The sequence below is a fragment of the Diospyros lotus genome, chromosome 3, assembly GCF_014633365.1.
Source record: "Diospyros lotus cultivar Yz01 chromosome 3, ASM1463336v1, whole genome shotgun sequence".
In the NCBI taxonomy this organism is placed as follows: Eukaryota; Viridiplantae; Streptophyta; class Magnoliopsida; order Ericales; family Ebenaceae; genus Diospyros; species Diospyros lotus.
In genome coordinates, this window is record NC_068340.1 from 2,737,655 (window position 1) to 2,809,005 (window position 71,351).

Consider the following 71,351-nt stretch of genomic DNA (forward strand, 5'->3'; position numbering starts at 1 on the left):
TTGACTGATTCTCATTATGCTTATTTTTTCTTCCTCTCGTTTGATAAGAACAAAACCTTAAAAGAATAAAAATAGAAAGAAAATTTTGTGTTTTGTTATATTTCCCTATTTATAAGAAGTGACAGCAAATATGTTAGATATTATTTTATTATATAGAGTCAATTTTATTTTCTATAACGTTTAAAAAAAAAAAAGTCACGTGAAAAAATTATATTTTAATATAAATTTTATAAAAATAAATTTCTTTTTTATATAAATATACAAATAAACTTTGAAAAAATAAAGTTAAAAAAAAAACTTTTATAGAACTACCATCTCTGGCCCAAAATGGCCACTAACCCAAACAGGCTCCAATTGAAGCCCAATATAGTTTTGGGCTGCACTGTCGAACTAGTAATGGGTTTGGGCCTGGTTGAGGCAAAGCCCAATTACACAATAGCAGTTAGATAGGGAGGAACATTGTGTATTTTCACATGCAGGCTCCAGATAGAGTTCTAGGGTTTGGAAATTAGGGCAACAAGCTTGAAGATGATTAATGAGGTGTTTGGCTTATGGGTTTGACTACTTATAAGCTATTGATAAGGAAAAGTTGATGGGGGAGTTTTTGCAAAACGTTGCTAATTTATAAATTGTGTTGACCGATTATATATAATATATATAATACTATTCTATTAATATATTTTTAATAATTATGTATAATTTATCAACATCTAATAGTAAAATTTTATATTATTCAACACCATGTCTATTTTGTTCTTTTTTGTCAAATTTTGATAGTTTATTAGCTCTTTCAAACTAAACACATAACTATTAACTAATAACTTAAAAACACATTTATCTAAACACATTATCTTAAACACTACTCAACTTTTAAGTTTTATATAACTTAAAAGTTATATAAAAAAAGGGTAAGCCAAACACCCCCTAAACTAGTGCGTTGCTTCACTTGCAAGAAGGTACGTTCTATTTCAAGACTTAGGCTTCCAGACTTGAATTCTTGTTTTTTTGTTGTCTCTTGAGATGGCATTTGGCTTACTGGTTTGATCGCTTATAAGTCACTAAATTAATTTACAAGTTACATAACTTATTTTTTGACATATTTAGCAACATTTAAGAGCTTAAACACTCTGCAACTTATAAATTTTTCCAACAGAAATTGAAAAAAATTGCCCCTGCTTTTCCAAATAAGCTCATAAGAGATTTTTGCATTAAACAAAGAAATATCTAATTTACCTTAAAATAAAATACATATTTTCGACCTCTACCCTTCCTCATCCCTCTGCCTCCTCTATTGCCGCCACCATCGCCTCCAACCAGACCCATCTTTTTCGCCTTTGCTATTCTCGTCGTTTGCCATCCTTTATTTGCCTACATCGTCGCCGTCCTCTATCATCATCATTCGTAGCCTCCAGCCCATCACTGTCGCCTCCATTTTCTCCTCTATTGCCTCCATCACGGCCTCCTTTCATTATCGTCATCGTTGTCGCACTTGTTGCCTCCCCCGTTCATTATATATATATATATAACATATATATTTTAATGTATATTAAATTAATATATTTAATATCTTTATTAAAAATTAATATTTTTTTATTAATTTTATTTACATCATTCAACAATATATCTATTTGGATCGTTTTAAATGCACTCAGGTAGGGAATTCGCTTTTGTGTTGAAGAAAGAGCTGCCTTGCTCCATGAGGCCTTTCCATTGCCAGGCTGTGGTGTGGAGGGTGTGCAGTTAAGAGGGGGAGGAAATGCTCGGTTGTGGATTCATGATTTGTTTGACTCGTTTATTCAAAACCATGTGAATTATTATGATCTCCTAATTGTTCATTCTCAATGAAGTGATTATAATCGTACAACCTTTCTGTTCCATTGGATGCCAATTTCATTCGCTCTTCCATCAGACTTGAGCTCCAAAATCCCAACACCAAAAGCTGCTGAAATTAACTCCATATTTGGAGAGTGAAGGGGTTCAACTAGATGCGGTTCGGCTATGGATTTTGGAGGTATATGGAGCTGCAGCAAATGGGTTTGGCTGACATGGATCGTGACATCCTGTATACATATCGATGATGGAGGTAATTATTCCACCTACCAATCAACCTTGAAGCACCCCGTGGACAAACCCAGTGAGGATACATGGACCAATGGGAGACTGACCCGTGCCACCCCCCCCCAGGTAAACAGTATATATATTTATTATATATAGATATATGTATATATGTAAAAACTCATAACCCCAACTAAATATTAATATAGCTCAGTCTAGGAGTACCCCTACATCTGTCCCTGGATATGTAGCACAATTTCAATGATCAAACATAAAGGTCATTAGAAAAACATCCCGATCTTTCATGTGACGAGATATTGTGCTTTGATCATTAATGAGCACAGCTTTACTTATATGGCTCGAGATCACATTTCGAGAAAAGTTCTTAATGAAAATCGTGTTCGGACCATCATCAGGAAGGATTATAAAAACTCTAAATTTTTCAGTGATAGGTAAGCATTTACTCCTTGAATGGTAGGTAAGCATTTACTCTTATCTTACCTATCATTCTGCTGCTTTTTACTCATTCTTTTTCTACGAAACACTAACTTAACCGTTGGAGTTTATTCCAAGGGATTAAAGCCCCAAACTGGTAGGAAAATTTACAAATGTTGCATTGGGTCCCAGCTTCCCAGCAACATCACCCTGCGTGTGCGTGTGTGCGCACACACATGTATATATGTATGAAGAGATAGACGGGTAGAGAGAGGAGATGGGGAGAGGTCTTTTTTTGCCCCTAGAGGTTAGGGAGAGAAGGGGAGGGAGGAGGTGGAGTGGAGTGGGGTGGGGTCACATGTCATTTGTAAATTAACTTTGATCAGCTTTTTTTTGTTTTTTTTTTCTTTTGGTAGAAGAATTTCAACACTTAGGAGAAGGATTAAAGCTTGTGATTAGTGTAGTTAGTAGAAGAATTTTAACTGCTATATTTATCCTCTCTCATATCACAATGGTTTGACATTAAGGGTAAATATTTTGATGTAAATTAACTTGGTTGGGGTGCTGAGAGATGCCCTTGAGGCACTGGGGTTGGTTTGCTATTGCTGTTTATGACACACTTTGACCTCGTGGAGAAGCTTCTGAACTACAACAGTACTCTCTCCCCTCCCTCTAGTGTGTGTGGATTAAGCTTAATACTTCAAGTCATTGGCTAATAACCATAATCCATTAGATGTGACTTGTGGGCAATTGGTCATGGTTTATTTCCAGCATTGATTATGGCCAATGATGGGAAATAGCCAAGGACCCCATGATTTGGGGTAAATTGTGACCACATATTTGGGTATTCTAACTGCAATAGGTGTAAACTGACATTGCTTTTGCCGCAGCTCTGGAGAAGTCTGAAGGTACTTGGAGTTGGAGAGAGGCTTGCGGATTTTTGCAAGTGCTCAAGTTTTAAGTCTGTAAAGTAAATTTTTTTAACATTATTTAATTATCTATTATCTATTTTATTTTTTAAAAAAGTAAATATTAGAGAATATAATAATTTATATACACAACACCAAGAAATTAAAATGGAAGAATATAATAATCTTTTTTATTTTAAAAGTTGAAGGGAGGGAGGAGGGTTTTAGGAATTGCCTATGCTTACATACATGTAGTCTAGTCTCTATTATGGATATAAATTTTGAATACATGATACTTGGAAATATATATTTTTATCTATATTTTTAAATTTAATCTCAAATATTATTTTAAAATTTTGCTTAATCTATACACGACAAATGATGAGATTGTGATATCACATTAACCCCATGATACAGTATTACAATTATATTAAATAATTTTTTTTTTTTTTTTGTTTTAAAGGTGACTTGATCAGCTGGGTAAAGCTTGTTGAGAGTATTGATAGGCCATCATGGAGCCTAATATAAAATGGTATCCAACAGAACCCATGTGGCCAGTATAATTTTAAGAAATATGCATTTTAAGAAAAATATATTTTATATATTTTTTAAAAATGCGTTGAAAATTGAAAATTAAAAAAAAATAGCCATCATTGAAGGTGGCCAACTGTCTTGAACCTCTGGCAAAAATATATTTTTAAATCAGACAAAATATAAATATATATATAAAAAATGAAAATATAAGCAAAAATACGTAAGATGTACCTACATATAAGCTGTAATAAAAAAATAAAAAATAAAAAATTAAAAAAAAAGCCATGGCCAGACACTCCAATACTAATAGAGAGAATTATTTTAAGAGTATTTTAGATATTTAAATCACAAAAGAGAGTGTAACAAAATTAATAGGGCTATAGTTCTTAACTCAAACCTTATGGGTGATTAAGTAAGTATATGTTACCATTCTAAGATGTTTTTCTAGGTTAGATGCCAGACACCAAAAGATATAAATGGTGATTGTACTTATTTTTTGTCATCTTTAATAGACCAAATAACTAGAATATTAAATAAAATATTATTTAATATGTCCTTCCTTTAATCTCAATTATTGCTAAAACCAAAACCGAAGACAGATTAACATTTTAGTTACAGGACTACACATCATTCACTACTATTTTTACATTAAAACATTTTAAATTAAAAAGACTTGTCATTTTATGCCATTTTGCCCGCATTTCGCAAACATTATATTAACATTATGTTATCCGACCCGGGCAACATAACAATTTTGTCAAACACCATAACCCAAACATTTCTATCAGAAACTATTTACCATTATAATTAGACAAAGCCAGAACAGTTTTGAGTTCTATCAGGAACTATTTACCGCTGTTGTTAAATGAAAATGCCAAAAACAGTTCCAAAGCTTTTAGGTGTAACTGCATGCAGCAACGGTAAACTAAAATAACAAAAACCCATGCCCAAACGGAAATTAACATCTCATTGCAATTCCAAAGCTAGTAGTCATGGGTTCTGTATGGTGCTTGATGGTAGAGAAGCCCAGAGCCTGTTCAAATAACATCAACAAGCAAAGCAAACTTTTAAACACTCAAAATGACAAAAAGTATAAGAAACCATAACCCACCCACCATATGAACGCAAATACTTCAAAACAAAAACACAGATACACACAGAATGTACAATGTAGTTCCACGTAGCAAAAGGATCTAATTGTCTTGAATTTTCTAGATTAACACGAGATATGTAAAGGTTATGATTATGTGCACCACAAGCTAATGGCCTGAAAGCAATCTCCAGCTTCCACATATTGCTTTTAAGGGTAAAAAAAGTTAAATTTAATATCTCAAGATTAAAATTTAAGAGGAATCTATAATATTAAACCCATTTCTGAAAATGGGAAAGAAAAATAGCTCCTCACATGGCATGCAATGGCTTAGGCAGCATTCCTGTTCCTGCGGCCACACACACACACACAGCCATTCAACTAGCCAACCCATCAAAAAATTGTTAAATAGACCAACATGCAAATATTTTAAACCTCACAACCTAGTAACATAGCCAGCCTTAATCCCACTAGCTAGAATTGGTTTTGTGTAAGAGGTCACCAATCATTTCTATATAATAGGTCATTAAAATGTGCATATTATGCCTAAAAGTTTTTCTTGGTTTTCCTCTACCTCTTTCTGTAAAATTCCTTTCATCTCATCCACTCTCTCCTTGCTGAAAAACATCAATCGATCTTCTCTTCACATGATTAAACTATTTTAATTGCGTCTCGTACATCTTATCTTCAATAGGTGTCACTCCAACCTTAAGATGCATAATCTCATGTCTAATTATATCCTTTATTCTATAGCCACACATTTACCATGATATCCCTCTCTCCTTTACATTCATATTTCGCACATGTTAAATACAAACTAGCATCTTTTTGGACTATCAGTTCAGTTGCACAAATCTAATACATTTTCCATGTAAAAAAATTGTCATGTTGTACTTGTCCATTGACTTCATGACTGCAGATAGAATTAAAAACTTACATGTTCCAAAAACTTTCCATCCTATCACGCCTAAACAACTTAAGAAATGACAGCTTTCCACACGCAAAATAACCATGTGAAACATATTAGGGAAGGAAAAGAGAAACACGGAAAATAAACAATTACATACCTTGCTCATTCAGTTGCAGGAAGGTAGATCCTAATGGTATCTCTCTGTGAAATTTTCTTCCGGCAGGTAGGGCATTTTCCCTGAGCAGCTATTGCAGTCCTGATACATGCCTTACAGAAAATATGGCCACACTTTGTTGACATCTCCTCAACCAATGGGCCCATGCATACCGGGCATCTGAATGTGGGCTCCTTCGGTGGTGCGGGGGTTGGTTCCACACTCTGAGCATTGTCTTTCTGCCATTTGTATATAAAGCAATAATCTTAATAACCACAAGGAAAACCACAACTGTCTGTCAGGGTCCTAAGTTCGCCTAGGGTTTCAGCAAAGAATTAGAGCAGGTTTTAGGAGGAATTAGGGCAGAATTAGAGAGAAAGAAGGGGAAACAGAAGGTGGTGGAAGAAACAGGGACATCGAGAGGGAAAATAGAGGGAGACTCAGAGAGAATCAAGAGGAAGAAAGAGAGGAAGCAAAGCTGAGGGAAAGAAACAGACAGATCTGAGCGGGAGAGAGTTTGAAAGAGACGAAATCAGAAGATTCAATTGATATATTTCTGGATAATGCATCTACAACAGCCCTAGCAGCTTTATATGGCTACTTCAATAGTTTAACAGAAAATACAAGAAATAAAATAACTACCACTAACAACTTAACAGAATTAACTACTGAAGGATAATCTACTACACTCAACCCTACTATAAGCTATTATATGTCCTAGGGTCCTGACACGGTGACACCTTCATCAAACATGACTTGCACCCAATGAAAAGTTTTGAGTGACTAATTTTAATTATCAAAAGATTACACATTATATGCAACACCGTACAAGTGTAGAGACATTCATAACATACTCAAAACTTCTCATATCATATAACGTGTAAACTCTCTATTTAGATATGAGGCTGAAAATGACTCACAGCCTACAGACATGCACAAGCATCTAGTGTTTACCCAAAATGTTCGTCTATGTCACATGAGTTCTCATGTTTACATTGGCCCATTGGAGCATGATTATAAAGCAACCAAAGTTTAAGTCACATTAATATTTATCCCAGTCTTATTAAAGGCGCGCCTTGAGCACCTAGAATGCTTCCAAGCAGGTGCAGACCATCAAGGCGCGCCCGGGTGCACCTAGGCCCAAGGCGCATTGGGCTTTTTTAAATTGTTTTTTAAGGTTTTTATTTTACTATTTATTATTTTATTTAATTTTTTACTGTTTAGGGTTTAAATTTATTGCTTCGACTATAAATTTGACAGTGAGTCAAACAACTACTACTTCAAATGCTCCAATTGAATTTGAACTAGATGAAGATGGAGAGGGAGATGATGTGGAAGAAGATATTAGAGATGATGCTTCTAACGATGAAAATATGAAAATGTTTGATCTTAATAATGAGGGTGATTTTTAGATTATTTAAAATGCATAATTAGTTAATCTTTGATTATGATTTAAAACCTATAAATAGTTTAAAATTTAATATAAGTTGATTTAAAAACTTTTAAATTGCATCTTTTGACATTTTTTATTGTTTTTTTTATTAGTATATGTTGAATTTTTTAATTTCCTTTATAACATGCTTATGAATATATTATTAGAAGTTATGACCTATTTTATACCTTATTCTTCAACTAGAATATATATTTTTCTTTTTTTTTTTAGTTAGCATGCACCTAGTTCCATCTGGCGCGTGTCTCGCCTTGCGCTTTGCACCTTAGGCTCCAACACTCTTTTGCGCCCTAGTGTACCTTGGGCTTTTAATAACACTAATTTATCCAAGTCGCACTATATTGAAAGAATACAATGAATAACAACCATTTATATTGCAAAATGACTTTGTTTACACTGCAGTGAAAATGTAATTGTGTATATCACCTATGAATTTTCAACATTTAACAAAGTCCAAACAACAAAGATACATAGCTTAAACATACACGAGGGAACCTATAGAGAAATTAATATAGTACCATCCATGTATTGTTGATGAATATAAAGTAACTTTAGTAGCAAAGTCTTGTGATATGAATTTGTAAGCACATAAAGTGTACATGTTAAGCTACCAAATAATAACACCCCTAAAGAAACTAGAGCAAGAGCTAATTGAAAATGAATAGAATTATTGATTGTGTCATAAAAGCCCTTATTGCCTCGCCATATTAGCCCCCTGAATGCGAGCTTTTAAAGGATCTTCCATATTGTGCCCAATCCCCCATCAAGAGGAAGGCTCAAGCTCATAAGGTTGGATCAGTAGATTGTTAGGACCCCCATTAAACAAACTTATCAGAGAAGAAAGAAGGGGGGAAAAACCAAGTAAAATGACTCAAGGGTAAAAGAGTCATAAGTTAGTTAGAGGGGAATAATTAGGCATGTAGTTGGAATGAGCAAAGGAGTAGGTATAAAAGGGAGGAGAGAAAAAGAGAGAAGGATCTGGAGAAATTGAAAGGATTCTTGGGAGAGAAGACGACCCTTTCAAATCAGTCGACATCTATTGTTTTCTTCTTTGAATTTGTAATTGTTTTCTTTTATAGAGGTTGTAAACCCAACTGTAATTGGGAGTTTTGTTTCCTACGGATTTGGCTAAATTCAATCAAAGAGGATGAGCTCTACCATTTGGTATTAGAGCATGATCCACGGAGGTGTCTGTATTGGAGAGGGTGGGATGGAGAGGGTGGGCAAGCTAGAGGGGAGGTTGGAGACTTACCAGCAACAAATAGAAAAGAGGATGGATGGTCTGCAAGCAGGAATGGACTCACTTAAGACCGAGTTTCAAACAATGCATGGAATCGAGAAGAGTTTGACGATGGTGCTGGAGCAATTTAACTTGCTGGCGAAGAAGTGGGGAGAGCAAGAGGGGATGAAAGGGGAAACAAGGCGTACCTGTGGACTCGTCCCTTACCATGGGAGGCTCACTAGTACAAGGGGAACATAACCGCAAGGTCGAAACGGAGGACGAAGCTCCCTGAAGGCAAGATGATGGAAGTCGACGGCTAGAGATGTCGATATTTGAAGGGGCAACCTTGATGGGTGGGTTTTCAGGACTGAGAGATACTTCACCGTCAACCAGTTGACAGAAGCAGAGAAATTAGATTTAATGGGCCTGCACTCACCTAGTTTTAATGGGAGCAAAGGCGGTGTAGAGTCAGGAGCTGGGAGAAACTCAAGGCAATGTTGAGAAGCCTTTTTCGGTCCACGCAAAAGGGCACAATGGAGGAGAGGTTCCTTGCTCTCAGGCAGTGGGGGTCTATCAAGGACTATCGTCTCAGCTTTGAGAAGCTAGCCTCGCCACTTGAAGGCATGCTGGAGGGCCAATTTCTCAATGGACTAAAGTCAGATATTCGAGCAGAAATGAGAGTGTTAAGTCCGAATAGGTTGGAGCAGATGATGGACGTGGCCCAATGGATCGAAGAGAGGAATCAGGTGGTTCGAGAAAGTCCTTTCAGAACCAGCCAAAACAGGGGACCGATTCATTCCAACCATTCCGGCCATCTCCGAATCACCAACAGGTGGTGCTTACGCCTCCCCCATCGGCGTCATCGAGATCACCGACGGTCAATGTGACTGCCTCATACCAATCGCCAGCTGCAAGTAAGTGGAGCACTCCCCCTTTCAAGAGGTTGAGTGAGAGTGAGCTGTAGGCCAAACGGGCGAAGGGGTTATGCTTCCATTACAACGAGAAGTATTCGATGGGCCATAAATGCAAGAATAGGGAGCTGCAAGTGATGGTGATTTATGAGGAGGAAAGGGATTGTCACGAAACAAAGGCCAACCTAGGCCAATTTTGCTGCGGAATTATTTACTCTCACTGTTTCTCTTTAATTGTAATTCTCTTTTCCAGCTGTTAGTTAGTTAGAAGGAATATTCAGGTGTAAAGGTGGCTAGAATAGAACAAAATAGTTTGTTATGAGGGTTATGATCTGTTGTGGTAGCACCCTAGAACAAGTTATATAAGCTCAGACTACCCCTGTAAGAGATTATCGATTATCAAACAAGAATTCAATCCATACTCTCTCACACTCTCCTCCTCTCGTTATCTTCCAATCTCTCCCTTTCTTTCCACAGTTCTTCACTATCTCTTCTAATTCACATTGAATTAGAAGGATTGTTATTGTCACATTCCATAACTGTGACATTTGGTATCAGAGCCTCGATCCCGGTAGTTGGAGTAACAATGGCGAGAGAGAGGCCGAAGGGACTCGCATGAAGAATATGGAGTCACAACTCCAGCAAGTCACTTCGACCATGGGAGAGTTCTAGCATCGTGTGGATCATTTGGAACAAGGATCTGAGAAAAATTACGAGGTGATCGGGGGACTAGAGCGTAGGCTCGAAGGTGGTTTGAATCAGATGAGGGAAGATATCAACCAGATGAGAGAAGAGATGGAGAATCAGCTTCAGCGGTTTATGCTAATGTTCACCCAGCAAAACCAGGTAAGAATGCCCCCTAACTTCCCTCCTAGAACTAGAACATAACCTATTTTACATAATGAACCGGGGAAATGATGCATCAGAGATTGAGGTTGAGCAGGATGATGATGTCGAAACGGTAACAAGGAGGGGTTGAGAGGACAGGTTTACTCCACCTCAGCCAGGATTTCCCATGCCACGAATGGAGATTCCTGTACTCAAGGGAGCTAATCCCAAGTGGTGGATTAGGAAGTGTGAGCGGTTGTTCAAATGGTATAATGTGCCAGCAGAGAGAAGGGTGGCCTTAGTTGTTGCCTACTTTGATGATATGGTAGATGCGTGGTTCCAAGGGTGGACCCGAACTAGGGAGATTTATACTTGGGGGGAATTCTCTGAAAAGCTATGTGAAAGGTTCGAAGAGAGGACCATGTCGGATACTATAGAGGAATTCAATAAGTTAAGGCAAGCTGGGAACGTGGGGTCTTACTTGAGACGGTTTGAGGAGTTGAGGTCGTTGATGAGTAACCATGACCCCTACCTGTCGGAAGCCTACTTTGTTTCTAGCTTCCTTAGCGGCCTCGATGAGGATTTGCGTCACCCCCACCTGTCGGAAGCCTACTTTGTTTCTAGCTTCCTTAGCGGCCTCAATGAGGATTTGCGTCACCCCCACCTGTCGGAAGCCTACTTTGTTTCTAGCTTCCTTAGTGGCCTCAATGAGGATTTGCGGCCGATGGTAAAAATGATAAGACCTCGAACAGTGGAAACAAGCAGCGGAGAGTGCCAAGTTGCAGGAGCTGGTGGTTAAAGCTCTTATGAAAAAATAGAGACAACAACAGAAAGTGACATCCGAGGGAAATTGGCAGCAAGGGGTTTATAGAGACCCGATTAAGGGAAATGTAGGGGGGAGAAATGTTGATGGTCCATATCAAGGGGATGACTTGAGGAGCCTAAGAGGCAACTCGGCGCATGTTACAAGTGCGGTGATAGGTACTATCCCGGACACCAATGCAAACGCCAATTGTTGTTGTTGGAAGGAGATAGAGATGGTGGACTAGAGGAGGAAGAAGGAGAAGAAGTAGAAGATCTTAGGGAAATTAGAGGGGAGGATGATGGAGAAATATCCCTACATGCCCTCAAGGGACTCACCAACAAAAAGATAATCATGGTTGAAGGGAAGGTGAAGAGGGCAATTTGTCAATTCTAATTGACCATTAAAGCACACACAGCTTCCTTGATGATAGCAATGCCAAGAAGCTAATGTGCCAACTCACTGGAACGCTGCCTCTGAGTGTGACCGTTGCTAATGGAAATCGAGTGTTGAGCAACTCGGCCTGCCTGGGGTTCGTATGGGAAATGCAGGAAGAAAAATTCGAGGCAGACCTCAGGTTGTTGTAGCTAGGAGGGTGTGATGTCGTGTTAGGAGTGGATTGGATGAAAGGGGTGAGCCCCATAAGCTTTGATTTCTATCGTATGGAAGCATAGTTATTAAAGGCGCGCGGCGCCTTAAGGCGCCAGTTTGGCGCCTCACCTGGGCTGAGGCGAGGCGGTTTCAGCAAGGCGCTCGCCTTGCAAGGTGAGGCGCTGAGGCGCGAGGCGCGCCTCATGAAACCTGTGGCCTGCATCCTCTCTTCCTTTCCTCTCCAGCCTCCCCTCTTCTCAGTTCCAACATGCATACATCACAACTTATTTACATAAATGTGGACATTTACTTTAATACATAAATGTAAATATGAAAATACCCCCCATTTGGATTCAATAAAAATATCTAAAAAATCAAAATCCATAACAAACAAAAAAAATAGAATTTTAGTTTTAGTACAAACTCAGGATTTAGCGATTTTACCACCCCCAAAATACATACCTACTATTTCTTGAAAAATTCATTAAAAATCATTTTAACAATAATGAATATTAGCTATCAAAATACCGGGAGATAGTTTTTCAAAATGAAAACATTTTCTTATATGTCTCCTTATAATGCACTAATCTTCCAGACTTAGAAAAAATGCGCTAATCTTCCAGACCTAAGAAAATAGCATTTTTCAAAATGAAAACATTTTCTTGATTGTGGACTTGTAGTGTTTATTGATTGTGGATAATACTAAAGCTATTCCAAAATGTCCTCCATCAATAAAACAAGAGATTGGAGAGTACATGCAAAAGAAGAAAAATAACAGGGATAAGCAAATTGCATGATGAATGAATCAACTTTGACGTTGTTAGTTTAGAATTTGAAGATAATGAAACATTAATGATATGCATGACTTATTATTGATAATTTGATGGTTTTTTATGATTTTACAAGATTTTGAGTTTTTTTTCTAAAAGGTGCGCCTCGCTTCACAAAGGCGCGCCTCGCGCCTCAGGCTCCAAGACCTTTTGCGCCTCGCGCCTTTCAGAACTATGTATGGAAGTCTCCTTTGAAAAAGAAGGGAGAAGAATGACTCTTACAAGAGGGCGAGAGGCTGCCACGTGCAAGATGATTACTGGTAAAAGGCTGCAAAGGGTCCTCAAGAGCAAATGGAGTCAGTTCACACAGTTGTTCTCCATTGTGGAAGTGAAAGAGAGTCCTAAGGGAGAAGGGCTTGGGGAGCTACAACTCACTGTCAGCCACCAGCAAAAAGGTGTCGACCAAGTATGCACACTACCCTTTATTGATGAATTGTTGGCAGAATTTAAGGACCCCTTTGTGGAACCAAAGACCCTTCCTCCTAACCGAACTTTGGACCATGCCATTAACCTAAAACTGAATGTGGAGCCAAGCAATGTCAGGTCATACCGCTATACCCTCATTTAAAAAATTGAAATTGAAAGGATGGTAAAAGAAATGATGAACCAATCCTTCATTAGACCCACAACCAAAGCCCCTTTGCTTCCCCCGTCCTGTTGGTAAAGAAAAAAGATGGTTCTTGGCGCTTTTGTGTAGACTATCACCAACTTAACTCTCTAACCATCAAAGATAAATTTCTCATACCCCTTGTTGAAGACCTTATGGATGAGCTACACCAAGCCAAATTCTTTTCCAAGCTGGATTTGCGCTCGGGCTATCACCAAATAAGGATGAAGCCCGAGGATAACCACAAAACGGCTTTCCGAACTCACCATGGCCATTTTGAGTTCTTGGTGATGCCCTTTGAGCTCACTAATGCCCCAGGCACTTTCCAATCTCTAATGAACCGGATATTTGAACTCTACCTAAGAAAATTCATCCTTTTATTCTTTAATGACATTCTTGTATATAGCCCCACCTTGGACCAACACCTTAACCACCTAAGAACCACCCTTGAGGTCCTTAGAAGAAACCAACTATTCATCAAAAAATCTAAGTGTGCATTCGGCCAGGACCAAGTGGAATACTTGGGACACTTAATTTCGGAGAAGGGGATTAGTACTGACCCAAGAAAGGGAGAAGCTATGCTCAGTTGGCCAAAACCCACTACAATAAGGGCTCTTAAGAGATTTTTAGGGCTCACTAGTTACTATCGCAAGTTTGTTAAGGGATATGGGGTCATGAGCAAACCACTTACAAACTTATTGAAAAAGGGAAACTTCCAGTGGGGGGCAGGAGGCAAACTCTGCTTTCGAGAAACTGAAGATGGCAATGAGTAGGGTACCCATATTAGAGCTACCAGACTTCAACAAGCCTGTTGTGCTTGAGACGGATGCTTGTGGGGTTGGTATTGGGGCAGTGTTGATGCAAGATGGCAGACCATTGGCTTTTTTAAGCCAAACCCTCAATCCTACACACCTCGGACTGAGTATATATGAGAAGGAATTCTTGATTGTCCTAATGGCTGTGAAAAAGTGGCGCCATTATCTGGAGGTGGGAAGGTTTATAATCAAAATTGATCATGAGTCTTTGAAATTCTTGCTCCAACAAAAGCTTCAAACTCAACTACAAAAGAAAGGAATGGCTAAGCTGATGGGGTTGGATTACTCAATATAAGAAAGGAAAGGAGAACTTAGTAGCGGATGCCTTATCGAGATGCCAAGAGGAAGCAAGTGCAGCCACTTTGACTATTGTAATTCCCGAATGGTGTAAGGAGGTGGTGAACAGCTATGAGGGAGATGATCACACTTAAAGCCTGCTGGAAAAACTGATTCTGGGAAACAAGGAGGCAGAAGGGTACACAATGGTGGATAGTCTGTTGAGGTATAAAGGCAGGATAGTAATAGGCCACAAGGAGGAGCTCAAGAGGAAAATTCTGCAGTCCCTTCATGAGTCCCCTTTAGGAGGACATTCGAGCATCCAAAATACCTACTTGAGGGTGCGACAGCTATTCCACTGGCCTAGGCTTGGAGTGGTAGTCAAGGATTTTGTTTTCGGGTGTGATACATGTAAGAGGTGCAAACATGAGAATGTGGCATACCCAAGGCTGCTGCAACCCCTACCCATCCCAAAACAGTCATGGACAAGTGTGTCCATGGATTTCATTGAAGGGCTACCAAGATCCGAAGGCAAAGATTGTGTAATGGTGGTTGTCAACAGGATGACTAAGTTTGCACACTTTGTGGGATTAGCGCACCCCCACACAGCCCAAGAAGTGGCTAGGGCATTCACTGACTGGGTAGTAGTTATGCATGGAGTTCCTAAGTCCATCATATCTGATCGGGATAAGATCTTTACCAATCACTTTTGGAGGGAGTTGATGAAGAACATAGGCACGAAACTCAACCTTTCAACTGCCTATCATCCCCAATTAGATGGGCGGAAAGAAAGAGTGAATCAAAGCCTCAAAACCTACCTTCGATGCATGTGTTTGTTGCAACACAAGAGTTGGCATAGGTTGTTAGCTCAAGCACAATGGTGGTATAATTCTAGCCACCATGCATCTATACAGATGTCCCCCTTTGAAGCTGTATTTGGGTTTAAACCTCCTATCTTACCAACCACTAAAGAGTGTACCTCAGCTGCAACAATTGAAGAGTATTTCCAGCAAAGGAGAGGGGTGTTACAGCAGTTGAGAAGTATTTCTAGCAAAGGAGAGGGGTGTCACAGCAACTCAAGCAGGAGTTGGCATAAGCCCAAAATCGGATGAAACAGCAAGCCGATAGGAGGAGTGATAGAGAATTTGAAGTGGGAGAAAATATTTACCTATGACTGAGATACCCTCATTTAAAGTCCATTTCCCAAGGACCAGTCGCTAAACTCAGCCCTAAGTACTTCGACCCCTTTCCCATAACAGCCAAGGTAGGCAAGGTGGCTTACCGCTTGCAACTACTCGAAGGATCCAAAATCCATCCGAGCTTTCATGTTTCCTTACTAAAGAAGACGACTGGACAAGAGTGAGTGAATCCGAGGTTACCCGTGCTACCCAGGGAGAAGGAAGTCATGAAGGAGCCAGAGGCTATATTGGATAAAAGAGTCATCTACCACCAAGGAGCCCCTCTTATTCAAGTGCTGGTCAGATGGCAAGGAGGATCTGCGGGGGAGGACACCTGGGAATACCTTCCCTAGCTACAACAACAATTTCCTAAGACAGTCAGCCTCTTAAACATTTCTTGAGGACAAGAAATTACTAAAGGGAGGGATATTGTCATGAAACAAAGGCCAACCCAGGCCAATTTTGCTGTGGAATTATTTACTCTCACTGTTTCTCTTTATTGTTTAATTGTAATTCTCTTTTCCAACTATTAGTTAGTTAGAAGGAATATCCAAGTGTAAAGGTGGCTAGAATAGAACAAAATATTTTGTTATGAGGGTTATGATCTGTTGTGGCAGCACCCTAGAGCAAGCTATATAAGCTTAGACTACCCCTGTAAGAGATTATCAATTATCAAACAAGAATTCAATCCATACTCTCAACTTCTCTCACACTCTCCTCCTTTTGTTCTCTTCCAATCTCTCCCTTTATTTCCACAGTTCTTCACTATTTCTTCTAATTCACATTGAATTAGAAGGATTGTTATTGTCACATTCCATAATTGTGACAGGGATGAGGAAAAAGAAGAGATAGAAGAGGCTAAAAAAGGGGATAATTCAAGGAAGCGAGGAGATATGGTCAAATTAAGGGAGGTGGTGGAGCTATCCCTCAACTCAGTGGTGGGGTTAACTCCTCTACAAACCATGAAAGTAAAAGGGGAAGTAGGGGGAGAAGAGGTGGTGGTCTTAATTGATAGTGAGGTTTCCCATAATTTTATAGTAGTTGAATTGGTGCAGAAATTAGGGCAGACCCAGACACAAACAAAAGGTTATGGTGTGATCATGGGGTCGGGTATGGCTGTTCAGGGGGCTAGAGTGTGTAAGGGGGTAATCTTAACGCTGCAAAATATGAAAATAGTGGAGGATTTTCTGCCATTAGAGCTGGGGAGTTCAGATGTGATCCTCGGAATGAAGTGGTTAGCCTTCCTGGGGGAGAGACAAGTTGATTGGGGCTCATTGGTGATGAGATTTAAGGTAGGGGGCCACCGTGACATTGCACAAGGATCCTAGCCTTAGTAAGACCTTAGTAACATTGAAATCGATGATGAGGGCGTTCAGAGAAAATAGGGAAGGGGTGCCTACTTGAATTGGGGAGTTTGACTACCACGGAAAACAAGGTTAGAGGGGCAGTTCCAAATAGCTTACAGGAGTTGCTCACAGAGTTCAAATAGGTGTTTGAGGAGCTGGGGAGGTCTTCCCCCGCATCGAAAACGGGACCATGTGATTAGACTGCAACGGGGGGTGCCACCAGTGAATGTTCGACCCTATCAGTATCCCCACCTTCAGAAAAATGAGATCAAGAGGCTGGTTAGGGAGATGTTGGCAACACGGCTTATCAAGCCGAGTGTAAGTCCATTTTTCAATCCAATATTGTTGGTCAAGAAGAAGGATGGATGCTGGAAATTTTGTGTTGACTGGAGAGCTTTAAACAAGGTAACCATTCTCGATATATTTCCCATTCCAATTATTGAATAAATATTGGATGAATTGAATGGGTTGTTGTTTTTTTCAAGTTGGGACATAAAATCGGGGTATCATCAAATACGAATCAATCCTAAGGACATTCCTAAGACTACCTTGCGCACACATGAGGGACATTATGAATTCTTGGTTATGCCGTTTGGGTTAACTAATGCTCCTGCCACATTTCAATCCTTAATGAATGAGATCTTTAAGGAGCATTTGAGGCAATTTGTTTTGTATTTTTTGATGACATTTTAGCTTACAATAAAGATATGGCCGAACACAAGGAACATTTGACATGTGTTTTGGGGTTGCTAGCAGTGCATCGGTTGTATGCTAATGCGAAGAAGTGTCAGTTGGAGCAGCAAGAGATTGAGTACTTGGGGCACGTCATTTCTCACGAAAGGGTGGCTGCGGATAGCTCTAAAATTAAGGCAGTCATGGAATGGCCTGGTCCTAAATCCTTATTGAAGTTTCGAGGATTCTTGGATCTTACGGGGTTTGTGAAGAATTATGGGAAACTAGCACGACCATTAACAGACCGCCTTCGGAAGGGAAATTTTTTCTAGGATGAGTTAGCAGAACAAGCCTTTCAATCTCTTAAAAGAGTGATGACTGAACTTCCAATATTGGCCTTACCAGATTTTTCCAAGGAATTCGTTGTGGAGACTGATACATCTAGGCACGGTTTGGGAGCTGTTTTGATGCAGGAGCAACGACCCATCGCTTTCTTCAGCCATTCCCTAAATCCCAAAGGTCGACAGAGGTCAGTGTATGAGAGAGAGCTAATGGCCATGGTATTTGCAGTGAGGAAGTGGAGACACTATTTGATTGGGCAGAAATTTGTTATTCAGACAAACTAATGAAGCTTAAAGTTTTTAATGGAACAAATGGTGCTCAGTTCGGAGTGTCAAAAATGGGTCATGAAGTTGATAGGATATGATTGTGAGATTCAATATCGACCTAGGTTGGAGAATCGGTAGCGAATGCCCTCTCACGCCTCCAATCTCTCGTTTCATTATTGGCTCTCATCATTCCCCGAGTAGTGCAACTTAACCAACTTAAGAAGGAGGTGGAAGAGGATGCGACACTTCAACTAATAGTTAAGGAGGAGGAGGTGAAGGTTGATCCCACTGGAAAACCTAGGTTTACCTTGGTAGGTGGTCATTTGTTGTTCAAAGGGAAGCTGTATCTACCTAAAGGCTCCACCTTGATTCCTTTAATGCTGAGGGAGGGGCATGATGGACGAAATGGAGGCCATTACGGGGTTCTCAAGACCTATAAAAGGATCTCTTCGAACGTGTATTGGGTGGGAATGAAGAGGGATATTCAACAATATGTTCGTAGTTGCCCCATGTGCCAACAGAATAAATATGAAGTGTTATCACTTGGTGGGTTGCTGCAGTCGCTTCCAGTTTCGCGCCAAATTTGGCAGGACGTGTCCATGGATTTCATTAAAGGGTTGACAAGATCAGGGGGGAGGGATACAATATTGGTGGTGGTTGATCGGTTAAGCAAATACAGACATTTTATTGCTGTAAAACACCCATTCACAACAGCAAGCATAGCAGGGATCTTTGTGAAGGAGGTTGTCAGGCTACACGAGGTTCCAAACTCTATCGTCTCCAATAGAGATAAAATTTTTGCTAGTCATTTTTGGGAAGAGCTATTCCGGTTGCATGGTACTCAAACCATCTATAGTCCGATGGACAAACGAAGGTCCTAAACCGCACCTTGGAGACCTATCTTCGTTGTTTTTGTTCATCCAAACCTAAGGCGTGGTGCAGCTGATTGCCATGGGTCGAATATTGGTACAATACTTCCTTTCCTGCATCCTCAAAATTAACTTCGTTCCAGATCGTCTATGGTCGTGAACCATCCCCGTTATTGAGATTTGAGAAGGGTACTACAGCAGTTTCAGCAATCAAACAACAACTGTTGGAGCAAGACTCAATTCTCGATGAATTGCAATCCCAACTGTTGAAGGCTCAAGTTCGAATGAAGGAAATAACATATAGGAAGCGGCGAGATGTGCAGTTCAACGTGGGCGATATGGTTTATGTAAAAATTTGGCCCTATCAACAAAAGATGTTGGCGAAGAAAGTGAATGAGAAGTTATCACCGAGGTTCTATGGGCCTTTTCCAATGGAGAGGAGGATCAGAAATGTAGCCTACAAGTTGACCTTACCACCCCGTATTCCACGTGTCGTAGCTGCAGAAGGCAGAAGGAGCAATTAGGAAAAACCCTCAAAATTCCTAAACAGCTTTCAGCTAAGCTGGAAATGAAGGTGCCACCAGAATTTTTGTTGGGAATAAGGCCAGGCACAAGGAAAAATTTAAGGAACCTTGATGTCCTTATTCAATGGAAGGGGTTGCCACCATTGGAAGCAACATGGGAGCCCTACCATCAGATTCTACTTCAATTTCCAGAATTCCACCTTGAGGACAAGGTGAGACTTATGGGCAGAAGTGTTGTTAGGACTCCCATTAAACAAACTTATCAAAGAAGAATGAAGGAGGGGAAAAGTGGGGGGATCACAGGGGTAACCAAGTAAAATGAATCAAGGGTAAAAGATTCATAAGTTAGCTAGAGGGGAATTATCAGGCATGTGGCTAGAACGAGCATAGGAGTAGGTATAAAAGGGAGGAGAGAAAGAGAGAGAATGATCTGGAGAAATTGAAAGGATTCTTGGGAGAGAAGACGGCCCTCTCGAATCGGTCAACATCTATTGTTTTCTTCTTTGAATTTGTAATTGTTTTCTTTTATAGAGGTTGTAAACCCAGTTGTAATTGGGAGTTTTGTTTCCTACGGATTTGGCTAAATTCAATCAAAGAGGACGAGCTCTACCATAGACAAGATAGCACTAGAGTAATTTAACAGTTTCCTATGCAACAGGGTCTAAAGTACATGAGAGAAATAACTATCGAAAGGTCAGAGGAACAAGTAACAGAACAAGATAGAAAGCGTGCTCTAATTAAGGGAAATTATCTTCTATTCTTTACTTATTTACTATGTGGTTTGCTTTATCAAACCCAAGTGTGCCTAGCATTCTCTGCATTGTAAAATTCCTTTAAACCTAGAAGGAAAGATTTTTCAGACAGCTATAAGAAAATCTTTATTGCATGACTCAAAATGTTAGACAGGTAAACACTAACATGTTCAAAATATGCAATGGATATGCAATCATACAAGAAAATACCAAATAAAAAATAAGATCATATATAATAAGTCTGGAGTGACGCCTATGAAAGATAAGATGAGGGAGTACAATTAAAATGGTTTGAACCAGTGAAAAGAAAACCGATAGAAGCACATTGTCAGGACCCTAGCCTAACTTGTAATTTTCTTGAATATAGAATTGAAAGAGTAAGAGGGATAGAAAGAAATGAGGGAAAGTCAGACGGAACAAGAGGGAAAACTGAGAGAGATGGAGAAGTGGATAGAAAGTAGGGAGAAATAGAGAGTAAGGGAGAATTGCAGAGGAAAAGAGAAATTTTTAATTATCATCATCCATAACCTCAGCCCAGATGTATATAGCTTTATATATCAACTATCCACAATCTTTATAGAGCAGTTACCACTTCTCCACTATAGGTAACTACTCCTTAATTACTCCATAACTGAGATTAATCTGAAAATAAAAGCAATAACTAACTCTTCTACAAATTAATACAATCTACAGAAAAAAAAATAGAAAATAATTAGCTAAGTCGCAACACACATGTGAGGTGAGAGGATGAAATGGAGGTAACAATAAATCCCGATTTGACCTTGGTCTGAACATTAACCCTTAACCTTTCCCAATTCCAGTTCAATACCCTGGTCTAGGTCTTAAAACATTAGATTTTATATAACAACCCCTGAAAAAAATTTCTGATAAAAACATATGAAAACATATTATTTTTTCAAAACATAAAAGCAAGCTAACAGATGCAGCTCCAGGTTCCTTAAAAACATCAAAACCAGGTTTTATGAAAAAAGGCCCAACCCTTCAAGACTACACTCTCTAGTGAGAGAACTACTCTAAAACAGAAAACTTTTAAAATAGTGTACGAACCCAAAATCTAAAACTTACATAGTGAGGAATTATTCCTAGTAGCCCAAAAGATCAAATTACCTGAATAGATAATAATGATAATTTAGAAAACTAATCTTAGAAAAGAAAATGGATATATAGTGAATGAATGAGATAAATTGAAACCTAATATAACTTCTAACAAAGAAGGCAAATCCTCCAACGCCTTCCTTTCCCTACTTTTCTGATCACACTCCACTCATCCCAACTTCCAACAAAGCAAAAGGGTTAAAGAATAATTCTACAGCCATACCTACACAGCTCTGTGAGAAATGTCAGAATGCGATTTTGACAAGAAGAGTTCACTCGTAATTTAGAGAGAATTGCGTGGGAATTGGTAGATTAGAAGGGCAGAAAGAACAGAGGGAGGGAAATAGAGAGAAAAAGAGAGAGAATTCGAGAAGGTGAGAGGAAAATTGATTCAATTGAATTTCCAAAAGATGCTTCTCCTGGTGGTGAGGGTTGGTTAAAAGCCATGTGATGTAATTGCCTTGACGCCAATATTTGGTTTACATTTGAATTAAAACCAATGTCCTGTAACTGCCTATCTACTCCTTATTATAGCAGTACCCCTTGCCCTTCTTCCTTAGTAATCTCTTTATTTGCATTATAGTCTCGTGACAAATTCCCCCCTGCTAGAAACATTACTTGTCCTCAAGTAAGTCACAAAAGTCCTGCTGCCCTCGGAAACTGCTTCAGGAGGTCAGGAAGGTACTCCCAAGTGTTGTTTTCAAGGTGGAGATTAGACCAGCGAACTAATACCTCCGTGATAAGTGTCTGATGCTTGTAGATTATTCTCCTGTCCACTATAGCGATGGGCTCAAGCTCCTGTTGCGCTGGTTGTATTGCTGAGGGTAGGACGGAACTGACTAGATTGGTGCCCAGAGAAGGTTTGAGGAGTGACACATGGAACACGGGGTGTATGTGAGACCCCTCTGGAAGTTGGAGTCTGTAAGCCACCTGTCCCACCTTGGCTATCACTTCATAAGGCCTATAGAATTTGGGACTCAGCTTAGTCACTGATCTAGGGGAGAAAGTTTTCAGTTGAGCCTGCCTCAATTTCAAGTACACCTTGTCTCCCACCGCAAAGACCCGTTCACTCCTCTTCCGGTCCGCATATTGCTTCATTCTATTTTGGGCACTAGCTAGCTCCTTCCTTAGGGTCTGCAACATCTGCAGCCTTTGAACTAAATAATCATCCACTATAGCTACCTGACTATGATTTCCTCCCAGTCATAAGAGACGAGGTTTGTATCCATATAGTGCTTCAAACGATGTCATCTTTAGCGAGGAGTGTGGGGGTGGTATTGTACCACCATTGAGCTAATGAGAGCCATTTGTGCCACCCAATAGAATTCATTAAGCTCACACATCTTAAGTACGTCTCGAGGCACTGATTAGTCCTTTTCGTCTGTCCATCTGTCTCCAAGTGATAGGAGGATGACATGTGTAGCTATGTTCCTAGGGATTTCATTAGCTCTTTCCAAAGGAGGCTGGTAAAGATTTTGTCTCTATCTAAAACAATCACCTGAGACAGCCCATGTAACTTGCTCACTTAATCTAAGAAGACTCTGGCCACCTCCTATGTCGTAAAGGGGTGTGATAAACCCAAGAAGTGGGCATATTTGGTCATACGATCCACCACCACTAACACACAATCCCTACCTTCTGACTTCGGTAATCCTTCAATAAAATCCATGCTAATGTGAGTCCATGCTTGGTCAAGAACTAGTAAAGGCTGCAGTAACCCTAGGGGGTGAATGTTTTCATGCTTACATCTATTACAAGTGTCACGGCCCTTCACATACTCCACCACTTCTCTTCTTAACCTTGGCCAGAAGAATAGTTGTTTAATCTTGCTGTAAGTGTTTTGTATCCTCGAATGGTCACCCACAGGAGAATCATGTAACGCCTCTAGGATCTTTTGTCTGAGAGTCTCATCCTTACCAGTTATGATTATATCCTTATATCTCAGCAGTCGATTCCGCAAGGAATAGCCTGGTTTGTTGTCTAGGTCTAGGATCATTTGTTCCATCAGTTCCCTGATCCACTCTCCTTTTGTGTAACTAGTTGTTACTTCCCGGAACCAATCCGAAGTAATTGCAGTGATAGCCATGGAGGCCTTTTCTTCCACACAACGGGATAGAGCATCGACTGCTTTGTTCTCCTAGCCTCTCTGGTACTGAATAACATAGTCGAGTCCCATTAACCTTGACATGCCTTTCCTCTAAAGGTGGGTATGAAGTTTTTGTTATAACAAAAACTTAAGGCTTTCGTGATCTATCTTTAATGAACCTCCCTTCTTCAAGGTAGTGTCACCACTTCTCCACAGCTATTAGAACAGCCAGTAGCTCCTTATCATACACACTAAGGCCCAAATGCTTAGGGGCCAATGCTTGGCTGATGAAAGCCAAAGGTTTTCCTCCTTGTGTCAATACTGCCCCTACCCCACTATCACTTGCATCGGTTTCTAGTACAAAAGGCTGATTAAAATCAGGTAGGTTCAATGTAGGTACCTTACTCATGGCCACTTTCAATCTTTCAAATGCCTCATCTGCCCTCTCATTCCAGTGAAAGACTTCCTTTTTTAGTAGTTTTGTCAATGGTCTACTGAGGGTGCCATAGTCTTTGACAAATCTACAATAATAGCCTATAAGGCCCAAGAATCCCCATAAAGCTTTCACATTAACCAGTCTAGGTCATGCAGTCATTGCTGCCACCTTTTGGGGATCTATACTAACTCCCGCCCCCGAAATGACATGGCCGAGATACTCCACTTGTTTGAGAAGCCTAAGTCTCTACCACCCCCAAGACTAATAAACCACACTATCAACCTCAAACCTAATGCTGAACTAGTTAACATCCGCTCATATAGATAGCCCCCAAAACAGAAGGCCGAAATTGAACGCGTGATCAAAGACATGCTAAATACTTCTGTTATACAGCCAAGCACCAGCCCCTATGCCTCTCCCTTGCTATTGGTAAAGAAGAAAGACGGCAGTTGGCGGCTTTGTATTGATTACCTGTCAACTCAATTCCTTAACCATAAAGAACAAATTCCCTATACCCATTATCGAAGACCTGTTAGATGAATTGCACGAAGCCAAAGTTTTCTCTAAACTTGACCTCAGATTCGGATATCATAAAATTAGAATGCACCCTAATGATATCCACAAAACTACCTTTAGAACCCACCAAGGGCATTATGAATTCTTGGTAATGCCCTTTTGGATTGACTAACGCTCCAGTAACATTCCAAGCCCTTATGAACCAAATACTTGAACCCTACCTACGCCAATTTATCTTGGTATTCTTTGATGACATTCTAGTATACAACCCCACCTTTGCCACAACACTTAAGGACAACTCTACAAGTCCTCTGATTCAATAAGTTATGCATTAAGAAGTCTAAATGAGTTACGTCCCAAGGAGCTTTCGTGGTTTCCACCGAATTCAACATGTAATGCCATTCATCTTATGTGTCTTCCTTCCCTTCCACAACATGTATCGAGAAGAGCTGGGCTACTTGTGTCCATTTACTCTCGAGTAATTTGTGTAACCTTTTTCCAGAGATCATCTTACATATCCCTGTCTCCACACTGCCAGTTAGGGTCATCCTCCTTCCCCCTTTCTTGAATGTCACCTCCATCTTGTTAAAGTCGAAGCAAATGGGGCTGACTTCCCTCCTCCAATCAACTCCTAGAACCATATCACATCCCCCAAATTTTAGTAGGCGTAGATCAGCCTCGAAGTTTGCCCCCCTGCATCTACAAACAAAACCCCACACAAGCAGATTTGCACAAAACCTTCTGGCCATTAGCTATGGTTACTGACAGGGGCTAAGTCACCGTGAGGTTGCACTTCAATCTCCTTGCTATCCCTTCGTCTAGGAAGCTATGAGTGCTTCCACTATCAATCAGAATCATCAAATTGTTATCTCTTGCCTTCCCTTCCACCTTGATAATTTTATTAGTCACCACTCCCTTAAAGCGTGCAGGGAGATCTCCACCTTCTCCTCTTCCCCTTCCTCTTCCAAAATGTCTTCGTCCTCTTCTTCTCCCACTTCTTCTGCCCCCTCTAGTAGCAACAACTGCCTTTTACATTTGTGTCCTAGTGTGTATTTGTCCCCACACCTGAAACAGAGGCCTGCTAATCGCCTTTGCTTCGTCAAATTTCCTTGAATTGGTTGGGGGGGTGCTGGTAGGGCTACCAAACCCTTGCTACCTGAACCCATGGTTCCTCCATTCCTTCCCCATCCTCTGTTATTTACTTGCAAGGGTACCGTTTGCCACCCTTTATTTACACCCCTCTGCTTCTTGACCAGTGCATCCACTGTCAACTCTTGAAGTTTGGCACACTCAACGGCTTGTTGGACAGTCTTGGGTTAGAACATTTTAACTATAGGACGGACCTCTTCGTTCAAGCCACTAATGAAGCTTGACACGAAGTACCCTTCTATAAGGGTAGGATTTGAAAGTAACATGAGGGCCTTCAACTCTTCGAATCTCCGTTGGTAGGCTTGCACCGATCCTCCTTGTCTTAATTTGTTGAATTCCTCAACCACATCCAAAATTTCCTTCTCCCCAAACCGTTCACATAATCCTTCCACAAATTCTTCCCACGAGCAATCTTCCCTTACTCCACTCCAGCCTTGGTACCACGCGTCTCTCTCGTCATTTAGATAGGTTGCTGCGAGTGTTACCTTATGAGCTTCGGCCACATTATGCAAGCTAAACACCCTAGCATAGCGCCTTGCCCACCACCTCAAGTTATGGCCATCAAAAAGAGGTATCTCCATCTTAGGCATAGGGAAACCAGCTTGATGTGATCCGGTTTTCGAGGCCTTGCCTCTTGACTCCTACATTCTCCTCCATCGCCTGTGGTTCAACTTCCAACTCTGCCGATCCCTCAGATCAGGCATTACCTCCTTGGGCATGTAGAATTTGCTCCAATCTATCTCTCGGTGGAAACTCAGGTGAAATCCATACCTGAGTCTAGCAAGTGAACATCAGAACAAACTATTGCATCTAATCTCTGAGGGCCTATCCCTACTCCCTCATTTGCTCTTCCAATCTCACCATTTGCGATTTGCTTTCTTCGCGCCACACATTCACCGCACCTTCAATTCTCCGGTCTACCGAATTCTCCAGCGCTTCCATCCTACTCTGTATCTCCCCTATCGTTGTCGAAACCTAATGGAGTTGCGACTCCATATGCTTCATCCTGGTCTCGTCGGCCATCTCCTACCTCAATCGCCTAAGATGATGCTTTGAAACCAAATTGTCAGAATGTGATTCTGACAAGAAGAGTTCGCTCACAATTCAGAGAAAATTGCGTGGGAACTAGTAGATTAGAAGGACAGAAAGAAAAGAGGGAGAGAAATACAAAGAAAGAGAGAGAGAGAGAGAGAGAGAGAAGGTGAGAGGGAAATTGATTCAATTGAATTTCCAAAAGATGTTTCTCCTGGTGGTGAGAGTTGGTTATATACTTACCAAGCCTTGGCGCCAATATTTGTTTTACATTTGAATTAAAAGCTATGAGCTGTAACTGCCTATCTACTCCTTATTACAGCAATACCCCTTACCCTTCTACCTTAGTAATCTCTTTATTTACATTATAGTCCCATGACAGGAAACTACCAATGGGACTGCCTTAACACATCAATAGTGGCATAACTCAACTGGAAAATTGCCAGTAATATATAAATATACAAATACATATATATATATATCAGTTTGTACATAAACAACATAACAAGACTTAATCCCACAAAAGGAGATACGAGAGTGTACACAAGTAAAAAACTAGGCAACTCAGTTTCATATCAGGCAAAGGGAAAAAAAAAAAAAGAAGCAAACATGTAAGGAAATTAACACAAAGGTTCAACAAAATCATTAATCCAATCTAGTAAATAAAACTGCATGAGAAGGTACACATCACTTTGCTGAATAAGAAATCCCAATTATTATCACAGTTTCTGTAACAGTCGCATTTACCTATTTAGGAACATCAAGATAGAATGAAGGTACTCAACCAGTTGTTGCACAACACCCAACAAAATAAGGAAAAACAATTAATATGATTTCAATAAATTGTTTTACCTATCTAGGACATAAAACTTTAGAGGAAAAAGAAGAAAAATAATCCAGGATGACATAAGGAAATTTAATCGTTACCGAAGAGTTGCTCGAACCCTCTGCATTTACATCACAATTAATGATTGTTTGGTTTCGAAAAACTCTTCTACGCTTCTCTTGACCATTGAGAGCAGCTCTAGATGTTCTTTCTTCTGCAACGGTAACCCCAAATCAGTATTAAATAGAGAAAGAGAACAAAGAATTAAGTTAAAGCAATAATGTGCAAGAAATAACATGTTCTCAAGTTAGAATCAACTAATAGATGGGAAATTGAGCCACAAACAATACGGTTCAAGTGACAAAATCTGAATTACTCTTCTCATCAAAAGTACAACCAAAAGAGAATCACATAATATCAAATGAAGATGTGACATGTGACGAGATGTAGGCAACAAATTAAAGAGCAAAATTTGGAAAGGGTTCGATGCGATCACTCGTAAAGGAGAGGAAAAAGGAAGGAAAGGCAAAATTAGAAATTCATTTACCTGCAGCATTTGCAGTTGCTGGAACTGGATCACAATTTTGGAGGGGTGGTGAATCCATGGATCCAACCCAGATCTAGGCTTTCTGTGTACTTTCTCACAAAAAGAAAAAGGGCAATCTCAATCGGTGGAAGGGATTCAAGTCCTGATTTGAAACTCTGCATGTGGTTCCATCTTTTTACAATATATACAAAAGACCAGATCTTATAATTTTCACTCCGAGATATAAAAATGAAATGGGCTGAAAAATTTTGAGACAGCTGCAAGTGAGAGTCGCATTCAAGTCCATGGAGCACAATCCAACAAGCCCATCTCAAAATAAACAATACCCAGTGGGGCACATCAGTATATGGTAGTCCCTACTGGGCTAGCAGGTAGTGCAAGATGCCCAAAAGGTTTAATTAGTTAAAAAGCCCAATGGAAAATGAATGGACTGAGAGGGGGCTCGAAGAGGTTCGTAGGAGTTTCTCACACTAAATGATCACTAATAATTAGCATCATGAAACCACCTATTCTCTTAAACCAAATTTAAACACAACAAATAATGGACACACACAATGAAGCACTTTATTAAGAAGTTGGAGTTGGCAACTTGTTATTTACTTAATGTTTAGTCTATGCAGGTTGTAAGATGAGGAGAATAAACATACAATATGTTCCACTTTCTTCACGGTAAGAGTTCACTAATCATTTAAAAAAACTGTTTGAACCAAGCATCTCCTAATCACAAAACCACTTCGCATATTTTCTTTATCCAACAGTTGCCTCTAAATTTAAAAAGGTCATTCACCCTAGAAAAAAAGTCCTGCATTCAACTTTAAATTGACTTCACATTACAGATTTCTTAATATTAATTCAAAGTCCAATCAACAATGTTTCGTAAACCAGTCAAGAACCAATCCAAAACATAGAATTGAAATTCTTCACTGTAAGCTCCAGATACTGGGACTAGAAATATCACCACTGGAGAGTAATTAAGATGCAGTATTATATAGGCTTTATAATATCATGACATGTTCGTGTGTGCCTATGAGAAAAAGAGACACATACACACAGAGGAGTTAAACTTTGATCACTGAGATAACTAGAGAGAGTACACAAACATTAATTACCTGAATCCACATCAACTATAACAGCACCTCGACGGTTTCTTCTAGAATTGTTTTTAGCCTGAATTGAGATTACAACAACATATAAACCCCTCCCCTAACACAACTATTTAACATGAATTGAGATTGAGAAGAAATTGAAAAGGAGCTAATGGAAATAACATGAGAATTTCATAAATATAATTACAGATGGAGAATTTTAGAAAATAACACAAGGTCGTACTTCTGCAAAAGCCCTGGGGGAGGACAGAAGAACATCATCGTCAAAGGCCTCAACATCAATTGGTGCAGGTGGTACAGATCCTCCTCGTTGAGGTTGTATGTTCTCAGAGTTGGGATGAGCTGAAGTACCCGCTGGATACTGGTTCTGGTTAGGTGGCATATTTAGGTCTATGCCTAGAGCCGTCTTCCTCCTTGAGTTCCTTACATAACCCCTTTGAGGAGCCCCCCTTAGCCCTCTGGTGCTCATGCTTTACTACTATTCAGATCTCACACAAGCAATAAGCTTGATTGTTCAACACAGTATTGCCCAAGGAAATATCACCTAAAAGGAGAAAACAGAAATGCTCTTAAAGGCTAGAAACAAGCATCACAATCAAAACAGTTCCCTTTTTTTTAGTTTTCTAAACATTCAAGTGCTGATATTCCATGATCCAATCCTTGCTGTATAATCTTGAACTAATACAGTGGCTCTATTCATTTTTCACTAAAAGCAAAAGAACATGAACCGATCAAGTATTAAACCTAATATGGAGAAAATCAGATTTGCCCATATATATCCAAACAATTTTGATCCTACAGCAATACATGGCAGTTAATCACCTTGTAGCTCAGGAATAGATCCTTAAAGAGCTTCTCACAGACAGCCTTTTGAAAGGCAACATAAAATTTGCAAAATAATCATATTGTAGCATTAGCAAATAAAAATAAAAAATTACACGAGTTCAATAGCAATAATGAATGCAGTAGTGTTAACTGATATCAATTTCATAGAAACGCCAAATTGCAACATGGGAAATCAATTTGAAACCCTAATCTTACAAGACAATGACTCGAATTTTCAAAGTCGTCACATATTTTTAACATGGATTTTTCAACCTTACTACAAATTCGGCCCCAAAATGAAATACTACTATATAATGGTATAATGCTAGGAAATTGCAGTGCGCATATTTTTTCACTCGATTCAATCACAAATCATAGTTCTAGCAGGTTAATTGTTGGTCTGTCCATAGTCCTGGATCTGAAACTTCTACAATTGAAATTCCAGCTCTGCTGTCTTCTCAAATTCTTTAAAGATCCCCATTCACGACGAAATTTGACTCCAGTAATCCGATATGAAATCATACAAACCCTCAAAATCAAACCCCTCCCCCACCCCCCACCCCCACCCCCCTCAAAAAAAAAAAAAATGCATTCAAGAAACGCCCAAACATTAAAACAATCAGAATTTTCCGTCTACGATCACACACACGACACCTGTTTACAAGCAATTAGAACTTACCAGCAAATTGTCTCACTGCGTCTTCGTCGATAGGATTAGAATCGAATCATAACCAGATAACGTCGTCCTTTTTAATACAAAACAGCGCAAAACCACAGAGCAGGAGATTGAAATGCTAAGACCAGATTGAACCTGAAAACACGGGTTTAGGGTTTCAATCACGCGTTCAATTGAGGGAAAAGCGAGGGCGAGCCTCGCGAGCCGAACAATGGTTTTAATTTTAGGGTCTTGTTTATGAACTTAATTAAATTAAATGTAATGTATATATATATATATATTTATATGTTTCTCCTAGCCCAAACAATCTAAATACGAATAATTTTGGATTATGTATATATATATAGACTTTTGATTTCTTAAATAAAATATTATTTAGTTTATATTAAAGATGTGACAACGATGAATGACATATCAAGTTATTGTGTTAAAATAATCAAATAAATAGACTTCACAATATTATTATATTTAAGTTATCAAAACTAATATTTATATTTTTATTATTATTTTAAGGATTTACAATACATATATTGCATTAAATTATAAAAAAGTTATGGATAAGATTTATTAATTAAGAATAATATTAGATTTTTATAAAAAAATATAAAGATTAAATAATAAAAATATTTATTAATATTTTCCCTCCATTTTTTCATATTTTTTTTTCAATAAATAAAAATATATTAACAAAAATATATCATAAATCATCTATAACATTTTTTGTATTTTGAAAAATTTGAACGTATTTGTAATAAAAACAATCAAAATAATATTAGTCTTATCTACAAAATTGTTCATTATTTTTAAAAATATATTTTTAAAATATGTCGACGTTCAGAATTAGCTGACCATGATTCGTAGGCCCGCAATGAGAGAATTAGCCCAAATGCAAGATGGAGGAATGGAATAGAACGTATGCGGGGAGATTTTTATGCAGTTCGGTCAGAACTATATTTACTCCACGACTATTCTCTAGGCATTCCGGCAAAATAACAGAATGTTATTATTGTCATTCTTTCTTTACAATAGTGTTTTCGATCCCTATTTATAGTGATGAGCTCGGCAAAATAACAGTATGTTATTATTATATTTCGACCCCTATTGAGTAAGTTACCCCTTCATCACTAACTAAAGTTGTGTGTCTTCTAGTTGTCATTTGTCTTGCAAGACACAATTGTGTCACCTCTTCCTCTAATGTTTTATCGATTTTTAGAGTTCTCCTTGTGATGTAAATTTTAATTTTTATATTTTGAGCAACATAAATAAAACTCATCTTTGGCCCTTTTCTCATTGTCGATTTACATCATTGAGGTGTTTGGAAGGCATCTTTTATCACTAGTTGACAACTAATTATCACATGTTAGAATAGACAAGAGATCGCTTGTGTAAGATGTTTTCGCTATAGTCGTTTCATATCATTACTATCTTACTTTCTTCTCTAATCTTATGAATTGTAACTATAACTATATCTAGGTCATTTATAAGAGTCGCACGACGACAATAATCCAATAATTTTCACAATAAATGTACCCATGCATCATCTCTTCATTTGAAACCCTATTCATTGTGGAAGATGAGAGGTTTCAATAAATTGAAGTCACATTCCACCAACCCCGTCTCCATTGAAATGTGAATTCATTTGTATTGTTGAATATAGAGATCGTTTGAAAAATAAGTATGCCTTTAAATTAAAACAAAAAATAATTTTCACTTCGTTTGACTTGGATTTTTTTTTATTCATTTGAGAAGTCAACTAAAAACAGTCACATGAAAAATAGAAATAGATGCGATACAAAACAGAAATAGAGAAATAATATTTTTTAAAAAAATAAAAAATAAAATTCATAAATAAAAAATTATTTTATGAATATAATTTTTAATATAAAAATTATAAAAAATAATTATATCGCTGAAAGCATTGTTGAGAGATCACTTAGTTATGCGATCTGAGCTCGGATTTCAGAGACATGTGACCTTGTTTTGATGAGCTCGGGCCTATTGGGGTTCAGGCGATTGGACCTATTGTTGGGTTAAGCCTAGCTCTTAAGATGTAGTGCGAGAAATATCCATAACAAAATATAAAAGTAAATACGTTTTCATTATTTTAAAAAACTGAAAACAACCCTTAATGTCTCAAAAGAATTTTAGATTTATTTTCAAAACCAAACAGAAAAATTTTTGTTTTGTTTACAAAAATTCGGTGATAACATTTTTCTACATTGAAATGAAGCAATTTGGGGATAAATTTCCCACAACATCGACAGTGGAACGCCAAGAATGGTGTCCCCCTATTCATCACGCCATTTTGAAGTAATGAAATACCGTCCAATTGAAGACGGCAAAACGTAAAAATTGGTGGACTTTGCCATCTCCATTGGGGATGGCCTTAAGCACATTGATCTATCAAAAATCAACTAAGAAATTCAAAATATTTGTGTATTTTTTAAAAGAATAGAATCGAGACTTTTGAAAAATATTTTCTAAAAATGATTTGTTTAACAAAGATAGTTTTTATTATCATCAAAAGATTACTGGCTATACTCTTAAAGTTAACAAAATAGTTTTCTTAAACTTGGAGTTAGGCTGAACCTCAAGTTAAACTTAAAATTAAGGCTCAAGCTTATTTACTAAAATTTGCAACAACCAAATCTTGACTCATTTCTACTAAATGAGCTTTTAGCAAGCCTTTTGACAAACCCTAAATTAGTCTTAAGCGCGTTTGATTACAAGTATAGAAATTACATAGAAAAAAAATAAATTATTGACAATTTAATTACCTATAAATTATTTACATGGAAATTATCAATTGAAAGTGTTTGACTACAATTTTATCTTCTATGTAATTTTCTTCCCAAACCCACTCGTCTCCTCCCTGCCTCCCCCCTCCCTCCCAAACCCACTTATCCTCCTTGCCTCCCCCCATTGCCGGTTGCAACCCCCATCGTCGGTTGCAGCGACCATCGTCACCGCTGCCATCTTTGCTACCCATTTCTCTCTTAATTTCTCTCTCTCTCCTCCCTCCCAAACCCACTTCTTCTCCTTGCCTCCCCCTTCACCTCTACCGCACTCATCATCACTCTCTCTCACTCGTTTGCTCACCCTCTCTTTCACTCACTCTGTCGCTGCCTCTGTCTTTCTCTCGTTGCATCACTCTGTCGCTGCCTATGTCCCTCTCTCGCTGTAGATATGCTTTTAGGGGAAGGGGAAACCTTACCTTGAATGAAGATAATGAACCCTCAGAGCTTGTATTCAGCGAAGATGGCGATAAACAAGAGAAACTCAAGGATCAAGCACCAAATGGAAGAGAGACTCAAGGAATGAACGATAGTTAGTGATGAGATCATTGACTGGAAGATGTTTTCTCAACCCCTCATGAGAATTTGTTTTCCATCAATAGAGAGAAAAGAGGCATCACGTGCCCAAAGTTAGAATTTGTAATGTTTAGAAAATATAGCAAATCAAACACCACTAAAATTGAAATTTACATAGAAAATGGCCATTTTTCATGAAAAATATAGCCAATCAAATAGGCCTTAGTAGAATAAAATACAAGCTAGGCCCACCTAATTTAATTATGTTAATAGTTATGTAATCTTATTAAATAGAACATGTAAAATTAATATATTTCAATATATTTAGAATTTTAATGATATTAACATTATGGCAAAAGCCTTCAATTGTATAAAACACAGATTATTTCATAACAAAACACAAATAAGCTTGCAAATGAGCACTTAAACAAGTTTGTTTACGAGTTCAAATGAGTTAAATACTCTCAAATTTAAGCTGAACTCATTTACTAATATAATCAAATTTAAAAAATAAATTAGGATTCACACCAATAATATAATCTTAATTTTGCCCTTAAGATACAGATCAAGTGATCGAGTTGTAATAAATTAAGATTCACACAAGTAGAGCGTGAGTTCAACTTATTGTGCTTACGTAATAAGACAAAACCTCTACCTACGATTTATCTCTTCTATTAAAATCAAAGGCACGAACGACAAAAGATCATGCAAGAGCGATAAATCCCAAATTTAAAAAATAAACTCAAACTTGTTTATTTAACTAAAATAAATAAATGTAAATGAATCGAATCCAAATCTAGTAGAGCTTCAAGTTGGACAATCACAAATAACTTGTTCATTTGGAGCCCTATGTGTTTGCTTTTGTCTTGTAGGTTTTAGCATGCTTTTAAGTATATCAAAAAAGAGTTGCAAATTGTGAAACAAGAATTTGTCTATGCCTATAAATTGTATTCCATATTAAAAAGAATGTCCATTGGTTTTCTAAACTTCTAATCAAATTTCTGTGACAGCGATGGGCCACATAGGAGTACTCCACTTGGTTTAGTATTTTTATACATCTTGCCCAAAATGTAGCAATCTCTTTAGGTTCAAGAGATGCTTCTAAGGAAAAACAGGATGGAGGAAGAAATTAAAAGAAAGAAACAAGCCAGTCATCTCTTATTGAGAGATAAATTATACTTTTTCCATTCATGAATTGATACAGATAAGCAGATGAACAAGGGGGTGCTTGCCTAATTCATCTCCTGATGATTAAAACTGAAGTTTGGTTGGATTCTGGAAGAAGTTCTTCACCACAGCTTCTCTGTTAGCCTGATCATGAATGAATTTACAGCAAGCGAATCTAAAATTATCCATGAGGACTCAAACAGCTCATGAAAGAAATCAGCTCCTGTTTCGGTAGCTGCGTCCCTGAAAGCAATCCCAAATGCATTTCCTTTATCTGCACCAAGACGTGGCCTCCCACAAACGCCAACTATCAGTACCTTCCTTTGCTCTTGAATGTAGCAAACACAGATTAAAGGCTTCATTTTTGCACCCTTCTCCCGCAAAGCATCCAACAGAAAATACCCAAATTTTGTTAAAGCCTGGGGGTAACCCAACAGCTTTGTGTCTACTGAATCTTCAAGCTTCACCCACCTGAACTTGCTTCCGCTTCTTATGGATCCCTTCTTGGTTATGGCTGCACTTCCTTGTCTGAGAATCGCCCTTTGTACCTTTATGGCCTGTCGCATTCCCAGCTCTAGTTTTTCAAGCTTGCCTAAGGACAACGCATCATAAGCCACCCCAAACTGCTTGGAAGCGCAGGAGCCATCAGATTCGACAAATGACTCTAGAAGAGCTGTTATTCCATACACCACATCTGCAGCAGAAATTCTTGAACTATACCCGTGTAGCAGGCAGAAGCCTCTGTAGTAAAAATCAGTTAGCCCATACTCAGGTAGAAACTCTTCAAACTCAACCTTCATTTTCCTTTTAATCTCAACGTTCATGTACTGAAACTTCTGCTTGCAGTCCTCTAGTTTGAATCCCATTCGAGCAAGCAGCAGCATTAACTTCTTCACCCCATTGTCACTCCATGTCTTCAATTTAGTTGCAATGTAGGATGAGCACAGCATCGAATCAAACAAATTCCACTCTTGTAGCAACATTAGCTTTGGCTCATCTTCATACGCAATTCTTGAAGAATCTGGAGCCAAAACCTTGGTTCCGTCCTTTAGGGTCACTGTCGTAACCACGTCCAAATTCCCCGAGCTATTGATATGCTGTTCAAGCTCCATCACCCCGGATTGGTATCTCTCGTTTGTTAATCTTTCATGAACAAACTGGTCGGTTAAAGCCACACAAGCAAGCCACAGTAGCTCATTTGTGTTCTTCCTCAGGAAATGAGAGAGGTCATACATCAAACACCCGGAAGGCTTCCCATGGAAAGTACCCATCGAGTAGTATTCTTTCTTCAGCTTCCTGAAAAGCTTAACTGGATCTCTTTCACTTTCTTCGGAAACCCTTCTCCTCTTCTGAGTCGCATCCCCATCTTCCTCGTCAGTATCACTGTCATTCTCATCTTCACTATCAGAATCATCTTCAGCCTCATCATCGCTGTTCAAATCACTGGCATGAGCCAAAGCCGAGACCGGAACTTTCAGATCATAGGCCAAATCGGCCTGGTCCTCATCATCCCGAGTATAAAGCACAACAACACGATCATTCTGATCACTGAGATTGTGCAAGTGAATTGGTCGGTGACTATCAACAACAAAAACACGCGCAGAAGCGCCCAAATTCAGGACTTTCCGCAGATCGCGGTGGCAGCCCCAATTAATCAGAAGAATCGTGACGGGCTCATCCGAAGATGAACACAAATTAGGGCCAGCGTACTTGTGAATTTCGTTAAAAGTGGAAACAGGATAACACGCGTACCGAACAGAATCGGACTCGAGAACGTGGCCTACGATCTTCAAAGCACAAAGCGAGTCAACATCGGAAGTCGACGGGAATATGAGCAGAGGCGTGGAAGAAGCCGAACCAAGGGCCGACTCTCGCAACCGCGCGTAAAACGATTCGATCCTTTCTTCTCTCACCATAATCACTCAATTGCGCGTTTCAGTATTTGAAAATATCAAATCTTTTGAGCATTAACAACGTCGAGTTCAAAATTGAATGGAACAACAGATCAGAATCTGAAAGAATACTCCTTGTTCAGACTTCCAGAACAAATCGCTCTTAGATAAAGCAATAGAGAGAACTGAAGATCGATTTTCAGGGGCGTTAAGTACCTGAAATTGCAGATTCTCGTTTGCTTCGCAATCTTTCGCTTCTATTCAGCTCAGCTCATCGTCTTGCTCCGAGAGAGAGAGAGAGAGAGAGAGAGAGATCTGGGATTTGAAGTTTGGAGAAATTCCCAAAATTTGAATTTTTGGGCCGACCGCGAAAATTTGGCGGTTGCGGGGAGGTGGGTTAGGAAGATATGTACATTATCGCTCACGTGATGGGTTTGCTACTTCAGCCGTACGATTAGCGTGATTGATTCAATGATTAGATCTGACGGTTTTGATGTGCATTATGGATGGGCTCATTAAAGTGCGGAAAACAGTTTAATATTAACCGAAGTCCACTTGCTTAAATGCTTTACCAGCTTCAACGCATAGGGAATTTTTTTTAAATATTATACTTTTTTAAATATTTAATATATTTCTAGGGCTACCGAGATACAACAAAATACACTGTTCCGAATAATAAATCTGAGGAAATTAAAAATTTTCCTTAAGAGCCGAGTAATAAGTGTAAAAAGATAATGAATAAAGAGATAAATTTAAATAAATTAAATTTATTATCGAGAATAGTATGTTTTTGTTAATCTTACTACTCCGAATAATGAGTTTCACTCACCAAGATAGATTGTCATGTTAAACTAGAAAAAATGTAGCAGTTTGTTAAATAATTTAGTGTTATTATCTAAATACAATAATAATTTTATTTTTATGAAATAGTGTCTCGATTAAAATTTATAAGTGACCTATAAGAAAGAAATCAGTTTAGGGATGTAATTAAAATTTACAAGTGACCTATAAGGAAGAAACCAGTTTAGGGACGCAATTGAATCGTTGCACGAACCTACGATGCTAAATCAATCTATGAATGAGTGTGTAAAATATAAAAAAAAAGTAGAATTATCGTAAATGTAAAATTCTAAGTGTACTTTTACTATAAGAGAGTCGCAATCTTTGATAGATATTTTAAGGTCTTTTTAAGATTTATAGACAAACACATAAAAGGTTAATTTGACTCAATCTTATCAGTCTCTTAATCATACTAATCATCAGGTATTCTCATCGACCTCTCGGACACACAAGTCCCTCATCCAAATCTCTTGGTTTAATCTCTCGGGGGTCTCCTACAAATCTCTTCCAAGTCTTTCAGTGACTTGAATTGATATCCTTCTATCTCATCATCTAATGACCTCACCCACTTGCAACGTGTTTATGTGAATTTATTCCTTCAGAAAATTTTTTAGCCCATTTCTCGAGGCTTGCGCCAATGAATGGATTAAATTTCTTAAACACAACATTTAAAAAGTGTAATATTTTATTCAAATGCTTAGAATATTGTAATATTTTTAAAATTTATCACAAAACGTATTTATATAAAATAATATAATTCATTGTCACATATAAAAAATGTTTAAATAATTAGTAATTATAAAAATATCATCAAATACCATTTTATTTGATGATATCATTTTATAAATATAAAAATAATATCATTTTAAAATTTAAATACTTCAATTCTCAACTAAAATTGTTTAATGATGTCTATTTTAACCCATATATATATATATATATATTTTGATAAGTCAGGTACCGAACTTCGTCTATAACTAATCTTGAGGACGGCAGCCTTCCCTACCAATTCAACCCGAATGCAGCCTATATTTGAGATAAACCCGGATGCAGAGCCTATATTTCGATTATTTTTGTTCTGATGTTGCCAAACTAGCGTTGGTTTTTGGCTTGTATTAAATAAAAGAGTAATAACTAAAACCTAATGGGCGCCGTCTGTGGGAATCGAACCCACGACCACATGGTTAAAAGCCATGCGCTCTACCGGCTGAGCTAAGACGGCTTACGATGTCGAGTGGTTCATTGTGTTAAATGACCATTCTTCAGACCATTTTCTTCTTTGAACGACTGACATCGTGAAGTACTAGAGAGCTCAGCCAAGCTTCCAACGGTTGCAGCAATGGCGGACATCTCAGAAGCGCCGGAGACTTCGAAAGATCCACCACAGTCCCCTTCCCCAGAGAACAACAACGCTGCTTCTCCAATCTCGCCGAACTTCGATCCCATCACCACCCGAAGCACAAAACCAGGATCGAAGCGTCTCGTACTCTCTTTCACTGTCCTACTATCCTTCCTCTTAGGTCGGTGTCTCTCTCTAGACATATATGATTGTGATAGTAATCGTTATTGCGATATCAGTGTTTTGATTCTCTTGACAGGCCTGCCTTTCTTGCTGAAATCTATCGAGATCTACAGATCACCTCTCCCGTTTGGAGACATCGATTCGCTTTCGAGCGCAATCGAATCGGCTCCATTGGCCTTCCCTTGCCGCTTCCACGCAGTGTTTGTCGGTTTCGGTGGCAAAGATTCGATAACCTCACGTGCAGATCAATTAGGGTTTTCAATTTCTGGTCTTATGAGCAAGTTCACAGGCGGTGGTCACGTTTGTGGTGCTTGCGGTAACAAGTACACTGTCTCGGTTACGGTAGACTCCGTTGCGGACTGTACTCGCAGTAAGAGTTCAGAACCTGCTGCACTGTGGCGGTGTGGAGCGATGAATGAGTTGAGTTTAGATGGTGAATTCAAGGATGAGGAATTTGTTGACGAGTATTTGGAGTCTATACTGGGGGTTGATGTGAAGGTCTATACTGTTGTGGTGGTGAAAAGGGATGAGGCCGTTAGGGCCGTAGTTGGGAAGCATAGACACGCCTGGATTGTGGGTAGGGTTTCCGAGGTGGATGCAGTGGAGAATATAGCGGAGATTTTTGTTAAGGTTTTTTTGAATGGCGGGAAGGAAGAAGGTCTGATTCCTGGGGAGTTTATGCCTGTGGGTTCTGATGGGAAGGTTGTGCTGTCTTTCAATTTGTTGAATGCTGATCCCCATGATTGGGTTTATGACTGGTATGGAGCTGTATAATCTTTTTGCGGTTTGTATGGATTCTGTTTGATGACTTGTCGATTTTGGTATCTTCTTTCTATGATTGACATTGGTGTCATCTGGGTTCCTCTTTGCCTGCATTTCCCAGTCTAAAAAAACTTAGATGCATGAGTTCCTGGCAGTAGCTGATACAATATCAATATGCTGGTTGTGACAGTTATCAATGGTTGTTGTTTCTTGTCCTGATTCACTGGGGAAGCCTTTTTCTGGGTAACGCTATATTTGGGTCCTGGAAGGTCTGGGAGAAGTGAACGAGCAGGGGCTTGCTACTGTTATATATTTGGGTTCTGAAAGTCTGAATGGTAATTCAATCAATTCAGGCAGACTGAACTAGAACAAACTGATGAAATTATAATCTTGACTGCCACCCACAATAAACCAACTTCATCTCTGGTCTCCATGTTGTTTTTCACTGGTCAAAGAGGTTGGATATTCTGGCCCAGGGCATCTTTTTAGACAGAAAAGACAGGGAAAATGCTTTTTTGTGTCTATTTCATGGAACTTGAGAACAGTTTAATGCAGTAGGCACTGAAATATAATGTTTAGTAACCTCTATTATTCAGTTCACAGTTTTTGAAGAAACCTACTTTACTTGTTTTTATGTATCATCTAATCTCGTCCATCTAATACTTGCTTGTATATGCAGGGATTTTCAGAAGATAGAAGAGAATTTCTTGGCTCCCGTTGTCAAGGCTCTGGGACCTGTAGCCAGCATAAGTGTGGAAAGTCAGGTAATGTAGCTTTGTCCTTTAGGATAATCAAGCTTCAGTGAACCTTTCACAGATTAGGTTATTCTTCAATTTATTTGTGACCTAATGTTGTTTGGTTCTGTGACTGCAGGTCTTGTACCATGCACCAAAGTCCTCAGTATCCTACTGGGATGACAAGCTGCAGAGTTACATTTACAGTACCATGGATCTACCTTTCTTTGTATGCTTTTTACATACTTGTGACGTGCAGAAGAAATTTCACTAGTTGCAAATTTTCAAAATCCAATATGCCTTAGTGACATTGTTCTTGAAATTTATGCATGCTATCTTCTATGCCCCCTAATACAACATTTAGCAAAAGGAATAGTATGTATTATTTGCAGCTGTTATTAATATTGGCATGGCTGCTACTTGTCCCTGGAGGAGTTGTCCTCTTGAAAAGTAACTGGAAGTGAATTTTTTCCTTGGATGCCACTTTTGACCATTTAATAATTTTTAAAATTTCTGTAAAACTGTTCATGCGGATAAAGCAGTTAGATTTGTTATGTTTCTTGAATGGTAGTGTGATTTTTACATTATTGCCGAGTATTGTAGTTTATTTTTTCACTAGTATCTTTTGTGTATGTTTAATAGGTGAATTCAAATGAATGGCATTTGGATACTTCCATAGCAGCTGGTGGGCGGTCAAAGATTTTGCAATTTGTGGTGTATATCCCTTAACTCATTCTCTCTGGTCATTGCTGTATTCTTCCTTTGTTTTTTCTAATTTGATCATTTTGCTGATAAATAATTGGATACTACAATCTGAAAATCTGTGGTAGCAAGAGATGAAAACCGCCTAATACTCCAGTTATGTTTTGTCTATGTACTGCCAGATATGTTCCATCCGTAAATGAGTGTCCCCTTCTCTTACAGCTTCCTGATGGAGAGATTTCCATGACAAATGGTTTTATATCTCCTGTGAGAGCTTTCATCATAATGATACATATTTGCTACATTATTCTTGTGGAAATTGCCTAGCATAGCTAAATAAAAATTTCCACCTGGCAGATGTGGGGAGGCATTGCTGTTTGGAATCCTCCGGGCTGTTCAAGGGATACAGGAAAGATACACCCTGTCAGGCAGAAAATCTCCCATCAGGTTAGAAATCCATCTGTAGATTCCATCAAAGCATAACAACTTTTAGCCCATGTGCGGGTGATATAGATATATAGGGTTCAGGGGATTTAAAGCAAACTCTTTCCATTTGCTAAAGGTTCAGGGGATTTGGTCACATTATTCAACCGCTATACATGTAGGTGATATAGATATATAGGGTTTTGAGACTCTTGATCCAAGGAGTACTGCACTGGCATCCAGATTTTTTTTTTCTTTTCCATCTGTATATAGTAGTACACCATGTACATTTACTGGCCTTCTTTGCCATAAAACCACATTTTTCTTCCCCTAACTTTTATTCTTGTTGTTGAATGACTAGAAGGCCATTTTGTACTATATAGGTTCTTATACATGTTATTCAATATTTACATGTGTTATGAAACAGGACCTTCAGAAGGTTTTTGAAGTTTTCATGGGGCAGTTGCGGCAACTTTTTGGCCTTAAATCCAATAATGTTTATGTTGGAGTATCTGGAACATTTGTCCTTTTAGCTGGTCAACAAGGATTTACAGAATGGTAAGGCTATTCTTGACTAGTATACTGAAAAATTGGAGTTTGAGAAGCTGTTATACAAAATTTCATATGACATATCATGTGATACAGGATTTCTTGCTTCCTTTTTCATGGGGCAGTCTTGTATGAGTTTCGGATGAACATATTTATTCCAAGTTCTAGTTTTGCATTTCAGTCGGCGTTCACACAATTTTTCTTCCAGTGGCACAGTGGATAAGTTGACCTTTTTCCAGATTTCAGCCAAATTACTTTTTTGAGTATAATGCATGCTATTCCATGAAGTACTTTGCCACGGTTATGGTCCTATGCTATAAATGGTTTTAATTGCTATATGTTTGATCACCAAGTTTCATGTGCTGTCAGATGATGAGCATTTTTGTTCCATCCATTTCAGGGAGTTGGATGTGTTGTCAAGGCAGCACGCATACTTTAATCTTCTTTCATGTGCTACAACCCTTGGATCACTTTCCAGATTGGTATGTCTTTATTTCTTAGACTATATAAACTCAATCAAATTTATGGGTTGTGACAAAAGTGATCCAAGGATTCCATGCAGGTCCAGTCACTTCCAAGGATGATTATAATGGATGAAATAGGAAAGCAGGTTAGTTGATAAAAAGGCTTGTTGATTAATTATTCCTTTTTTGCTAGGGTCATGATGGATTCTTTTATTCCTATGCTGAGTTGAAGATAAGCATACATTAGAAAAAGAAATCCTCAAGATGAAAAAGGTTTTTGGGTTTCGTCAAAGTAATTGGTTAAGGATTAATAACCATTTTTTTATAATTGTTATATCCAACTTTAGCTAGAACATGAAAAAAAGAAAAAAAAATCAGTTATTGTTTGGAAGCACGAGAGAGTGGATGTGCAGTCAGGTATGTTTTTAACTTGGTTTTCAACAAGAATTATTGCTCGTCATCTGTACTTTCATCGTACAATTTTCAACTAGGATATTTTGGCAGTTCCCAAGGTTTTTGGGACTTTGATTTAATTTTATGATGCTTGAGGTATTTAATTTTGATGTCTCACGGTATCAATGAGTGCTCTTATGTTTACCCCTATTTGGGACTTCAATTTATATATGTGTGTGTGTGTGTGGAACTTGTATATTTATCATGTGTAACTAAACTTTAATAGTCCTTGGGTCCATTCTTCTATTCGTTATGCTTGGCAAACTAGTGGCAGCTTGATCCATAATCATCTTACTTGAGCAGGTAATGTTTTCTCTTGAGGCTGCAAATATGGCTCGGGCTAATGCTTCTCTTGGAATTTATGATGCTTCAGCTGGTATGCTCTATTTGTATATTCCTAGCATTTGTTCAGCAAATAACTAACAAATAGCTCTTTCATTTCAGTGTCCTCAAGACAAGCAAGATCCTTGGCTGAAGATGCCTTTTTCCATCCATCCATCATGTCTGTGAGCTATTACTCATTTGAGCATTGCTTTGCCGTCTATTCGGTAAGCTACATAAAAAGTGACATGCCTATCTTGAAAATAAATAGATAATTAAAGAACAGATGAGATGTTTATTCTTCCTATCGCTGGGTGGTACATGGAATCATGACAAGGGCTTCTATAAAAAAGTTTATATCTGCTAAACCGATAAACTTAAAAAGGCCATTTGTTAGGTCCACCCATGGGAGAGAGGGCATGGAATTGTCGGGTATAGCTATGGATTTGGTGCAGCACTCGCTAAATACTAAATTGCTGGAATTTTGCATAGTTTTTATGTGAAGTTGTTTGTACATATGGTGAACAGACAGATCACTGAGGCAATGTTCTTTCTGCTAATGGACTGATGACTTTGTATGTACCCTTCTCTTGTGACAGCCCTTCTTTTTGCCGGTCTCCTTGCACGTACTTCTTGCAGCCGTCAGGGAGTGGAGAAGATTCAAGAAGGAAAAAGCAAAATACATAGCATGGAAAGCCCGAGGAGGAAGAAATCAAACATCTTGAATCGTTTGGAAGGAACAGGCAGGAAGACGGCCGGCCGGCATGTCATGGCATCTGATCCATGCTGAAAAAGGCAGAAAGTACAAGGGGGAATTCTTCAAGTTTCTGGGTTGAAGATTGCTTAAAGTTCGAGAATCAAGATCTTCCTGCGCCCTAATTCCCTTCTGGGGGCTGATTGAAATTAGGCACCATCAGCTCTGTCCCTCTCTGCTTCCAGCAACCGGTTTGGCTTTTTGGTATTTTCTAGGGATTATTTACAAAGAAGATAAATTTTTGTTTCCTGGTATTGGAAAACATTTTACGTATAAAATCCGTTTGAACACCTATAATTACAAATCAGATATTGGTTGATTTCGTAAATTACATCTTCAATTATTTAAATATAAAATTCAAATCTTTAACCTAACTAATCTTTTATGAGTTTATGCAAATAATTTCGTTCATATAAATTAAAGCAAAATTTTATTAAGTTATAGACAACCTTACGGATCCTGCATTATTTTCCCGGTGATAATGTTCTGCAGCCCAACGTTTCATCAGGGTGGCTTTGGGGACAAATTTAAAGTTCTTGTTAGAGGTGGGTTAGGAGGGTGTAGATCCGTGACCCACCCCTTAATAAATTTTTGAATTATTTTGTATTTATAATTCAAAAATTAACAAGATTAAACAAGGCCTGAAATGAGAAACAGGGGATCATGTAATATGATATCCCCCCGGATTGCTGTAATCCTAGCTTTAACAACAGCCCCCCAGATGGATCATCGAAGAGAAAATCAACCTAATATGTGGCAAAACAGAGATGCAATCAAGTTCATCAAAATTCAAATTTCATAATGATATCAACCATCATCAGCTCACTGAAGCCACTTACCAATACAACCGAATATTTAATCTGGCAAAAAACGGAAACGAAAAATTACATGCAGTTGTATCAGTAAAACAAGCCTGCTCCTGCTGCTGCCCTGTAGAATGTTGACGATTGGAACAAAGGGGTTCAAAGCAAACATGCATGGATATGGAAACCACTGGCAAATATCAGACTTTAGACTCTAAGGCCAAAAGTATCTTCTTTCTTGGACCCTGTGAGAATCACAAGGAACAGAAAAATATATTTAGTCAAAATAAATAGGGCAACATAAAACTGCTAACAGGTGAAGAAAAAACAACACATAATAGACAGCATTAATTTGACTCGCATCCCAAATGATGTTATTTCGCAATAAAGGAAAATAATAAATAAATAAAGAATGAGAATTTCTGTTTGTGTACACTTCTCATGTGCATTTCTATTCGTGCTCTTCCTTATAAATACTGTTTTATAACACTTCACGGTACATGAGAAGGAAGTAGTTTTGCCACTCAAGTCACAATACTCAAATGACAATAGCCATATGGTGTTTATTGTGTTGGCTCAAGAACTATCTCATTTAGGCCTCCATCCTCTGGCTTGTAAGGTATGTCTGATAGGTTATTCCTTTTTGTGAATCCGGGGAAAAACAAATAGGCATCTGATCTTGCTTACCACATGAAGAACATATGTGGAATACAGCTGTTCTCCTGCAATGTTTAGTCGTTCCTTCCCCCATTCTAAATAAAAGCCAAAATCAGCAAGTAGTTTAACTGGGTTTTCTTCAGAACTATTTTAAAGATGTCAATCAATTAAGTCCTTCAGAACTATTTTATGACAAGAGAGCGGGCAACTACCTACACACGAACAGCCTGCCTCCTGACAAGGTGCCGCAATTTTCTTTATTTCTGTGTATCAGGGAAGGGGGGGTTCACATTTTTCATCTATTTCACTGGATATCTATTCATTACATCATACAACTGAGATCCAGTAAGCTGTGTCCATAATCTTTTTAGCCCAATGGTGATGGCATTTCAGTATGAGCAACCCTTGTATAAAAAACTTGTCAGATATTTGATGAATTACTACCTCAATTGAGTTATAAGAATTCTTTGTCATGTATCTAGGGTTGGATTGGGAATCGGAAGGATCCAATAGAACTAAGACCAAGAACAGAAGGAATTGGAGGGAAAATTGGACAAAAATGGGGGGAAGAAATTAGAGATAATTGCAAAGGGAAACGGGAGGGAGATTGAGAGAATTCTGAGAGGGAACTCAGAGTATTCAATTATCAATTCAAAACATCTCCTTCATCCTTAGCTGTGGCTTATATATATAGCCTAACAACCTCCCACATACACCAATGTGCAGTACAAACGATAAGTCTTAGACTCTTAACTGCCTATAGCTAAGGGTAATTATCAGTAGCCGAAAAGAAGGAAAAATTACAATTATTGTGTAATGCATGTGAGCTAACTACTATTATAATGACAATTATAGCCATTTGAGCTAAAAGAGAAATAAAGTTAACGAAAGATTCACATGGACATTCGACTTTTCATCTACTTGTCAACACTGACAACTGATTTTGTCTATTCTTTTCCTTGTTTTTCTCTTTTGTAAAGTTAACGAAAGATTCACATGGACATTCGACTTTTCATCTACTTGTCAACACTGACAACCGATTTTGTCTATTCTTTTCCTTGTTTTTCTCTTTTGTCAGGACCCTAGTCCTAACTAAAGTTTTCAGACAAATAGAAAGCAAAGAGAAACAGACACAAATGAGGGAGGAACAGAGAGAAATGAGGGAGAAAATAGAATTCTGATAATTCTCATCTGATGTCCCACCAAACAGTGGCAAAGCTTTTTATATATAAAGCTATCTAGATATAAAAGTTGTAATGGTTAGATATAAAACTAGGGTCTTGACAAAGAGAAAGACAAGGAAAAGAATAGACAAAATCAGTTGCCAGTGTTAACAAGTAGATGAAAAGTCGAATGTCCATGTGAATCTTTCCTTAACTTTATTTCTCTTTTAGCTCAAATGGCTATAATTGTCATTATAATAGTAGTTAGCTCACATGCATTACACAATAATTGTAATTTTTCCTTCTTTTTGGCTACTGATAATTACCCTTAGCTATAGGCAGTTAAGACTTATCGTTCGTACTGCACATGGGTGCATGTGGGAGGTTATTAGGCTATATATATAAGCCATAGCTGAGGATGAAGGGGATGTTTTGAATTGATAATTGAATACTTTGAGTTCCCTCTCAGAATTCTCTGAATCTCCCTCTTGTTTCCCTCTACAACTCTCTCTCATTTCTCTCTAATTTCTTCCCCCATTTCTGTCCAATTTTCCCTCCAATTCCTTCTATTTTTGGTCTTAGTTCTATTGGATCCTTCCGATTATCGATCCAACCCTAGGCTAAACCCTAAGTACACAACAAAGAATTCTTATAACTCCATTGAGGTAGTAATTCATCAAATATCATAGAAGCTTTTTATACAAGAGTTACAAGAATTGAGGTAGTAACTCGAGAGTCAAACGTAGTTTAGCCACTTGCTCCAAATCCTCAGAATCGTCAACTGCCAAGATATCTCCAACAATATTATCTCCCGTAATAGAAAGGAACTCAGCGCTGCAGCTCCCCACTGGAGTATGAACAAGCAAAGCAGCAAGAGCCTTGTTCCAAATAGCAAAACTTTTAACTTCATCAGTTATTTCCCTTAGCTTTCCTCCATTTACATGTTGTCTCCTAGTTTCCTTAGAACTTTGAATCTGCTCATCAATGAGAGAATTCCTGTTAGGATCATAACGCATAGGAGACCTCCCAGAGTTCCAATCCTAGACATTAGCTAGTCCTTCAGACACTTCTCTTTTTAAGGAATCAGGTTGTTTCTTTAGATCTACTTTCTGAACATCCTAGACCTTATAGTCTTTATTTGGAGAATGAATTTCACCGCCCAATATCATTATTGTTATTGATGTCATCCTCCTATCAGTACTTTCTGAATCAAAACACTCCTCCTCCTCAAGATCAAAAGTAATCAAAGAATCATTTCTCCACAATTTTGACTTCTCCTGGTACCGCTTTACTTGAAGAACCTCCTACAGCTCAAAAACATCGTTTGAAATGTCCTCCTTATTACTTCTCTCTTCCTTAGTTGAACTCGTTGGTATGTCAATGGAATACTGATTCCTTGGACGAGTAATGTATGGATCTCCAACTGTCACAGGAATTGGTCTATTTCTTTAAATAATTGGATAAGAATATTCCTTAGAAAGTAATTAAGCTAGAAGACAACCTGATACCGTTTGGCCATCATCATGAGTTCATCCATTTTCCTTTCAAAACTACCCATAGAAGTTTCGAACTTCTAGTAACCATCAGCCATGGAGAAAATCTGAAAAGAGCTAGATCTGAGACCAAGGAACTGCTTTGATACCACTTTGTCAAGACCCTAGTCCTAACTAAGATTTTCAAACAAACAAAAAGTAGAGAGAAATAGACAGAAATGAGGGAGAAGCTAGAATTCTGATATTCCTTAAATTCTGATAATTCTCATATGATGTCCCCCCAAACTGTGGCATAGCCTTTTATATGTAGCTATCCGGCAGTTACCACTTCCACTACCCCACTACTCCACTACCCTCAACTACTCCTAATTCATAACTATAAATAACAACTAAATAAAAATAACTTCTTAATTCATCTAGGTTGTGACTCTCTTCAGATCCCATCCTTGTTGCATCTATTCAGTTCCTCCATTATCATTTATTATCAAGGATTTTATTTCCTCCCGAATTAATGATAAAATGAGAGCCTTCTTTTACAAGTTATGGAACTTCTTTCTCCTTCAAACAATTAGTTCCTTTGAACATGTAAATAATACATAAGTCTTTAAGTATTTGACAACGCAACAAAAAGCAGTAAATTCCATATTGAAAAGGGATTTCTCTCGATCAATAACAAAAACACATAAATTTAGACAACCTATAATAGCAAATAAGAACTCTCTCATAGCAGAATGATTGTAATCAAGTTTACCATTGGTATCCCTAAAGCTTTCAAATCGTTGTCAGTCATGTGCACAAGTGTTGCCATATCAACCTGCAGAATCAGTATAGTGTGTCAAAGGAACATCCCAAGATGATTGTTGAAACTGGAGATGATACAAATAATGCAGCAACTTATACATACTTCCTCAGCTTGAAATGTAATCGAATACTTCTCCAGACCAAGGGACTGCAGGAAATTATCAACTGACTCAGCCTGCAGTAGAGATCAATCACTTAGAAGGATGAACAGCTACCAGAAATAATTAAAAAACTCTCCATAATCAGTTAAATTATTCAAAGTCCAACATAGCTCAGGCCTTAAAAATATGCCTCAAACTTCAACCCTCAAGCTAAACCACCTTCAACCTGCCCCCTTAAAGGCCAAGGGAACAAAACACATGCAAGTCTTCAATATGGTCATACTGAGGTTATACCATGGAAGGATCACAATTCCCATGCAGAAAATAGAAATAAAATATGCACCATTGCTAAGAAACCTTGCCCCCTTAGAGGCCAAGGGAACAAAACACTTGCAAGTCTTCAACATGGTCGTACTGAGGTTATACCCTGGAAGGATCACAATTCCCATGCAGAAAATAGAAATAAAATATGCACCATTGTTAAGAAACTTTGCCCCCTTAAAGGCCAAGGGAACAAAACACTTGCAAGTCTTCAATACGGTCGTACTGAGGTTATACCATGGAAGGATCACAATTCCCGTGCAGAAAATAGAAATAAAATATGCACCACTGTTATGAAACTTTGATGAAGTAGCCAATAAAACATGATGCAAGTTCCAATGTAGAGAAATAAGAAATCACTATATACAAGATTGCATACAATTATCAACAATATCTTCCATTAAAAAGTTACAGTTTGTAATATAATGCCAATTATGTGAATATTTCTGGTCTATGTAAATAATTTTTGAAATATAAATTGTCCACACAAGAATTTTAAATCTATATTCATGACAACCACACATCTTATTATAAGTTAAAACCCTTTTTTCATAACATTTTTTTAAAGATCTTCAAAAAAGTTGTAAAACTAATTGAAAAACAAAAATAAAAGGGTAGATCTGTGCCTTTTGATGAGTCTTTTTCCTAGAGACTTTGCCAGCTACTTTTTTTGTCTCCGGTTCAGGGGTTTCAACAATAACACTTTTCCTCACAGGTATACTGCCCTCAAGTACTGGCTTTGCTTTTGGAGGATCACTGTTTGGAGGAGGCAGATACATTGTGCCAGAGAGCTTTTCACGCAGATCCCTTACACCTGAAACAGATGTACTTCCACTTTGACTTGCTTGCTGAACACTCTTCTTCAGGAGCTTCAGTCGAAGATCTTTAGCACCAATTCTGCGATCTTTAAATACCATTAACATACAATAACAATATATGAGTAATTCCTACAAGGAACAATTTGTATGGCATACATACAGATCAATATGCTATGCCATTATAGCAGAAATGACTATTTGAATTCAATCATATCAAAGAAAATCATACTTGACATTTGTGGTCTATCATCCATGTAAAGATCATGTTCCCACTTGTCATCATCCTGCCTCTGCCTGCAAAGCATGCGGCAATAGATAAACTAAGAGGTTTTATTTAGATAAAAGTAAATGAAGGGCTTTACAACTCAGTATATAGAGTGTTTCACCTCGCAAACTGCTTGAAGAAATTTATATAGGTGAACGAATTTAAGTTATTTGTTAGCTTCAAACAGACAAGGGCATATATCAGGGAAAAAAAGTTATACCATAAAACGCAAATCAGAAAACCCTGTGTCAAACGCCTTCAAAGTCACCAATCTTGCATTTAGGCTAGTTAACAACATTTACTCCAAGTGACTGCCAAATTCCACATTGAAAATCCACCAGACCTATTCTTCTGGCCATTTCATTTGACAATGTAAATCAATGAGTCAGAGTCCTCATTCTATTTACACTGTAAGCAGTCAGAAACTTAAACAAATCTGCAGCCCCACAGTAACAAATACTCCTTGGGTCGAACTCATCACCATCAATTGTTTTTACACACTCTCCATCATCATCACCATCGCTAAAATTTTAATGAAAACAAGTTTACCGACCCAAAAGTTTCAATAGGTGAACCATTTCCATTAAGTTCAAACCCTGTTTACAAGAAATCATGTGTAGAACTAATATATAGCATAAATTAAAATTCAACACGAATTTATATTCAAATCCACGATCCATATGACCATAAATTAATGTCATAATAACTTCCACGTCGGACCAAGAATTGAAAACCAAAAACGTAAGTACCAAGCGCACGCAAACAAACACGCACCATAATATAACACGCACAACCAAAAGCACAGTAAAAAGCACCAAATCGAAGTAGAATAACGAAGAGAATGGAAGGGAAACGGACCTCTTGCCGGTGATTTGTCTTCGGCGACCGGAATCGTCTACGGCGTTGCCATTAAGACGCTCCTTTATTGACCTCCTGCTTGCAGCGTCCACACGATCAGCATACATCCTCTCTCCCTATGTATATAGATTGATAGATATTTGCAGTTGAATAAACAATCAAACGTTCACGGACTCCCTAGCAAAAGTCGAAAATCCAAACCCTAACCCTAACCCGAGCTATAACTCTAACCCCACCAACAAATCGCATAGATAATCGTGTGCAGTTTTAAATAGTACGAAGATGTTGAAACGCAATTGATAGGTCTGAAACGTCCGAAGGGTTCGAAGATTTCCCGACCAGAGATTGGAGAAGACGAAGAGCTGGAAACTAAAAACTCTCCGCGGGTTCTCTGCATTTACAATGAGCTTCTCTGGATTTATTAAGATACGAATAATGAGTTTAAGCGGGTTAGGCCGGGTCGACCCGAAGTATGGGCCTAATTCAGCCCATATGGACTTATCCTCTGGGCCTTCTAGCGGGCCCTCAATTGCTATGTCTTATTGTTTTTGAAGAGAGGAGACAGGACAACGGCCGATAACCGTCATTCAGGCAGGCAAGCCCAGACACTATAAATGTTGACAAGACAGGTACGTCTCGAGTTGGTTCTATCATTTCTCCTCATTCTTACTTTGCTTTCCACTTTATCTCGTTCTTTCTTCTGCTCCATCTCTCTTAGATTAGCATAATGAGCAAACCCTAGATATGGCGTCGCTGTTGTTCTCTTCCTCTGCGCTTGCAATCTCGCTGTTGATTCTGTTCTGTGTCGCCGTCGTCCACTGCGGGATTCCGACGACTCTGGACGGGCCGTTCGAGCCCAAGACGGTGCCGTTCGACGAAAGTTTGCGCGGCAACGCCGTCGATCTGCCTGGCGCCGATCCTAGAGTTCGGAGGCGAGTCGAAGGATTCGAACCGGAGCAGATATCGGTTGCTCTCTCCGCCACCTATGATTCCGTTTGGATTTCTTGGATCACAGGTTATTCTGTTATCGAGTCTCATGCATCTTTTTCTGTTTTTTTTCGCTTTTCAATTTCATTCATTTATTTTTTTTTTTTTTTTTCTGGTCAGAAAATGATACTCTTAAAGAAATTTGGCTGATGTATAGATTTTAATAGAACTTAGGAATAAGTGTTGGTTAGGTTATTGATCAAATTTGTGTTCAATCTTAGATCTCTTTCCTCGAGAATGTTAAATGTTTCGCAGGGGAATATTGTGAATTTATTTATGTGTATGTGTGTTTGTTTTTACCTAGGCCTGCACCTTTTCGTGTGCTTATGCATGTGTTTTACTACATACGTCTATGGTTTGTATTGCATTTTGAATTCCTATTGTCTCAGTGTATGGGAATTTATATGCATGCGAATTTATGTCATTCTGAGTGTTCTCGTGGATTAGGTATATAAATATTGTCAGGTAACTGTCCGAGTGTGTTTTATTATAGCAGATGCCACACAACCTGTTTGCTTTGCCCCCCGCCCCCCACAGTTAAATGGCTCAGATCCATGTGGTAGGATTCCTAACCTGCCCCGCCCTGTGGGATCAAGACTTGTATTGTTGTTGTTGTTGTTGTTGTTTTGGTGAAATCTACGTGCATTTCACATAGCTTTTAACTAGTTTGGCGTTTTATATCATTTTTAGTGAACTGAGTTGTATCTATTGGATTTTACAGGGGAATCCCAAATTGGATATGACATTAAACCATTAGATCCTAAAAGTGTTTCTAGTATTGTTTATTATGGGAGGGTAAGGCAGCCAATACTACATCATGAAGCCAGAGGCTATTCTCTTGTTTACAACCAACTTTATCCTTTTGAAGGCCTTCAGAACTATACCTCAGGAATTATTCATCATGTTCGCCTGACAGGTACATTTGCCTTTCTGTCCCCTTTCTTAGTTGTAAGCATGACAGTTTTCTTGTTATAAAGGCTTGGTTAATCTTATGTGCAGAATCTTGTGAATGTGAGCAAAATTTTAGAAATGGGATCACAATTGGGATCTTTTAATGTCATTAGATGATATTAACAGTTTCTCCTCTGTTTCACTTGAAGCATATCAACTATTTAGACATATTGGTGACGAGTTACTTATAAGAGGTTCAATTCTTAATTTCCTTTTCTTTTCATAATAATTTATATCATTTGAATATCCATTAACTGACCTTGGGAGGAATTATACTCTCTTATTAGGTTTTCTATGTCTTCAGATGAGGATAAACTATACCGTAGTATTCTTACTGCAGTTTAGCAATGAGACTGTGAATGCATCAACTGGGACTTTTTTTCCCGTTTCAGATATTGTTTTGTTGAATTCGAATATTGCCTTTGTTGTTCTCACAGTGACAGTTGGTGACACTAGATGATCATAGCACATAAGTCATTAATTGTTGAACTCCTTACTGTTTCTTAGGTTTTAGGTTCATGGTAGGTGTATAGATTCATCAAAAATTGTAAGATAGAGTACCTGTATGATCATAAAGCATTACTGTAAGCAAAACTAGGGGGCCTAAATTTTGCTCTGCAACAGATGACCAGGTGACTACAGTTAATTGAATCTTACTCATGAATGCAAGAACTCGAACATAATGTATGGTTTTCTTCTCTAGAGATCTCTCTTCGTTACAACTATTCAGTTCCAACTATTACTTCTTCTTTTTTTTAGATTATTACTCAATTGTACTTGCTGACTAAATCTACTAATTATGTACAAAATTTTAAACCTCCTTGGAGATAATATTTATCCATTCCCTTTCATGTTAAAATAAAATACTTAGAGCTACAAGCAGGAAGATTGTTGTGTGTATGTATACAATTGAATGTGTGCCTGCATATGTATACATGCATGTGCATGTACTCAGGACATGAGACAAATTAGGAATTGGAAGTTTGTGGAATCAATTGGCAACATAATCACTGGAGTCACTGGACCATTCTGAGGATTTTATGTCTAGCCGTGATTATTATTAAGAGTCATAACAGGTTTCTGTCTATCTGTGATTTTCTTTGGAGTTTGTAAATAACTTATAGCATTATAAATAGCATTATTTTCTGTTAAAAAAAATTATGGTTTGCAAATTTTTTACTACAATTCATACATGTAATTTTCTTCATTATGTTTGTTGTCTTCCTCATTTTTCAGTTTAACTGATAAAATGGACTATCACCTGCATTTTATTGTGAAGGGTTGAAACCTAGCACAGTGTACTACTATCGGTGTGGGGATCCTTCTATTCCTGCTATTAGTGAAATATTCTCTTTCAAGACTATGCCTGTTTCTGGGCCAAAACATTACCCTAAAAGAATTGGAATTGTGGGGGATCTGGGTCTCACATACAATATGACAACCACCATTAATCACTTGATTGGTAACAAACCTGATCTCATGTTATTGGTTGGTGATGTGACTTACGCAAATCTGTATCTCACAAATGGGACTGGCTCCGACTGCTACAGTTGTGACTTTCCACATACTCCCATACAAGAGACCTACCAACCCCGCTGGGATTTTTGGGGAAGGTAAAAATGCATATTATGACCTATAGTTTCTTCTCCTTTTATTGTTCTATTTTTCCTTCTAAAATTTGATGTATGGATTGGTTTTAATTTATAGTTCTTTTGCTATATTACTTTCAACAGGTTCATGCAGAACTTGATCTCAAAAGTTCCAATGATGGTGGTAGAAGGGAACCATGAAATGGAAGAACAGATTCAAAACCAGACATTTGTAGCATACAGATCTCGGTTTGCATTCCCATCAGAAGAAAGTGGGTCTCAATCCCCATTCTACTACTCGTTCAATGCGGGGGGGATACACTTCTTGATGCTTGGGGCTTATATAGACTATAATAAAACAGGTTTGGCATTTTTCTATCAGTTTTCATTTATTTTTCTTTTTCACCTCATATTGAACATCTGGCTGACTTGTAAGCTTACCTATGTTGCCTCTTGATCCAGTAGTAAGAAAATGCCCCTTTTTGGTTGGCATCAATTTTGATATTGATAACCTTGTCTGACTCAAGAAATAAAGTAATAGTGAATTTAGGCTCTGTGTATCAGAGTGCTTTTTCTGTAATAGCTGTTTGATGGTCATCAGAAGCACCCTCCTTTCTTTTACGTTAAAGTCAGAGGAGGCGGTGTCTGTTTAGCATGTGAAGTCCCAAAACCATGTCCTGAAATGTTGATTGCTATTCATTTTTGTCCAACTTCATTTTCCATATAAATAGGAATCGGCTTGTTCTGCTTTTTGGACTCACAAGTGCCACCACTAAATGGTACAGGTTGAATAAATCATTATTTCTCATTGGAATATGGTGACTTATGTCCTAGATTTTCATCATTTTTTTGTCTTGGATATGATGTGGCCTGATTACCCGCTTATTAGCTTCAGAAACATGAGCTAGCTACTTGTAAGAACTCAATAGATTATGAAAATTCAATTAAATTGAAGAGCTTCAGGGTAAAGTTTTTTTTTTTTTATGGGGGATAAATTAATTTGTTATCCAACATCTTTTGTTTCAGCATTTAATATGTTTTATTCATTCCAAGGCATTTCATTCTTCATTTCTTTTTGGTCTATTTTCTTGTGAGTCCGTTCACTTCTCTTTATATTCTCTGCAGGTGATCAATACAAGTGGTTAGAGAGGGACTTAGCTAATGTCAACAGATCTGTCACACCGTGGTTGATAGCTGCTTGGCACCCACCGTGGTACAATTCTTATGCAGCCCATTACAGAGAAGTGGAGTGTATGAGGATGGAAATGGAAGATTTACTCTACTCTTATGGTGTTGATATAGTCTTCAATGGACATGTAAGTGGTTTATACCTTTTGTTGAATTTCACCCTCTAACTGACCTGATTATATGATTGTCTTGTGAAATGGAAATTGTGAATAAAATTGTTCCGTTTTTCTTTTCATGGAGGGGTAAAACTTAGTATCATGCAGTCAAAGCTTAAACACATTTTGTCCTTTATAATATATCAAAAACACAGTGAAAACTTGAAATACTTGTGAGTAAAATGCTTTTACGTTTTAATTGAAAGTTCTCACACATTGTCTTTAGCATGCCCACCATGATGGAGAAGCGGAGGAAGGAATAGGGCTTGTTCTGGTTTTTACATGTGCCAGTGCATTTCCTGTTCATTTTACTTGTGCAATGGTTGTCAGGTTCACGCTTATGAGAGGTCAAATCGAGTTTATAACTATACATTAGATCCGTGTGGTCCTGTCTATATTACCGTGGGAGACGGGGGCAATAGAGAGAAGATGGCAATTGAACATGCTGATGGACCGGGTAACTGCCCAGAACCTTCAACAACACCAGATCAACACGTGGGGGGATTCTGTGCAACAAACTTTACTACTGGTCCAGCAACAGGTAAATTTTGCTGGGACCGGCAACCTGATTTCAGCGCCTTCAGGGAAAGCAGTTTTGGCCACGGAATACTAGAGGTACACATTCACGGATACTCTTTCCTTCTCCGCCCGTCTTATTTCACTATAATTTTTATAATTAGTCCCTTTTTGCTAGTGTCAATACAGAGAGCATATACCAGTGAATTAGTCGAACTATATGGTACTTCATCGTTAAGCACCCACAAATTGGTTGAACTCTCCAATTTAAGTATCAGACTCATAGGCATGGCCCCATTTGCAGAAGATTGGACACCCAATTAGGGAAGATAACAAAGTGGCACTGGTTCTCCGACAGATGTTTAAGTCGATGTGTTGGGATGAATATATTCTAATTAGTGGCATTGTAAGTCTTTAGATTGAGATCAGAAACAAGCAATTGAGCTGCGAGTATGTCAGTAAATGTAGCATATATTTGTTGCAAACACTACTGGAAGTTGTTTTTTCCCTTTAGAACTCACATCTAACGATTGCCTTTTGGTACCAACTGCAGGTGAAAAATGAGACGTGGGCGCTTTGGACGTGGCACCGGAATCAGGACTCGGTGAGTAAAACCGGGGACAAGATTTATATAGTGAGGCAGCCTGATAAATGCTCTATCCGCCCGGTGGCAACTAAAAGTTGGTTTCCGGCCAAGTGACCTTTCATAGATGTGTCGTCTAGTATAGAAGCCTCGCAGTTTTGACCATCACAAATATTTTTGTTACGAGATTCTTAAAACTTATATTTGGATTCATGGAAATGCTGAATTTCAAAGAAATCTCAAATGTAAGGATGGGATTGTGCAGCATCTGGCTGCATTTGACACGGCTTGTCGTTTGCAATACTGCAGAAATCTCACGAGACACCATATTCCCGTACTACTTGACACTGCCCTGGCTACACTGTTTTGGTCAGTGGTTAAAGAAGACAATGAGGTTGTGATTTCAAGCTCTCTCTCTCTCTCTCTCTATCAAGGTCTGTTACAGTGTCTTTAATTTAATTTTTAACTTTTCTGTTCAATTTTCATTTTCAATTAAAGGGAAAAACCAATGCTGTCAATGGTGGGTGGGGAGGGAAAGACGAGAAAGAAAACACAATGAAGACCGTCTAAACATTATTTTCATGTTCAGTTTTAAACAATAAAAATAGAAAAAATAAAAACAGAAGTCATGCCTAATGGGTAATAGCCCAATATATCAAATCAATAAATTGAAATAAAAACCTACCACTGTGCATGTATGATCCTAATCAAGAAGTATAATAATATTATATTATACTATAAATTCTTTTATAAAAAATTTGAATTTTCTTTCGGATAAGCCATGAAATGAGAAAAAAATGTTAGAATGCCAACAGGCATCTATTATTGAATTCATCTCACCTGATAACTAATTTGAGAAATGTCCTCGTGAGTTACAAGGATACATTTTTTAGAGGTTTTTAATTTGATTTTATGTGATTTCCGTTAAAGAATACATTCGGTGATGAGCGTGACATATTAATAATAAAAAAAATTAACTAAAATTCATAAAACTGTTTTTGCATGAATCAGTTCCTCTGTATTCTGGCTAAATTCTTTTAACATCATCATCATCATTATTATTTACGTTGAGAATTTTAAACTGCAGCTTGGCATTTGATACATTTTCTATTCAAAACTCCAAATAACTAAACAAATAAATAAAGAGCATTCAATATATATGTTTCCGCGTTGCTTTACATTGAAACCACGCTACCCTCCCTCCCTGCTGACTTGTGATCATAATCAGATAATCAAAACCAAAATCTTCGCCAATTAATTAATAATAATAATGATAATAGTTAAGTTCAGAAGACGTGAAGAATCTCCATGAGGAAGCCATTGCAGAGCGGGCAATAGGACTTCTGCACGTACAGCTCCCTCGAACACATCCTGCAATATGCGTGCCCGCACGGCACGGACCCTGCCCCCTTGTGCCTCACCATGCACACGCAACAGGTGCTGTCCTCCCCGCCTCCGCTCTCTACGCCTTCTTCCTCTTCCTCTTCGTCCTCGTCCTCCTCCTCGTTATCCATCATGTACGATGCCCCGTCCAGCCCCATTTCCCTGTCCGTCTCCGCCAGCAGCGCCATCAACGACATTTTCACCGCCGGCTTACCTTTCTCACCCTCTTCGTCGTCTTCTTCTTCTTCTTCCTCTTCTCCTTCTTCGTCGTCTTCCTTTTCCTCCTCCTCCTCCTCCTCCTCCTCCTCATCCGCCGCAGGCTTTGGCACTCCGGCGGCGGCTTTCTGACTCGCTGGGAAAGTCGTGGGGTTAATGCGGCTCGACTCGCGGCGGAGCATCATAGCTCTGGCGGTTGGCGCTGGGATTGGTTCGGCGCGAGTTTCGCCTTCGCTGGCTGGATCTGACGGTGGCGGGGGCGATTCGGGATCCGTCGAATCGGGAGTTGGAGCCTCCGAGTTAAGACGATCCGAGTTCTGCCGAGAGAGCATTCTTCTGGCCGAGTTATTCCGGATGGGGACGTCGGAGGCCGGGATATGTACGCTGGAGGTCCAGGCCGGGCCGGAGTTTCGCCGGATCTTGTGCTTGAAGGTTTTCCAAGTCTTGTTGCTATGCTTGGTGGAGTACGGATCGTGGGCGATGATGTCGACCAGAGTCCGGTTCGACTGGCTTGGCGTCTTATCGCTGCTGCTGCTAATCACGTCGCCTAGTGTTTCGCTTGACGATGATCCTCCGAGGTTCGGGTCACCACCACTTTCCATTCAATGCTAAACCCGTGGCTAGTAGAACGAAATTGATTTTGATTCAGTTCTATGGAGGAGAAAAATGGAAGAAGACGATGAAAATTTCCGGGAAAATGCAGACCGTCTCAGTAAATTCCAGGAAAATTCTTCACAGCTGTGAGAAGGCCTTTTGTTTTCGCTTCTCTCACTCTCCATCTCTCCGTTCCGTTCGGGAGAACAGTGGAGCGGGTGGCGTGTAAACCCGTTTTTGATGGGCAAACAGTCCATATTTTTAGGAAGCTCATAATGCATGGCCACTGAATTCCGAGAATAAATTACGTTCAAATCAATCAAAAATAATTGCAAAATAATAAAATTATTGAAATTAGGAATAAGTAATATTTCAATTAAATCAAAACAATTAAATTAAATTGGTTAAAATTGATGATTCGATTTGATTCAATTTGTATTTCGATTTAGTTTACTTTTTAAATTTAAGTGTTTTAATTATTTTATATTAAAAAATCAAAATAACCAAATCAATCAAGATATCAAAAATGTCGTTTTATATATCTATCTAAAGTTGGGAGGGTTCAGGAGAAAGTGCCCTAGGGCTATAAGGTACGAAAATACCAAAACAAAATCATTTTGGCATTTTTAAAATATTTCCTACCTCGAAACTCCAACAAATACATCAAAAAATATATATTAAGGCCGTTATCATAATTTTAGAAAATATTTCAAGGGTCATTCTTAATATTAAAAATGCATATCTGATTTTAAAATACATTTATATTTTAAAAAACTAAAATAATTTTGTCTTTCTTATCTTAACGATCAACATAAGTATTGTTGTGCTATAGAATTTTTGAACGTCCACCTAGAGTATTTTTGTCACTAGATGCTTAGGGATATTTTGGTCATTAAGCTCAAGCGGACGAATCCCAAAAGTAGTCTCGAGGCATGACACATTCCTCTAAAAAAGAAACAATGATTAAATAGCCAAATAAGCATGAGAAATGGCAACAGTGTAATTAGGCAAGGTTTAGGGATGTGAAAATGTAATAAATTAAAGAGGAGGCAAGGGAACATAACGAGAAGAAGACAAAGTCGCGTGGGGGGCTTCTTCTTGACGTCTTTTGGAGCTCCTTCTCAAGCCTCTCCAGGAGAGATTTTTCTCTTTGGAGAGGATCATTCCTTTCGACTGTTTCCCTCAGAAAGCAAGGTGGCTTCTCAGCGAAGCTTTAACGTCTCTCGTAAAATTATCTTTATCCTCTCGGCACAAGGCAACAGCAGTTCTCGACCATGGTTGCAGTTTCTCTCAGAGAGAATTCTTTCTCTTGGCGCTCTCGGCAAGAAGAAGGCTCTCTTGGAGAGCCTTCCCCTTAGGTTGTATTCTCTCGGCAAGGAGATCATCTCTCCCAGCAGTGAGCTGGTCCTCTCGGGGATGATAGCTCATTTCGGAAGCCTCTCTTGGAGAGACTCTCCCTCTCAGTGATCTTCTAGCAACAGCAAGCTCTCCCAATTTCTCTCTCAGCAGCAGCAGCCCTCGCGGAGAGGGCTGCGTTTCTCTCAGCAAGGATAACAATTGGCGCCATATCTTTTGGTGGTTGTTCGTTGTCCCCGTAGCTATTCGTCCGCCTCGCAGCAGTCTCTCTCTCTCTCTCTTGGAAAGGCCTTCGGCCAACATCTCTGGGGGAAAGTCATTCCCGAGAAACCTTTCTTTCTGGAAGGCCTTAAGTCGAAGCCTCTCGGGAAAAGTCCTTCTCAAGATATTTCTCTTTCTCTCCATCTCTCTTTCTCTGTGTATAAATACATATATACTAGCATATGCCGTGCTAAAATATAGTTTTATAATTTATAATAATTTTATTATAATTTTGTAATAAAATATAGTTATAATTTATACTTATTATGTTGTAATAATTTTACTTATATTAAATACTCTACAAAAACTCAAATAAGAAACAAACATATAAGATTTATAATGTTTACTAATATTACAAATCAAAATATAAAAGGAAGTAAAAAAAATTGTAAACACTAAAAAGAAATAGAAATTAAAATTATTGTATACTTGTTAATGTTTTAAAATAAAAAAATTACTAAATCTATATAATAAAGCATATCAATAAGTACTTTACAATCTGAACAAATTAAATTAAAAATTAAATATCAAACAATACATACCAACTGTCGCCGGCCCCAATAGCCTCGGCCATCAACCTAGGGGAACCCCAATTTGGGGTCGGAGAACCTTTGGTTCCCAATCGTAAGTGGTCGGGAACCCTTGTGCTCTCGAACCTTAGGTTTCCTGACTATGCATGGTCGGGAATTCTTTGATTTTTATATTATTTTAATTTAAAAAAAATTATTGTGTCTAAAATAAAAAATAGAATTAAACAAATAAATGAATTCGTTTTGAATATTTGCATCTTTGAGTAACTTAATATGATAGATTAGCTAATTTTACATTTCTTTAAGTATCAAATATTCAACATCTAAAGATAAAAATATTAAATTTCGAATTAAACTTTCTACTTTGATATCATTATTTGAATAAAATTTTACACTAAAAATAATATTTGATCATCAATGATTTAAAAAAAAAGATTTTTATTTCTTTTAGAATTGAATCATTCATGTCAAATTCTTATATATTAAAATTTACACCGTTGGTTTTTTATTTTAAAAAAATCAAAAATTAAGTATTAAAACTTACATGATATTTTAAAAAAATTTAAAAATTTACATTGTTGACATTTAAAATACTTAAAAACTAAGTATTAAATATTTTAAAAGTTAAATTGTAAAAAAATTGAAAATATCAAAGATTCAACACCTAAAGATAAAAATATTAAATTTCGAATTAAACTTCCTATTTTGATACCATTATTTGAATAAAATTTTACACTAAAAATAGCATTTGATCATCAATGATTTAAAAAAAAATTATTTCTTTTGGAATTGAATCATCCCTGTCAAATTCTAAATATCAAATTCTTATACATTAAAACTTATATTGTTGGTATTTTTTATTTAAAACTTATATGATATTTCAAAACTTACATGATATTTCAAAAAATTTCAAAAACTTACACTATTGATATTTAGAATACTTAAAAATTAAGTATTAAATGCTTTAAAAAATTAAATTTAAAAAAATAATAAAAAATACTCCTTGATCTTGTATATAGATTTTTTTTAAATTAAATTTTAAAAAATTTAAAAAAAATTTAGAGTTCCCGACCATTGTTGGTCGAGATCTTGAAAGGGCCCCGACAACAGCCGATTTGGGGCCGCGGGTCAGGGGTTCGTCAAACCCCTGTTAGGGGTTCCTTGAACCCCCCATCGCCGTTAATCGGGGGCGATAGGTTGGCCGTTACCAGCAACCAAAAGATGCGATCACTGTCGTCGCCTCCCAGCACCGCAAGCAGCGTTTGTCATTCGTCGCCCCCTTGCCGCGAGCACCTTTTGCCATGCCTTTCTTCTGCCACTCTACTGTCTGGCCCGATCACTTCCTCTATTGGCCACAACCGGTCGTTGCCCTCTCATACAGCTTCTCGGACCGCCATCGCCCCTTGCTAGCCTCTCGCAACTCCTCGCCCCCACCCGTCGTCCTTCCTCTCGCCCCTTTCACCGTCGTTGCGCCTGCCCGTCCCTCACCAGCAATTGTCCTTCTCACCCTGCTTACCACCGTTGCACCCACAGGCCCCCCACTCGCAATCGACCCTCCGTTCCCCCACCCCGCCGCACTTCCAGATGACATGGGTGGATGGGCCTGTGAGAGAAAAAAAGAAAGAAGGAGAAAGAGACACTGAGTAAATGAGTAAGTGAGCATAAACATCATTCATCTCATTCAATCTCAACTATTAATATACATTTAAAATTTATCTCTATCATTTAAATGTTCCTCTCGTACATTTTATATATTTTTAAAAACCCTTATCCCTTGTAACATTTCTTATATATGCATGTATGCATTACACTGATGGTGACACTTGACCTATTTACCTACACTCCCCATGGTCTTTGAAATTGTAAATAAAATTGCATTACCCCAAATAGTAAACAAAAAAATTAATATAAATTATTATGTATTAAGGTTTACGCTAACTTCACTCAAGGAAAAGATTAACTTCAAAAGATCTTTCTCCAATTATAAAAAAAATTATAGAAACCAAATATAATTTAATTCAAATAAATGGACAATTTATAAAATTTTAAAGTAAGCTCATGTATAAAGGCTTACCCTATGTGGGTAGATACAAATACAAAGATTGGAACATGGGGATGCCAGAAGCAGAGGTGTTTGGGAGGGGAGAAAAGATGAATAATTAATTTAGGTTAGTATAGGGAGGAAAAGTAAAGAAAAGAGAAAAATTTATTTATTTACATGTATTAATATATCTATAAATTTATTATAATTAATTTAAATATTTTGATTGAAACTTTCAAGAGATTTCCATAATTCATAACGCACATTGCACGCGACCCAATCGTATTGAAACTGCAAGCTTTGTCTAATTCAACAATCCTTCTTCAATTAGGGAGTGAGGTGAGATTTGATGACTTCTGTAGAGGTGGCAGAGATGCATGATTGCACCTGTAGAAATTAAATGTGGAATGGGGGCAGAGCTTGGGATTGTTGGGCGGGTAAATTGGAAGAAGAAATATGGGGAGAAAAAAAGAATTAATATCAATCATTGATATTTTCATCATTCCATCTTAATCATACAAATAAAATGTATCAGCCGATACATTTTTACATATATTTACACAGATAGGCGCAGAACACACACACATACATATACATAGCAAACATCACAAATACACACACACAACACACACATACATATACATAGCAACTGAGATTTGTCCGCAACAGCGAACGACGGAGGGAGGGGGGTGGGTCAGTGAGAGAGAGAGAGAGGTCGCCGCCATCAGCCGTTCGCTGCCGCGGGCGACCTCCCGCGCCTCCACTACTTCGACCCTACTACTTCTGGCCGTCAAGCATCGCCGCATCTAATTGCGCCTCCGACTGCCGCACCCAGCTGCTGCATCGGCTCTCCACCGCGAGCCCACCCAGCTCGCTGCATCGTCCGCCACCTTTGGCCGCTCGCTGCTTCAGGCTTCAGCTCCACCGGCCACCGTTCGACCTCCTCTGTATAGAAAGAGAAAGAGAGAAGATGTCGCCCATTGTGAATGGGTAGGTATATGTGTGTGTATATATGTATATGAGAGGGGCTACAGAAAGGGATGAGTGGGAGGGAGAGAGACAGTGAGATGCTGCTGGGCGGGAAAATGTTTAATTTCAGCCATTGAAATGTTCAAAATAAATCTTAGCCATTAAAATGTCTATACATTTCAAAAACAGTTCTGTTTTATTATATAGATATAAATATATATATATGTATGTATGTATGTATGTGGGTCGGTATGCTGTTGGCCAAGGGCATGGTTTAATGGTTCAAGACATATATTATGTATATATGTATGTGTCTATATGTATAATGGAAAGGCTTATGAGGGGTGGCAGGCAAGTAAATGGGCCTATGTTGTGACATGGTGCCATGACACCCCCACGCCCTTATGATGTACCCTTATATAGATACTGGGTCATGTCCATGATATAGTATATATAATGTTTATATGATATGCACGATGAGTCGTGTATAAAGGTAAATATATAGTGTTTAAAGGCATCGTCACCTAGCCTAAAGCTGTGCTCGGGCGAGTTTTTTAGGGGCCAAAACTTTGTTTCGACAGCGCATTATGAGACCCACCTTCTCCCAAAGGACCCCCTAGGCTTTTCAGTCTTCCAAATGGATTCTTCTTAAGCCCGTCTGAATGGTATTAACTTGCAGATACATCATTGGATCCTCATAACAGTACTAGGACTAACCCTCTCTCGTCAGGAAATGTATCACTGTTCCTTATTTAATAATAGCACGCCTTACTTGTCTATTGCACTTCTTTCATGATCGTACTGATTTAATTATCAGAGAGCATACGAGAATAAGGAATCCCCATGCACCTTCTAATTTGTTTCTGTAAGTGCAGATATGTCCCGAGCACACAGGATATACTTCTAGGAGTTCTCGATGATGTCTTCAGAGGTTCATCTACGACCCTTGTCAATACATCGAGGACTGAAACTACTTGACACCTATCTCCACCGACATGCTCCTGTCAGCTGTCTACTTTGCTCTGCCTCAGCTCTAGCTTTCTTATTTTACAAATTTCTATTATCATAGTTTTCGATTTACAATAATAAGTAACTTGCATTTATATTTGTTTGAATATATTATAGAATTTATATTTATGTTTAATTGAATATTTTTTATATTTTTTTATTAAAATTATATATTTATAAAAAAATCTTATATATTTTTATCTACATGTTTATTTGCATCCCCGTTTCTTATTTTTTAAAAATATATATTTTCTATTTCTTATCGTGTCTGTTTTCCATTTTCGTTTTCATACAACCGAGAATGGCGAGTTTCCCCTTTTTGTTAGGTTTTGCTTGTGTTATTTAAATTAATTTTTTTGATAGGTTGCCTATTTTTTTAATTATTATATATCTAAAATCATCTAAACTATACTTCATTGGTTTTAGCAGTTTTAATTATAATAATTAGTAACAACTAATAACAAAAATAAGAAACGTACCCATAACGATTATATTTTTTTTATTTTGTTGAGAGTGAGGTAAAATATTTAATACTTTTTTTATTATTTCAAATACTTTATTATAAATTATTAAATCAAAATTTACTATTTTACTTAACAATCAACTAAAATTCATAATGTTATGATTAAATACAAAATTTAAATTTTGCTGATAATTAATTTAAACTCAAAACTTAAACTAAACCACATTAGATAATTTTTTTAAATTGTCGAATCATAATTAATAATTTATTTTACTTTTTAAAGATTTGGTGATTTGGATTCATTTTAATTTTATCAAATTGAATTATTTTATTTTTTTTATTCACTCATAAGAGGATAAAATTATAATTACTTATTTAATGAATTAACAACATTTATTTATAAATTATCAACTACTTTTCAAAAATTATAGATATTTTTCTAAATTAAAGATGTTTCTAATTTTTGAAAATTACAAACACTTTTACATAATAAAAAATAATTTTATTTTTTAAAACCTACAAGCAGTTTTTACATATAGAAAATATATTTATAATTTTTGGAAAATAGTTAATAATTTAATAATAAGTGTTAATTTGTTGAAAAAGTATCGTTAATTATGTAATTGTTAAAATTGAGTATCAGTTTAGCATTATTGTAATTGTATATATAAATTTATATTTAAAAAATGTATACAATCAAGACATTGGAAGAGTTAATTTTTGCAAGTAAAAAAAAACTATATAAAGCTATAATTATAAATTGTTTTTATAATAATTGAAGTCAATATTTTATTTATATAATTTGTATATAACAATAAAACATAAATAACAAATTATATTTTTATAAATAAAAAATATTTTATATAAAAATATGTGGCCAAGTATGAAATTTATTTTTTATTTCAAAATGCTACATAGACACCAAAATTTAACACTTGATGCTTTACATCGATATATTATATATTTGTGTTCACGTTATATTGATATTGTTGTATGGTGCCTTGGGAAAATCAAAGTAAAAAACTGAAAAATCTAAAAAGTGTCCCAAAAAGGTCGAAGACTTTCAAGCAAAAGTCTCTGGATCGACATAGACCTTAGTATCATAGAAGACTAGGACTCATCTAAAGGGTCTTCCAAGCTCGAGTCACTCGATGACTCCAATGAGTCTTTAAATTCATTCGGAGGATACTTATTGCGGCATTTTATCCCAAAAGATACCTCAAATTCTTCGCCCTTATCCAATGCATCGAGACATATATTACACGTCACGCGGACCCCACGGCCAATGTCTATAAGTACCTGATTGCTACACAACAAGATAAATGATAGATCCATACCTAAACTCAAAAACTTTGACCCCAACCCACCACGAGCCCTTTGGGACACTACTCATTGGAAGACAACCATATGGAACACACCACATATATACATACGTACATACATTCATACTTCTCCTTGATGATAGTATCATCTAAATTAGGCATCAGAAGACCCACGTGAGGAAGCCTTGCATGCATTTTAACTATTCATTTGTTGCTAACTCATTCGGTGCCAACCCATTCGAGAACCCATCAGAAGACTAGCTAATTGAAAACCTTTCAGGGAGTAAGGTCTCGAATACTCTAATAATCCATCCAAATAGTTGTGGCATCCTCCTAACTCTCACAGACAGTGGATCGAGCCTAGCACCCATTAACCTCCCTCATTCGGTGCCACAAATCTTGTCATCTCGCCTCAACTCTTCCATGCTATTCTCTAAGATAAATAAATTTAATTATTATAGTTAGACAATGTTTATAGTAGATCAATGATAAAAAAAAAAAAAAGAGTAATACTATGAGTCATGACACGTGTAACATTTTTATTGAAGAAAATATTATATAGAGAAAACAATGGCATATAGTCTCCTCAAATAAAGATACGCCACATAATTAATGACACCATCAGCAATGTAACCCATAACATTATAGTAGATCAATGATAAAAAAAAAAAAAAGAGTAATACTATGAGTCATGACACGTGTAACATTTTTATTGAAGAAAATATTATATAGAGAAAACAATGGCATATAGTCTCCTCAAATAAAGATACGCCACATAATTAATGACACCATCAGCAATGTAACCCATAACATTACTTTAAAAAATGTTGATGACATGGTAGATGGCATAACAATGCCCCCACATTAATTGTTCATTTTAAAGGAATTTCATAATAGTCTATAATTGAAGTTGATATGTCCATTAAAAATTAAAATACGTTATAAATTCATAAAAAGAAAAAAATAATTTAATTTTCATAATTTAATATTAGATTATTTCTTTTTAGGTCAAATTATTAAATTTTTATTTAATTATGTTAAAAGATTGACATGAGTCATTCATCGACAGCTGAGAGTGACCTTACTTGATATTTACTAACGAATGTTTCACGACCTTATTTGAGTTTGGCTGTACTTGCATATTATATTGACGTTATTATTTAAAAATAATATATATATAAATAAATACATTGTAAGTCAAAAATATTATATTGATTTTCAACCATGCATTAATGTAATTCTGTTATCTTTTATTGGTACGTATCTATATTATTGGACGAAACTTTAGGTATCATTTTATCCTACATGGATAGAATTTGTCGAATATTTGTAGGGGTTGAATTAGATATAAGAGAATAAATGATGAAAAAATATATAAAAAGGAAGGTGATTAAAAAATTATTAGTACAAAAATGGAAAACACAAAAAAGGCCCAAAATAGAGCAGACTCGGAAAAGGCCTCTTCTTCGTCGTCTGCATGTCCAGCCCACTACTCGCAGGGGCGCACAGTTTACAAATCCAGGGAGAGAGAGAGAGAGAGAGAGAGAGAGAACAGCTTTAGAGAGGGAAAACAAGGGCTCGAGCGCGAAGACGAATGAACCAGGAACCAATTACATATATGGAGACTCGAATCTGTATTCGTATTTGAACTGTATTGAGAGAGGGGAGAGAGTTTCACAAGGGTTTCGCTTAATGCTCGCATGGCTGGCTATTTTCTAGGGCTAATTCGAATTTAGGTCTTTTCGCCAAACCAAAAACCTAGGAGGGAGAGAGGAAGTTCCAAGGACTGCGTGCCCGGCACTTTGCGGCGAGCTGTTTACAATTCAGGTGAGTTCTTAATCTTTGGTGCCTGAAAACCCTAGGAATTTGGTCTAAAATGTGCACGTCGGGGAAACCCTAGGATATGGACTGCTGTTCGGATTGGAATTTAGGGTTGATCCTCGAGGCAGCGGTGGGGAAACTATTGCGAATTTGACTCAAATGCTTGGAGGTTTACGTGCTAAAGTCTTGCCGTTACACGTAGCTTGTTTAGTAAATGTGTGATTAAATGCAGGAACTTGTTATGACCTTGCAGGTGAGTTAAGTGGGATGTGCTTCATTGCGAGGTTAGGCTTTATGAATTTTAGCTGATCTCTCGAAGCTGTCCGTAAGAGAATTCTGAAGGCCAGTAGTGGTGCTGATAAAGAGAACACGGAGTGCTTGTGCACAAGGGTGAGTTTTGGGTTTCACTGTTGTAACTATTATCCTTACTGCTTGATGGCAATGGATTCTCTAGTCTGCACACTTATATTTCAATAAAGAAGGTCTTGTATCGCTCTTTTTTCTGCTTAACCACCGTTTTCACTTGATGAGGATATGGTCTGTTGATATGAATGTGTCAAAGGTCGCTGATTGGGTGATTACCATGATGCTGTAGCAGTTTATACTCTAAACATTGGGATGTGTATTCAGGAATATGTGTTCACTTACCTATGCTATATTTTTTGTTTTACTTTTTAATGTTTAAGTTTTCTGGAGCCCTTCCTATACATATGGGCTGCATCTCTGACTTGGCTGTATTCATGCACGTGTGCCGCTACAGGAGTTCATCATCTTGTGATATTTACCATAAATGATGCTTCAGTTTATTTTATACATTTTTTTTTAGCTACCTATTTCTTTGAATTGGATGAGGTTGATTTAGCTTACATAAGTGGTTTTGATAATATCTTGTTGTAGTGTCGTTATTATGCCTTTTTTTGGGGGGGGGTGATATTTGGTGTTCTTCGTAAAATAAGTGAACTTTTTTGCTAGATATTTCTTAACACAACAACAACAAAAACAACAGCCTTAAGATATAACCCTCCTTTGACTCATAAATATGGTATAGTAAATGCTATGAATTAATATGACCCTCCTTTGACTCTCACAAAGTGGAGAGTCTTGTGCACTGGGAATGGCCTTTTTTATTGATAAATTTACCATGCGCATCAAACATATTTAGTACATATATTCGGAGACAAGATAAGTGTCCACAATTATTTAAATAACCGTGGGGTCTTCTCTTTTTATTGCTTATATGCTTGGAAGTTATGGCCATAGTGTTAATCTGTTAGCATCTTCAGATTAGCCCTCATGATAATGTATTTTTCACTTGTTAGCTATGTTGCGTGGATGCAAAAACGAGGCAAGACTGTGACAAGAAGTATGTCTGTTTGTCCGGTCAACTTTACACAAGCATACAACGAGGTTGTAGGGATGCTATTAGCACCATTTTCTATGTATGGATTTTAAGATATTGAAGCAAATTGTAAGAGTTTAATATCCTTTTTTCGTGTACAATTAAAGTTATACAGATCCTTGCTACTATATCTGGAAGCATGGATGAAGTGTTGATAATTCAA

At 37.8% G+C, this 71,351-nt stretch overlaps 5 protein-coding genes and 1 non-coding gene across 8 annotated transcripts; 2 read left to right on the forward strand and 4 right to left on the reverse strand.

Moving 5' to 3' along the window:
- Positions 1-4,710: 4,710 nt before the first annotated feature.
- LOC127797269 (uncharacterized) lies at positions 4,711-30,921 on the reverse strand. Its single transcript, XM_052330010.1, has 6 exons — positions 30,686-30,921; positions 29,405-29,725; positions 29,185-29,242; positions 27,630-27,742; positions 6,090-6,325; positions 4,711-4,965 (listed from the first exon to the last, which is right to left on the reverse strand). The coding sequence occupies exons 2-5, from the start codon at positions 29,648-29,650 to the stop codon at positions 6,095-6,097; spliced, it is 648 nt and encodes a 215-aa protein (XP_052185970.1). The 5' UTR covers positions 29,651-29,725; positions 30,686-30,921; the 3' UTR covers positions 4,711-4,965; positions 6,090-6,094.
- A 4,127-nt stretch (positions 30,922-35,048) lies between these two features.
- Positions 35,049-37,411, reverse strand: LOC127796624 (uncharacterized). Its single transcript, XM_052328859.1, has 2 exons — positions 37,269-37,411; positions 35,049-37,172 (listed from the first exon to the last, which is right to left on the reverse strand). The coding sequence occupies exon 2, from the start codon at positions 37,074-37,076 to the stop codon at positions 35,283-35,285; it is 1,794 nt and encodes a 597-aa protein (XP_052184819.1). The 5' UTR covers positions 37,077-37,172; positions 37,269-37,411; the 3' UTR covers positions 35,049-35,282.
- Positions 37,412-39,041: 1,630 nt separating this feature from the next.
- TRNAK-UUU (transfer RNA lysine (anticodon UUU)) lies at positions 39,042-39,114 on the reverse strand. The gene has a single exon. It is a non-coding gene; the product is annotated as a tRNA-Lys (tRNA).
- A 53-nt stretch (positions 39,115-39,167) lies between these two features.
- On the forward strand, positions 39,168-44,904 carry LOC127796783 (uncharacterized). The gene is made up of 13 exons (XM_052329170.1): positions 39,168-39,412; positions 39,491-40,172; positions 40,856-40,940; positions 41,050-41,139; positions 41,553-41,626; positions 41,795-41,879; positions 41,970-42,059; positions 42,463-42,593; positions 42,985-43,066; positions 43,147-43,194; positions 43,805-43,877; positions 43,946-44,049; positions 44,422-44,904. Exons 1-13 carry the CDS (start codon positions 39,232-39,234, stop codon positions 44,545-44,547), a joined length of 1,851 nt encoding a protein of 616 aa, XP_052185130.1. The 5' UTR covers positions 39,168-39,231; the 3' UTR covers positions 44,548-44,904.
- A 440-nt stretch (positions 44,905-45,344) lies between these two features.
- Positions 45,345-52,258, reverse strand: LOC127796786 (uncharacterized). The gene is made up of 6 exons (XM_052329173.1): positions 51,857-52,258; positions 50,963-51,027; positions 50,542-50,819; positions 49,597-49,668; positions 49,444-49,506; positions 45,345-45,624 (listed from the first exon to the last, which is right to left on the reverse strand). Exons 1-6 carry the CDS (start codon positions 51,961-51,963, stop codon positions 45,580-45,582), a joined length of 630 nt encoding a protein of 209 aa, XP_052185133.1. The 5' UTR covers positions 51,964-52,258; the 3' UTR covers positions 45,345-45,579.
- A 236-nt stretch (positions 52,259-52,494) lies between these two features.
- LOC127796784 (purple acid phosphatase 15) lies at positions 52,495-58,232 on the forward strand. Of its 3 annotated transcripts, XR_008022098.1 has the most exons (8): positions 52,497-52,871; positions 53,565-53,759; positions 55,074-55,407; positions 55,528-55,745; positions 56,509-56,699; positions 57,057-57,341; positions 57,421-57,692; positions 57,796-57,943. XR_008022098.1 is itself a non-coding variant. In XM_052329171.1 (7 exons), the coding sequence occupies exons 1-7, from the start codon at positions 52,601-52,603 to the stop codon at positions 57,940-57,942; spliced, it is 1,641 nt and encodes a 546-aa protein (XP_052185131.1). In that variant the 5' UTR covers positions 52,497-52,600; the 3' UTR covers positions 57,943-58,232. The 3 variants fall into 3 exon arrangements, 2 of the variants coding, with proteins under 2 accessions (XP_052185132.1, XP_052185131.1); XM_052329171.1 differs by lacking the exon at positions 57,421-57,692 and having other exon boundaries at positions 57,796-58,232; XM_052329172.1 differs by lacking the exons at positions 57,421-57,692; positions 57,796-57,943 and having other exon boundaries at positions 52,495-52,871; positions 56,953-57,239.
- The last annotated feature ends 13,119 nt before the right edge of the window (positions 58,233-71,351 follow it).

What these genes read in the sequence shown, in the direction of transcription:
- LOC127796783 (XM_052329170.1), top strand. Translation starts at nt 39,232, where the DNA reads ATGGCGGACATCTCAGAAGCGCCGGAGACTTCGAAAGATCCACCACAG. An exon ending in CCATGGATCTACCTTTCTTT is followed by an intron (nt 41,140 to 41,552) that starts GTATGCTTTTTA and finishes TATGTTTAATAG; the next exon opens with GTGAATTCAAATGAATGGCA. An exon ending in TTGGATCACTTTCCAGATTG is followed by an intron (nt 43,067 to 43,146) that starts GTATGTCTTTAT and finishes GATTCCATGCAG; the next exon opens with GTCCAGTCACTTCCAAGGAT.
- LOC127797269 (XM_052330010.1), bottom strand. Translation starts at nt 29,650, where the DNA reads ATGAGCACCAGAGGGCTAAGGGGGGCTCCTCAAAGGGGTTATGTAAGG. An exon ending in CCCCCAGGGCTTTTGCAGAA is followed by an intron (nt 29,243 to 29,404) that starts GTACGACCTTGT and finishes ATCTCAATTCAG; the next exon opens with GCTAAAAACAATTCTAGAAG. An exon ending in AGGGTTCGAGCAACTCTTCG is followed by an intron (nt 6,326 to 27,629) that starts GTAACGATTAAA and finishes TACAAATGGCAG; the next exon opens with AAAGACAATGCTCAGAGTGT.
- LOC127796786 (XM_052329173.1), bottom strand. Translation starts at nt 51,963, where the DNA reads ATGTATGCTGATCGTGTGGACGCTGCAAGCAGGAGGTCAATAAAGGAG. An exon ending in AGACAAATCACCGGCAAGAG is followed by an intron (nt 51,028 to 51,856) that starts GTCCGTTTCCCT and finishes CATGCTTTGCAG; the next exon opens with GCAGAGGCAGGATGATGACA. An exon ending in GGAAAAAGACTCATCAAAAG is followed by an intron (nt 49,669 to 50,541) that starts GCACAGATCTAC and finishes TCTCTACTGCAG; the next exon opens with GCTGAGTCAGTTGATAATTT.
- LOC127796784 (XM_052329171.1), top strand. Translation starts at nt 52,601, where the DNA reads ATGGCGTCGCTGTTGTTCTCTTCCTCTGCGCTTGCAATCTCGCTGTTG. An exon ending in CGCTGGGATTTTTGGGGAAG is followed by an intron (nt 55,408 to 55,527) that starts GTAAAAATGCAT and finishes TACTTTCAACAG; the next exon opens with GTTCATGCAGAACTTGATCT. An exon ending in TTGGCCACGGAATACTAGAG is followed by an intron (nt 57,342 to 57,795) that starts GTACACATTCAC and finishes TACCAACTGCAG; the next exon opens with GTGAAAAATGAGACGTGGGC.
- LOC127796624 (XM_052328859.1), bottom strand. Translation starts at nt 37,076, where the DNA reads ATGGTGAGAGAAGAAAGGATCGAATCGTTTTACGCGCGGTTGCGAGAG.